This window comes from Podarcis muralis, chromosome 5 (assembly GCF_964188315.1).
Source record: "Podarcis muralis chromosome 5, rPodMur119.hap1.1, whole genome shotgun sequence".
Taxonomy (NCBI): Eukaryota; Metazoa; Chordata; class Lepidosauria; order Squamata; family Lacertidae; genus Podarcis; species Podarcis muralis.
In genome coordinates, this window is record NC_135659.1 from 80,178,052 (window position 1) to 80,250,140 (window position 72,089).

General features: G+C 44.6%; 1 protein-coding gene and 1 gene segment (V, D, J or C); both read right to left on the reverse strand.

Annotated features, from left to right (window-relative positions):
- Window positions 1-6,102: 6,102 nt before the first annotated feature.
- Window positions 6,103-54,694, reverse strand: SLC13A3 (solute carrier family 13 member 3). 2 transcript variants are annotated; one of them, XM_028735096.2, is made up of 13 exons: window positions 54,556-54,694; window positions 40,011-40,276; window positions 36,668-36,831; window positions 33,473-33,539; window positions 31,708-31,893; window positions 31,196-31,321; window positions 26,799-26,891; window positions 20,297-20,401; window positions 16,693-16,790; window positions 15,627-15,739; window positions 13,423-13,584; window positions 11,409-11,546; window positions 6,103-8,399 (listed from the first exon to the last, which is right to left on the reverse strand). In XM_028735096.2, exons 2-13 carry the CDS (start codon window positions 40,244-40,246, stop codon window positions 8,217-8,219), a joined length of 1,671 nt encoding a protein of 556 aa, XP_028590929.2. In that variant the 5' UTR covers window positions 40,247-40,276; window positions 54,556-54,694; the 3' UTR covers window positions 6,103-8,216. The 2 variants fall into 2 exon arrangements, with proteins under 2 accessions (XP_028590929.2, XP_028590928.2); XM_028735095.2 differs by having other exon boundaries at window positions 54,345-54,693.
- A 5,569-nt stretch (window positions 54,695-60,263) lies between these two features.
- The window catches only part of LOC114599602 (immunoglobulin heavy constant gamma 1-like), a 16,412-nt gene continuing 4,586 nt past the window's right edge, over window positions 60,264-72,089 (reverse strand). The window contains 5 exon segments of the C gene segment in view: window positions 60,264-66,012; window positions 67,867-68,181; window positions 68,459-68,767; window positions 70,470-70,835; window positions 71,751-71,870. Coding sequence covers window positions 66,008-66,012; window positions 67,867-68,181; window positions 68,459-68,767; window positions 70,470-70,835; window positions 71,751-71,870 — 1,115 coding nt within the window.

Consider the following 72,089-nt stretch of genomic DNA (forward strand, 5'->3'; position numbering starts at 1 on the left):
AAGTGGTACTATGACTTCCCTTGATTGGGACCCTATACTTCTGCTGATGCAGCCTAGAATAGCATGATCTTTTTTTTTTTGCTGCTGCATCACTGTCAGGTGGATGCCAGCAACTTCCATGGCCAGTTGCCGAGGAAAGTACGAAGACAAGGAAGAAGAAGAGGAGTTTGGATTTGATATCCTGCTTTATCACTACCCTAAGGAGTCTCAAAGCGGCTAACAATCTCCTTTCCCTTCCTCTCCCACAACAAACACTCTGTGAGGTGAGTGAGGCTGAGAGACTTCAATGAAGTGTGACTAGCCCAAAGTCATCCAGCAGCTGCATGTGGAGGAGTGGAGACGTGAACCCGGTTCACCAGATTACGAGTCTACTGCTCTTAACCACTACACCACACTGGAATGTTTCTTACCATCCACTTTTTATTCAATATTCATAGAGTCTTTGGAACACAGCCTCTTTGATAATGACATTGTCCTGAGTGAATCTTCCCCCCCCCCATTTCTCCCACTCCCTCATGCATCATCCCTAATGACAAGCACCCTCTGCCTTTGAGCTCTTTGCTCTCCTACTTTCAAGGCTTGCTGGGTTCTGGGAGGAAGGGGGAGCCTGGAATGCTTTCTAAAGACACAGTGTCCATCAGCTGTCGTCATTCCCGGGGCTTCCTCTTCCTCTCTCCCATTATTTCCCAACTTTTCCCCTCATCTGCCTCTGAGCTGTGACCTCCCTCAAATCCCTGTTGTAATTCTGATCTGCCTTCCTCTTCTCTGGAAGGGTCAGACTGGGGAGGCAGTCTCCACCATTCCTCCTCTGCCCAGTCCCTGATAATCTCCCTGTTGACTCATGTTAAGCTTGTGGGTCGAAACTCTTGATGGATCCCTGCTCTCCCTTTGGATGGCTCTTTACACTGAACTTGGACTAAGAACCCTTCAAACAGTAAACTGTCCCTTGCAGGAGGACATTTGGCCAACCTAGACATCTCTAAGTAGGGCTGGAAAATAACCCTGCAGAGCTGCTGCCCATCAGTTTGGACAATACTGAGCTAGATGCATTAATCGTCTTGGCTTAGCTTGATATAAAGCAGCTGTCTTCCAAGATTCCACCGAAAAAGCTCCGTACTTGCCATCCTGCCCATGGATACTGCTGCCAGGGTTCTCTGGCCTTTATGTGTCATCTTCACTTTATGTGGTTTTTGTGTCAAACACACCACTGAGTTTGACGCATAAAGGGTGCAGCTGTCCTCAGGCAGCCTCTCTTGGGAGAAAGGAGCAACTCTTGGGAAAACAGCAGTAGGTACTCAAGCATCTCTGGACCAAGACCACTGGGTTTTAAAGCATTTTGGTTCAGGGTGAATTAGTCATATTCAGAAGTTCTAACAATCCTAATTTGCACTTTGTGAACCAAAGCACAGCTGTGCTTTGAAAGTCACACTTCTCCAAATGCTGCGATGCGGTTCTCCAGTCAAGAAGTGTGATATATATATATATATGAAAACGGTGTACAAAATGGCATATATTCAAACTGCATACAAAAAAATGCAAATGAGGAACAAGAAATATGAAAAGGCATTTTTTTGTGCAGACTTTTTAAAAAGAAAAAAAATGAAATGATGTGAAAATGTGGCAGACTAACTTCAGAGTCAAAAAATGGGGGGGGGGGGTTGAAATGGAGATTCATCAATCCCTGGTTGTAACCTGTCAGCTAAGTACACCACAAGTCAAGCTTGTGATATAGCCAATCACTGCTGATTGTGGAACATTCCTGCCCCCCCATACCCTACCATTGGATCCAGGTTCTATCCTTTATTGAGATTAATGTTTACCTAGACCATTTCCCTAAAAGGTATTAGTTGTGTATGATAAATGTGACTTGGAGTAGATTTATTCAGTGCCTGTGCCCTTTCTTCCAATGAACTCATTTATTCACCCTCTCTGGCTGATGACTAATGGAAAAGTTTGCACAGAAGACTATTGGGGGGGGGGGGAATTGTAGATGTTAATCAGGAACCCCCATGGGGCCCTTCACAAAAAGGCAGAGGGGGAAAGCAGGTATCTTTTAAAATGCTTCTTCCATTCTTTGCACAAGCCCTTGGTAATTTAACACAAAATCCTGATTTTCTGGAAAGGCTAATGCATATGAATGAAACATTTGTTGCCAAGAGTTTAATTTCCATCTGTGTGAAGCAACTCTGACTCCCTGTGGCCAGATGTTGTTATTCCACTGCAGTGCTGACGGCTGAATATGGCCAAAGCTAAAAAGGGCAGAATTTAGAGAGAAGACCTGTAAAGGAACTTCTGGGGAAATAATTTATCATGTATCAGATGCACCAATTCAGCATCCTCAAGACTGGTTATACTTCTCCCCCTTAAACCAGCTGGTGGGCAGGCAACTGGCATAGACCAAATGAGGAACTACAGTGGTACCTCGGGTTAAGAACTTAATTCATTCTGGAGGTCCGTTCATAACCTGAAACTGTTCTTAACCTGAGGTACCACTTTAGCTAATGGATCCTACTGCTGCCGCCACGCAATTTCTGTTCTCATCCTGAAGCAAAGTTCTTAACCCGAGGTTCTGTTTCTGGGTTAGCAGAGTCTGTAACCTGAAGCGTCTGTAACCTGAAGCATCTGTAACCCGAGGTACCACTGTATTGTGCAAATCCAATGCAGCTGTTAGACATTCATTCTGTGTACAGATTAATGTGTGAAGGAGCCATCAGCATCCCGCCAGCTCAACTGGCTTCCAACCATTCAAGGTTCCGTCTGAACAGGAGCCTAAAAATAGTACATTTTAACAATCACTATCTCAGCGTACTTCTCTCTCTATTCCAGGGGCATTCGCAAACATCTTAACAGGGCACTACCATCCAAGTTCTGGTAGTGCAGCCTCCTTAAAAAGCTTCTCAGGTGTGACTGCTTGCTTTAATATTCTCTGCCATACTGGGACAACAGAAGCTCATCTGGACAATACACAGACATCCTCATCATCTAGCTCTGTTTGCCGCTGCATCCTTTGCTTTGAGAACCTTTGCAAAAGAGGATCCAGCTGGGAGGCTTTACAAAAAGCAGAGGAGCCTGTCAAATAAGCTTTGCGTCTTCCCATTATGGATGCCAATCACAGCTACTATAATGTTCCTGCTCAATCTGTTCCCAGTCAGGGCAGAGGCTCCTGATCCTTTGCACAGCAGCCAGAGCATTGACTCCATCTGGAACAATGGCATGGGACTCGTGGAGTTTCTCCTCTGATGAGAAGACCCCAAGAAGAGCTAAGAGGGCTGCTAGGGGCAGGGTATGTTGTGGCTTTTCTTATTCGAGAGTGGATTTCATGCTCTTTATTCAGCTCATAGCGGTGAGGAGGAATGGAAGTTCCCCCGCAATATCTGCTTTATATACATTAGTTACACAATGGGCTGCACGTGATTGGCTAATTCTGGGATTCTCCTGTAGGCCAATCAGGTTGTGGATTCACTTCCACCTGGAGCTGGATTGGGTGGCTCCTGCGGACCAATCATACTGCTGCATTGTTCTAGGACCAATCAGACTGCTGCATTTTGGATCCTATTGTTCTAGGACCACTCAGACTGCTGCATTTTGGATCCTATTCAACTCAGTACATAACACGTGTAGATAGGCACATGGTGGTGTGGCAGAGGGCCCTGAATTATCTGGGTAATTGCATAATGAACACTGACGGGCACTTTATAAAACAGGGAGGGCTAACAAGGGATGCATCTCCTCTTGGCCAACCCCTGGAGGAGCATGTCGGCGGTGGTTGTGACCACTTTGCATTTCTGCATGCACACATGAAGATGTCTGCCTCTTTAGCTAATTCAGACAGATCTAAGAGGGGTTATTCCCCCCCGCCTTTCACTCATCAAATGATCAATCTGATGGTTGGGGAGAAGATGCTTCCCCCCCCCACCACCACCCAAATTGGCATGGTCTTGGTGGTGGCAGAAAATTTGGGGTGGGTGGACAAATCAGCTCCCTAAACTAGGGGTTAGTCACCCCCAGCATAAAACCAAGTCGTAATTCTTCATGTGCGCTCCGGGGTCAAAACAATGATAATGGCAAACTGGCATTTCCATTACAACTCAAATGCCTTATCCCTATAACCACTTTAGATTATCACCTAGGATTGGGGCGGATATATTAAATCTGCTAAACAGGAGGTGTGTGTGTGTTGAATCATACCTTTGTGTTGTCTGCATGGCAATTATTGGATTTTGATAATAACTAAAGTATAAGATTTAGGAGGGCTATAATCATACTACTTACAATATCCTCTTCCTGGATATATCTGCCTCTGCAGCTGTGCACTATTACCAGGTGCTTGGGCAATTGAGAGTTTGGAATGACTAAACAACCATTAGAAAAGGAAGAAAGAGAATATTCTCAAATGAAAGTTAAAATGAAGTAGCAGTAGCAGGCACTGGCCACTGTTGAAGGACATACAAGAATCTTGGGGGAGACGGGACAAGACAGAAAGGAAGTTTGTAGATTTTCTGGTCTTGCCCCCGTGCTTTTAATTGCAGCCTGATACCTGTAATTCAAAAAGTGGGTTATGTCCTATCATACACCCTATTCCTGAAAAATTATGCCTGCTTAAATTCCTGCTGCCCAGGGCATAGCGGCAGGGCTGGTCACACAAAGGTAGAAAGCTAACAGTGGCATCTGGTAGACATTGGGGCTAGTGGGGTAGGAGATATGGAGCCCAAACCACAGGTGTAGCCAGAACAAATAAGAGGCAGAGCCAACTCTTTCTCATTTTGTCCCCATCCTCCTTCTCCCTGCTGCTTTCTACAAAGGGAAGCAATGAGACAAAGGTGGAGGAGAAAGCTGCCAGGCAGTGCTGCCCCCTGATCTCGTTCTAAGTAAGGACCTAGGCTGGCTGGCTAAAAATAGACTGAGGCCCCCAATGGACCTGCTGCCATTGCAACCCAAAATAGATATGGATCCTTGCGAAGTTGCCCTAAAAGCTATCAATGCCACTATACACTTTAATACAATGGTTTCAATGGCTTGGCCAACTATCTACTCAATCCCATGCATGTTAATTCAGAAGGCCAGCATGATTTATGCCCATGGACTGCAAGAAGATCAAACCTATTCATTCTTAAGGAAATCAGCCCTGAGTGCTCACTGGAAGGACAGATCCTGAAGCTGAGGCTCCAATACTTTGGCCACCTCATGAGAAGAGAAGACTCCCTGGAAAAGACCCTGATGTTGGGAAAGATGGGAGGGCACAAGGAGAAGGGGACGACAGAGGATGAGATGGTTGGACAGTGTTCTCGAAGCTACAAACATGAGTCTGACCAAACTGTGGGAGGCAGTGGAAGACAGGAGTGCCTGGCGTGCTCTGGTCCATGGGGTCACAAAGAGTCAGACACGACTAAATGACTAAACAACAACAAAGTCTGAGCCTAGGGCTTGCTGATCAGAAGGTTGGCGGTTCGAATCCCCACGATGGGGTGAGCTCCCATTGCTCGGTCCCTGCTCCTGCCAACCAAGCAGTTTGAAAGCACATCAAAGTGCAAGTAGATAAATAGGTACCGCTCCGGTGGGAAGGTAAACGGCATTTCCATGCACTGCTCTGGTTCGCCAGAAGCAGCTTAGTCACGCTGACCACATGACCTGGAAGCTGTCTGCAGACAAGCGCCGGCTTCCTCGGCCAGTAAAACGAGATGAGCACCGCAACCCCAGAGTCGTCCATGACTGGACTTAACAGTCAGGGGTCCCTTTACCTTTACCTAGTCTGCATAGGATTACATCCTACATTTTCCATTGGGATACCTTTCTTTTTGAGTACTGTCTCCTGTAATGCTCACGAACCCATGACAATGTGCAGCAGGAGAGACATAAGCACCACACTTTCCCTAAGAGTAAGAAGTGTAGATATTAATAGTGCAAGAAAGAGGCTGATAAATGCATTGCATTTTCAATTCTCATAATGGTGAGGCTTGGGCAGCAATGATTGATCTTAGTTGATGATGCATTTCTTGTGCTTTTGGCTTGACCTCTGGTTACACTTGTATCCATGATGCAATTTTAATGCGGTTTTCAAAGCAGCAGCAACTGTGATTAAAGAGAAGGAGAGAGAGAGAGATGTAGATCTAATGGCTGTATTCACCAGCTGTGGTCCAGGAACAGATCCTGAATAAGGCAAGGCAGCAGAATTACAAAGCCACTGAATCTTTCCTTCGGCATCACATCAAGAATTCGCTTTTAAGCCTCCTCCCCAGCCCCAGCCCCAACGCAACTTCCAGTGTCGTATCTTTCAAAACATGCTTTCAGCAGTGATATTTCATTAACGATAAGTCCATTTCTTACAAACACACACAGCGTCAAAAGGTAGAATTTGCATTACAGAGGTGATTAGAATCACTGTCCATTTACAAACACTTTCATTGAAAGTACCCAAATAATCAGTTTTATATAAAAAGAAATCAAAGAATCAACCCCTCCCCCCCTTAAATCCCAACAATAATAATCCTCTGGAAATGTCGACTAAGTTAGCACATCTCTTGTTGGCATGCCAGTCTCCACAGTTTAGACTTTTAAGGTTTGCATAGTTAAGACCAATACAGAGAGACATATTTCACACAGCTAAGGGTGCACATTCGCACCACTTATCCACAATTCTCAAGTCAGCATCAGCAGCTGAGTGACTTGCATTTATCACTTCTACAACCCTTCAATCCTCTACCACCATTATATCACTCATCCTCACAACAACCCTGTGAGGTAGGTCACAACCCTTCCCATTTGTTTGTGGCTGCTAGATGGTGAGCTGCCTTAGAGTGAAAGATTAAGCTCACTCAGGATGAAGACAGATGTAACATTTAAGAGCGGCGGTGTCAGTATAGAAGTGTCCTCCTATGGGCAATGTGAACACACGTCTTTCTGTCCCAGAATGACCTCTGAAAAGCCAAGTTTGTATATTTGGTTTGGTTTGGTTCTGAACATAGGCAAAGCTACTTATGGAGAGCACCTACTGGCTAGCACCTGTGTTGTCACCAATATACTTCTCCTGCCAGTCTCTGGAGTAGTCATTCCCACTGTTCTTAATTCATTTTTTGTAAGCTGTAGAATGAATACAGATAGGTCTAAACATATGTACCACTTTAAAATGAGGCAAGCGTATAAGCTTGGATCACAGTGCCGGGGAAGGATCTGCTACAGCCATGGTTAAAACGTCTGGCTTCATCCCAGTGAATTTTCATCATTCACCTGCAGTTCTACTGCTATATAGTATTTGGATTATGTAGTATTCTACAACATATGCATTTGGGATTGTTTATCACTGATATCTGGGTGGTTTATTGCTTCTGCTTATATTCAGGTTTTACATTGGTTATTTATTCCATTGAAACATAATTTCATATTGTTTTGTATCCTTATATGTGAATTTCATTACTAATTTATTCTTCTTGTCATTCATTCTTTGGTCCATGACCTGAATATTTTGCATGTCTTATTGAGGGATCTCTTTCTTTTGGTTTATCACTGCATGCAAATGGTACCCTGTACAAACTCCAGCATCTCCACCTACGACTGAGAAAGACCTTGACTAAGACCCCAGGGAGCTGCTGCCTGTGAGACAATACAGCAGCAGACAGATTATACTGAGGTATCTCCCTCTCATTCTCACTCAGTACAAGGCATCTTCCAATATTCCATTGGCTATAGGGGCTATAGGGGCATTTTGTGTGAGTAGTCGGGCTACAGACCACTATAGGCAGATTTTAGGATCATGGCTGTACAAGGTCTAACAAGACATGACATTTGGATAATGGATATGATCTGATTGGGTATAATATGTGTACTAATAGTGTTCCTGACTTGGCAGTTTTTCACAGAATCCGCTGCAGCTACTTGCAGAGGGCTTGCAGTTCACAGTCACTGTTTATTTACACACAGTGTCCTAGGATTCACACTCAAAGGGTGGAATTCAATACAGCACTAAGGTCTAAACCTACCTAAGAACTGCCTGATGGGAGGTTTTTGGCATGAAAGTGGAGAGACTATTCCAAGGCACAAAATAATTATCCAGTGAGTACTCACGAATATTTATAAAAACAAACATAAAAGGAACATGGCAGTCCTGTATAAGGAGGGGCATCAACGACGCCATCACCTGTGCGTTCTTGTACTTGCTGTGGCTCTAATTCAGTGCCCAAATTTGAAGGGGGAGCGCTCCTCCCACAACAAGGTTGTCCTGTTCATAATTTACTCATTGAGTTTAGAGTGACGTTCTGCACATCCACCAGCAGGGTCGTGTTTTCTGAATGGATGTTGGCCCAGTCAGGGAAGCTGCCCAGTTGAAAGATGCTCGTGGCCCAAGTGTTGATAGCCAGACTCAGAAACAAAACTCCCATCAGATTCATAAGCAGACCCGTCCTTGCCTGTGGAAGAAACCCACGAGGGGTGAAACAGATTTAGAGATCATGATGATCTATGGCATCATAGAGCCCAACCCGCTGTGTGATGCAGAAAACACAAAGCTTTCCAAAGTGGCTGTCCAAAGACTTCTGGGGAGGGAGAATCACAATAATAATAATAATAATAATAATAATAATAATAATAATAATAATTTATTATCTGTACCCCAGCCACTCTGGGCGGCTTCCATAGAAACCAAAAATACACTAAAATATAATATATTAAAAACTTCCCTGAACAGGGCTGCCTTAAGATGTCTTCTGAATGTCAGGTAGTTATTTATCGCTTTAACATCTGTTGGGAGGGCGTTCCACAGGGCGGGCACCACTACCGAGAAGGCCCTCTGCCTGGTTCCCTGTAGCTTCTGGCAATGAGGGAACTGCCAGAAGGCCCTCGGTGCTGGACCTCAGCGTCCGGGCAGAACGATGGGGGTGGAAACGCTCCTTCAGGTATGCTGGGCCGAGGCCATTTAGGGCTTTAAAGGTCAGCACCAACACTTTGAATTGTACTCGGAAACGTACTGGGAGCCAATGTAGGTCTTTCAAGACCGGTGTTATGTGGTCTCGGCAGCCGCCCCCAGTCACCAGTCTAGCTGCCGTATTCTGGATTAGTTGTAGTTTCCGAGTCACTTTCAAAGGTAGCCCCACGTAGAGCGCATTGCAGTAGTCCAAGCGGGAGATAACTAGAGCATGCACCACTCTGGCGAGACAGTCCGCGGGCAGGTAGGGTCTCAGCCTGCGTACCAGGTGGAGTTGGTAGACAGCTGTCCTGGATACAGAATTGACCTGCGCCTCCATGGACAGCTGTGAGTCCAAAATGACTCCCAGGCTGCGCACCTGGTCCTTCAGGGGCACAGTTACCCTATTCAGGACCAGGGAGTCCTCCACACAAGCCTTCTAAGTAATCGGTTCCATTGTTGAACTGTCAAGAAGTTTCTCCGAACAAGCCTCTACGCTCCTGTAAATTCATTAGAGCTAAACCTGCCTTCTGGGTGAATGGTTTTTGTATAATGGAGAACAATGCATTGGGGTTTACAAATCAAATCCTCTTTAAAGAAAGAAAGAGCCAGCTTCAAAGGGAAGCTGGTAAAGCTGCAAAGGAGATTTTGACAGGTGAGTGTCCCCCCTACCTGTCTTTGACCGTTTAACTAAATTATAAATGTGCATTCTATCTCTCCTAAGGTAGTATGTTGCAATTTCTTCCATCCTTCCTTCATCTAGGCCTCTTCCTGAATGAAAACCATCAGTGAAATTGTTCTAAGCATGTTTGGACAAATAACTCATACCCAATCAGTGAAGTCAAGAAAATTCTAGTGCTGGAATTTCATGCTGTTTCAAAGTCTGATAACAGGACAGAAATGTAACCATTTGTACTATGCATTTTAGGTAAGAGTAAGTGAGAAAATATCTGGTGATGATCTGCTTGGAAAAAATTCATTTGGAATAATTGGCAAATTCCTGTTTTCCATCTCTTTTTAAACAAGGCTTTGGTTAGTTCATACCCTCAAGCCCTGGAAACTTGAAAACAAATGAAGAGTGACAGGAGCCAGGGGTGAGACTGCAATTACTTGTTAGTTCTCTGCTGGAATTATGTTCTTTGAATAGAATAAATATAGAAGCTTGCCAACAAACACTAGGATTAACTTTTCCATTGTCAGCCCTCACATTTGTGAGCAAACCTTACTGAACCTTAAAAACTGAAAATTTCGTTCACACCTAATTCCCAATTTCTTCTGTAATACTGAAAAACTGCTATGGGTGCTTCCAGGTGGGTGTTTATTGTGGCATCAGTGCTCCTCATGGATGTAAGTTTATTGCAGTGTCCAAATGATGTCATTGACATCAAAATGCCAGCCTGAATCTCACGCCACCTCCCCCCAAAAACTGGAATTACTCTTTCCAGGTGAAATCCATTATGGGTTATTTGTTTAGCTATTTACAAAGCCTGTTGACAGGGTCCTGTTGGCAATATCTCACCTAACCATTTGCAATGTTAAACCCCAATCTGAAAGTACCCTTGGTCTTAGACACATATGAACATTGGCACTTTGCTGCTGAATAGGCTCCTACTTAGGCCTGCACTGAATGTTCTTCACAGTGAAACATTCAGGGTTTGGTTTTGTTTTGTTTGTTTTTCAGGGTGCGAGAAGAAATTTCCCCAAAGTTCAGGGGCAAATTTGGGAAGAGCTGGTGGACCATAGCCCCTGGTCTGTTGTGCTTTAAAATCCAAGGCACTCCCCTCACTGTAGATTGAGCTGAGAGACTGGTAGCCTGGCTGCCATTTTGTAAACAAAGTTGAGAGGAAGTGGATAGCGAACTAAGCGACAGAATTTGCCCCTTCTCAGTTCCTCTCAGCTCCACTTTCAAAATGGTTGTCACGCAGCTGAACTTGCTAATGCCACCCACCCACAGCTAAGCAATTCCTTCAAAAACAAACAAACCTAAAATTTAGTAATATTCTGCCCACATTTTGGAAAGGAATGAAGACCTTGTGAAAGTGGTGGCAGAGATGTGTGTTTCATCCAGTGTGCTTCTACAGTTGACCAGACATAATTTGGTGCTAACTTACTGCTGGAATACCCAACAATAATTTACTGTGAGTGAAGCAGGAATAAACAGTTTGATGTCTTGATTTCATCCATTCTCCTGGGCACAAATAGTTGGATAGGGCATGCCACATTAGACATGCCATCACTTGCGTGAATGCAAGTAAGGTGCATGCCTTTTTATTATGTAAATAGCAGTCAAAGGGAAACCAGAACCCGACTGAAGCTGCTGTTTGCATCTCAAGGGAAGCCTCCATTGGAACCAAGGTGAGCTTCCCCCGAAATACAAATAGCTGCTCCTGAGAGAGGCTGTTTTGGGGAAGTTTGGCAGGGGAAGAGAACTGAACACCCTTTCCTCACCTCTATGGCCTTCTCCTGCTCTTGATAATTAAGCTATTGATAGTGATTACTATGTAAAATTACTTACCATATCTTTAACCAGTAAGTGCCCAGAAGCAAAGGCAATTGAATTTGGGGGTGTAGAGACTGGAAGCATGAAAGCAAATGAACATCCTATGGTTCCTGGTATCATTAAGTAGAGGGGATGCACTTTCAGACGAATGGCCTTGAAAAAAACAAAAAGGGGGGTGGTGTGTTATGATTTATTAGCTGAACTGTAAGCATCTCATGAGATTCTTGAAAAGACTGCAAAGAAGTTTTTGTGTGATCATAGATCCTTCTGAAAGCTTCCACTAGATTTGGCATGGGAAACCTTTGGCCCTCCAGATGTTGCTGAACTGCAGCTCCCATCAACCCTACCCATTAGTCATAATTGCTGGGGCTGATGGTAGTTGCAGTTCATCTGGAAGGTCAAAGGTTTCCCAACACCTGCTCCAGATGACCCTGGTAGAACATGCTGGACCAGGAATGAGGAGCCTGCATCTTTTTCAATGTTGCTGGACTACAACTCCCATCATCCCTGATTATTGGCGATGATAGGTGAGGCTGATGGGAACTAGTGTCCAAGAACAACTTAAGGTCCGCAGTGTGGGAGTAATAAAAGGCTAGGGAGGAGTAAAGTACCTCTCCAGCAAGCTGCATGTTTGTGTGGTCCCAATAAACCAGAGTTTGGTTTATCGTGTTGTGTGAATCAGGCCACTGGAGATTTGTTTTCCATCACACACACACACACACACACACACACACACAGAGAGAGAGAGAGAGAGAGAGAGAGAGAGAGAGAGAGAGAGACAGCCTTCTTGAAATAGGCACAAGGAGCCTTATTTCTGGCTATCTGAATATGGGGAATTGTGGAAGGAAGCCCAATCATAACACAAAATCCTATTCAGCTGAGTCCAGAAGTTTCCTCAGGCAGAATAAGCAGGTCAGAAGAGGGCATGCTGTTCACTGAGAATAGTACATGTGGACTCTGTGGGTTCAAAAGCTGTCTGTCTGCCTTGAGTTGTCAGCCTAGTAATATTTTTCAGAAGTAAAGCTGAAAAGTACTTTTGAGTCTCCCACTAGTTACTCCACATGGAGTTGTTGGTAATGAGGGACAGAATGCAGACGAGAAACCAAATGTACACCGCCTTGAGATCTTTGAGTGAAGGATGGGATGTAATAATGATGATGATGATGATGATGATGATGATGATGATATAGGCCAACCTTCCTCCTACCACCCAAGATTAGGGTGAGCCATGTGTTCAACTTGCTAAGGAATACCTCATATCTAAAGAGTTATTTAAAGAGTCTTCTACTCGAAGGTGTCCTCTATTTGAAGAGCTGTCCTGCCCAAGTCCAGTTCAAAGAACCATAAGAAGAAAGAACAGGAGGAGCCTTGAAGTTGCCCATTTGCACTTGGATAGCAGACAGAACAGGCATGCTGGTCACCCAGGTCAAATCTTCTCCGCTATGGTGAGATTAATTTCTATTTAAAAGGTAAAGGGACCCCTGACCATTAGGTCCAGTCGTGACCGACTCTGGGGTTGCGGCGTTCATCTCGCTTTATTGGCCGAGGGAGCTGGCGTACAGCTTCTGGGTCATGTGGCCAGCATGACTAAGCCACTTCTGGAGAACCAGAGTAGCGCACGAAAACGCTGTTTATCTTCCCGCCAGAGCGGTACCTATTTATCTACTTGCACTTTGACATGCTTTTGAACTGCTAGGTTGGCAGGAGCAGGGACAGAAGAACGGGAGCTCACCCCGTCGCAGGGATTCGAACCGCCGACCTTCTGATCGGCAAGTCCTAGGTTCTGTGGTTTAACCCACAGCGCCACGCGCGTCCCAATTTCTATTTACATTATAGTAGTTATGTCTAAATCTGCATATATACATATAAATCAACATATATAAATTACCTCCCTCTCTCTCAATAGCAGCAATGGCCACTCTACTCTTAACTTAGTATGCTTGGTTGTTTGGCCGTAATAATAAACATTCATTCACATTCATACCTTTAACTTAACCCCTTGGTTGAAAGATGTGCATATGCCCCTTACCAGTTCTGCCAGGACAGGCAGGAAGATTATGATTGTGGCTGTGTTACTTGCAAATTCTGTGAATAACGCGATCACTGCCGTAATGAGAATAACAGCTACAGCAGGAGGGAGGTTCTCCAGGGGATCAAGCTGGCCTCCAATCCAGACAGACAAGCCAGACTCCTATAGCAAGGTAGAAAAATTATGTGTTTGTTAAATTTAAAGCCCACCCATCCTCTTAAAGGAGCCCAGGGCAGCAAATACACCATTGTTAAAACAATATGATTAAAAAATAAAACAACGTACTAAAAACAAACATATAAAAACAATCACAGGTTGCACAAGTGATTCTATGGTGGCTGATTCTTTCCTGTGTTTTTCAGCTCTCGTCATGAGATGGTAACTCAGGAACAGATCATTTCACTTGCAAATGAAATTTACCCTCCCCCAGGCGCCATTTTAATACCCAAACTACCACATATATGCTCCATACATGGCAAAATCTTCCTTAGCACTGGCAGTATGGTACCAATGGTCAAGCTATCACAGCATAAGAGAGCTTCCTCTGAGGTAGTTTTGTCAGCTTGTATGAGCTGTGGGACATTTGTCCTCTTAAAACACAAATCTACTGCAAATGAAAGCCAACTCCCATGACCATTTTTGAAGTTGAATATTCACCACAAGATGACTTTCTCCTCAAATGCTATGTGGTGAATTTGGCCTTGCGAGGATACTAAGATTATGGCCACATCCTAGAAAATCCTGGTTTCGTCATGTTTCCTAGGATGACAAAATGTGCAAACACTACTTGGCCACTTTAGCATGTGAAAATGAGCAGGCAAATCAACTCACCAAGGCTCTTCCATGTCTGAAAGTATTGCTTGTTTTAGCGCTTAGGCCCGAACTACACATTACATTAAATGCAGTAGTCGTCTGTGGGGCTTATCTGATCTCCTGTCAATAGCAGTGCAGTGCAAACAGGCTGGTGGGATTGGCTCTAGTCTTGATTAAAATCACCCCCAGCAAAGCTAACATTTACCACAGGAAGAAACCTCCACTTGGGTTGAAGTAGGCCACAACATTTTAAGTAGACTTTGGCGAAGGCATTGGGTATGTATCTGACATCAAACAGCCCACCAACTGGCAGATGAGAGGGCTGAGCTGGCCCTAGGTTGAGTGTCGCCCTATGATGCAGGTCAAATCATATTTCAGGTCTGCTGCCACAACCTCAACTCCAGGCAGCCTCCTGATAGGCTCGTTTGAAATGGTCCCCAGTCAGCTGACCCATGGCCATGGTGGGAAGAAGCAGGCATTGCCTCAAGGACCATTGATGTAAAATGGCTCTGGGCCACACTGCAGCCATGCTAAGCCCACAAACCATCACTCCTCAAGATTTCCAGGTAAGCGGCCATTTTCCAGAACATTGTGTGTGTGTGTGTAAGAATGGTTAAAAAAAGAGAGCTGGTCATGCTCCGAATTAGTCACACACATGAATGCAAACATGCATGCAAAGTAGCATGTAGCTTGTTCTGCAGTAATCAAGTGTCATGATGCTGTCAGGAGCCAAACTCTGGAGCAGCTCAGCAATAAAACACCTGGTTTCAGAGAAGTTAACTCTTTAATTCAAAGAAACCAACATAGCACAGGTCTTGCCCCAAGGAGACAGTTGCGAGGACTGAAGCTCCCTGTGTTCCCACCGCTCTTGAAAACTCCTCCCCTAGCTCCTTCCCCAGGAACCTGAGGCTCCTTCGCCTTATCTCTCTTTGCTCTGCCCTCTTCATTCCTCTGGGTGTTCTGGGAGACCAGGGAGGAGGGGAGCTGGTCACAGCAGAGGGGGAGGCTCCCTGGCTTCTTCAGCAGCCTGACCCCACTCCTCTCCAGCCTCTGCTTCAGCTTCAGATCCTGGACTGCCCTCTGCCACAGCCTCTTCCTGCTCACTAAACCCTGTTGCCTCTTCAGCTTCCGTTGCCTCCTCCTCCCAGTCTGCTCTCCCCCTCTTCTCCCTCTGAACACTCATTGTTGTCCCACCAACAATCCCCTGGCTTTGAGCCTTCTTCCCCTGGGGGTTCCCTTGGGGGTTCCCCAGCTAGTGCCTCCCACCGCTCCTCTGCATCCAACCAGTCCGTGACAGGTGCCCTAAAAAACAACAACAACCCAGTCCCTTTAGAAAAGATGGAAAGTGGTGCATTTTTATTTTTTTACAGGCTGCATTCTAACAAGCGTACCTCACATCCTTTTGCCATGGCAAAACCTCCTCCAAGCAATAGGATTATATTCCATGGTACACTTTCCTGGGCTTTTCTCCAAGTCAGCAAGGGCTGGTTCTCTGTGTTTGATGCTAGACAAAGAGGTTTGTGAACATAGAGAGAGATTAGCAAACTTTGTGATCGCAGCCTAAGGCAGGGAGGGGGAAGCAGTGGCCCACCAGATGTTGTGGGACTCCAACTCCCATCAGACCCAGCCAGCAAGGGGAATGGTTAGGGATGATGGGAGCTGTAGTCCAGCAACATTTGGACATCCCCCTCCCCCTTTCATTTGCACTTTGGATCTAAGTTAACCGCAACGTTAATTTTCTACTCGCAGCTCAAAGATTGTGAGATGTATGGTAAAGGAAAACCCAGATCTCATCCATAAAAGGTCATAAAAGGATTTTTTTGCAAAGCAAGGTACCCTATTTCACAAGAGAGGCCTTATTAACACATGAAGGCTGAACAAGAGATAGCTTCCACTTTTCTCTCTTAACCCTTCATAGAGCTATTCCTTGCAATTGCTCAAGTCCTCATATTGTGTGCTTTTGTTGAACAGCAAGCAAGTCACATAATCTTCCAGGTTTTTAATTTCATCTGTGTACCAATGTTCCAGATGTCTGTGAGCACATTGGTTTATTTCGTACCATGAAGCACTTCACAGGCAGAAAAGATACCACCAGGGACATATAGATGGCGGGCAGTAGATGGTGTTTGGAGAACCTTGGACTGTTAGGCAGGGAGAAAATCTCCCAATCAGCACCAGAAAAGGATGAATATCTGTGTCCCTTTTCTAAAAAGAAAAGGGGATGAGTATTTTAATGCTTGGTTGGGACCCATTGGGACATCAGGAGCCAACAGATGAGTCTTATTCCTCTGCTCTCTTCCTTGTAAGATTGTTCTCTAAGCTCCTCTATGGGTGAGTCATTCAGGAAATGGTGACCTAGTGACCCTGTGCCTAGTGCTTGTTGAAGGCTAGTTTTATAGTCAATTCTACAGAAAGCAGAAGAACTAGGTCAAAGGGTTTCAAAAGCCAGAAGCTTACCTTTCAAGTCAAACCACCATTTAAGGGACGGCCTTTTCGACGGGAAGAAGAACAATATTGTCACTATTGTGACTCCAGTAACTGCATCAGTGACAAACCTAACAGGGAGGGAGGGAGGGAGGGAGGGAGAATTTCAAGAATAAGTGGTGGAAGAGAAGAAACATTTGTCAAAGGAGACCAAGGTCAGTGACTTTGCATGCAGATACTCCAGACTCAATTCCTGGAATCACCAGGGAGTGCTAAGAAATACTCTGGGCTCGTCCACCATTCTACTCCTCCCATGCCTAGAAAACACAGGCCCTAACAGCTTTCCACTTGTCCCAAGCTTTCTAGGTGATGAGTGATGTTGCCTTTGCCCACTGCCTTCCCCCAGAAGACTCGCTCTTTAGTGCTAAATCGGAACAAACAGCAATCCGCAGAAGGCCCAATTGCCATTGGTTCCGATTCAGTGCTAAACTGTAGGTTTCCTCTAGGGGAAGCAGTGGGGCAGATGGAAGTGTGGATGCAACTCTCTGTGTCTGAAACCCTGGAGAGCCACCACAAGTCAATGTGGACAATACTGAGTTTGATAGACCAATGGTCTGACTCAGTGCAAAAGTCGTATGTACACATTAGTGGCTTAAACCATTCTAGAGCAGTGTTTCCCAACCTTTTTTGGGCAAAGGCACACTTGTTTCATGAAAAAAATCTTGAGGCACACCACCATTACAGCCCCGTGACGTCAGCGTGCAGCGTCACGCCGGGAGGGACGCACGAAAGTGTAAGATTCAATTTTTCCCCCTCCCCCTTGCCTTCCTTCTGTGCCAACCGCCAAAAAGCCAAGAATCGCGGGACCGCCGGCGGAGGGGGGGAGGGCGAGCGGAGGCAGCGGCGAGCCCCGTTCCTCCCCATCCGCCCCATTCCGTGCAAGGAGCGCGAACAGGTGTGAGAAGGGGGTCAAACCTGCGGGTCGGCGCCAGGGAACCTCCAAGCTTTGGGGGTTGGGGGGAGGAGGCAGCAAAACTGGGAGCCGCAAAACAAGCCAAATGTAAATAACCACACATTCTTCCCCTTCCCCCACTCTCTCTCTTTTCCCTGAGTCTATTTCAGATAGCAAAGAGGGGTATGGTACCTCTCATATCCATTTTTTGCAAAGCACCATGTGCATAGAGGGCATTATACAAATTAATACATAGAAAAGTGTCTGTCCCTCCCTGCAGTTCAACTCCCTCTCTTTTTACTAACAGCACATATCCATTCCTTCTGCTGGTGCAACTTTCTCACCATTTCTACATAGCAGCATTTATAAACCAGTGCCAGAGAAACTGGGTGAAAGGAAGGTGAGAGGGAAGAGATATGAATATTTATGTGTGTATATGTATACATACATACACCTACACAATTACAGGTTTGAAGCCAACTTAAAATAAAAAGAGCTGGTAAGCAAAGGAATCTGTGGCGCTTTCCATGGGATCCGGGGACATGTCAGCTAATACTCTTCCCTTTCTTCTTCATTTGCTTGTCTCTGCAGCAAATCTCGAGGGGGAAGGGAGAAGGGCAGGAATTGCATAGGCACGAGAGAACGGGGGAAATCCCGCATGCAGGATTTTGGTGCCTAACAGCCCCCCTCCCTCTGCAATTGCTCTCGTGCTCCCCCGCCTCTCCTGCTGGCTACCTCTGGACCCCCTCCTCGTCCCTAACGTAATTCACCCCTTCCTCCCTGACAGGGAGGGCGGGCCCATTTTGTGGTTCTCCTCAGGTGCTCTCCCCTCAACTGGGCGGCCACTCAGAAGCAAGGCACGGAAAAGGATCCCGAAGCACCACCGCCACCCCCCCCCCCACAAACACACACAAAAACCCCGCCCTGCCATTCCCCTCGAGCTCGCGCGCTCTCTCTCCCTCGCCTCAGGTGCCTCGCACGCGGAGCTGAGGAGAGCGTGGCCTGGGTGGGCAGCTCTCGAAGTCGCGCGGCGCGCGGGGCCTGAGGGCGGGCGGGCTGCCGCGACGACGAGAGGGAGCGCGCCTGCGTGTGGACGCGCCTATGTGTGGCAGCCGCCAGCGGTGGGAGTGGCAGCCGCGTCCACCTGGGGGGAGAACCGTCGCTGCGCCCTAGCGCACCTTCCTGCCACCGCCCTCCTCCTCTTCCTCCTCGCTCCCTGCACCATGAGGGAAGAGGCGCCGCCGTGAGCTGCTCGGCCGCTTCCTCACTGTCCTCCAGACGAGGCATCCCCCTCGCCGCCGCCGCCGCCCATCCCACCCTGGGATGAGCCATGAAGCCGCCTGGCAGAACTTCCCTCCGGAGGCAGCAGCAGAAGCAGCCCTTCTCCGGCCGCCGCTGCCTCCTCCTCCATCCCAGCAGCCGCCGCCTCTCGAGCTCCGCTGCCGCCGCCGCCTTGCTTTGCCCAGCTCCATCCCCCTCCTCTTTCTGGCGCTTCTGCTTTTCTGCTCAGGGTCCCCGAGGATCTCCGGAGCCGCGGCAAAGGTGTAAAAGAGCCGCATGCGGCTCCGGAGCCGCGGGTTGCCGACACCTGGATTAGGACCTAATTTGACTTTTACAAAAAAATAATAATCTTTTGAATTTTCCCCGCGGCACACCAGGCAAGGTATCGCGGCACACTGGTGTGCCGCGGAACACCGGTTGGGAAACACTGTTCTAGAGGTTGATTCCCCCAATGTGTTTCAAGTCACATTTACACATGACTGTACGCACCAGAGAAAGAGCAGGGGTGTCTTCACCCAAGGCACATAACCTGTTCAGTTTCTGCTGTCATCTGCACATGTGCAATGGCACTCCCAAATGTACACACCTCAGCTTAACTGTGATGTGAATGTGACCTTGAGTTCTCCATTTGGATTGAAGCTGGTTTGAGGGGAAATGCATGGAACAGCACTATTTCTCAAGAAACTACAGGATAGCTCTGCATCCTGGGTAATATGATGTGTATGCAAATTCAGAAAAACAGAGGTGGGAGCACACCAGAGCCAGACTAAACGGCAATGTGTACACAGCCTGAGGCAGCTTTCTATGTCCCTATTTATCTTCAGATACACTCATAATTTGTAAATCTGTTTTTAAATCTGTGAGTTACAGTCCTAAACCAGGCAACTGTTCTACTAGAAAACAAACTAGTTACAGATAGGTAGCCGTGTTGGTCTGCCATAGTCAAAACAAAAAAAATTCCTTCCAGTAGCACCTTAAAGACCAACTAAGTTCGTGTGCATGCACACGAAAGCTCATACCAAGAACTAACTTAGTTGGTCTTTAAGGTGCTACTGGAAGGAATTTTTTTTGTTTAGAAAACAGACTGTAAGGCTTGAAAATGCAACCTGAAGAGAGAAGCAAGAGAAAGCACATGTGTCTCAGGAAGGTTAACCACCTTCAATTTGACCCTTGATAACTGATGGATTGACTACTGATCAAAGAGGCCCACAGCCACAACCATCTCCCAAGGTTAGGGGACTGGGAATACTATGTCTGCCCCAGGCAAAAAAGAAACTCTGAGAGAATTCCTTGAGATGAGCATTTAAATGAAACATTAATGGTGGTGCGAGGGGGGGGTGTTTGTGTGGAAGGGGGGATGGAGAACAAAGGCCTGACAGAAATATACAGAAATAAATTTCTTACCCTGGTGTGAACAAGCTTGCCCAGCCCGGGATGAACTTAGGGTCTCTGGAGAATAGCAGGATTGCGAATAAGCAGAAAAGTACAAATACTGCCTGTTCAGCAAACCTGTAGAGGAAGGAAATGCAGCGAGTCATTGTAATGAAGACATCATTTCCCCCAGTCTTGCTTGAGGATGAGTTCAACTGTGACCAGTAGGTGGAAATCTGAGGAAGGCTGGCAATGTTGCGCAGAAAAGAGCAAAGGGGAATTTTGATTGTTTCAGAACAAAATGCAGAAGTGGCCTTGGGCTAGATGCACATTTCCAAAATTAAAATATAACCCGAGTGTCAGCAAACTTTCTAGCACTGAAGTTCATAGAGGGGAATTGTAAAATATACATAGGAGCAGATATTTGTGTTTCAACATATCTCTGCAGGCATTCGGATTAACAACTTGGGCCTCCCATGTTATAACTAAATCATGCAATAAGAAGAAACACATGGTTGCTCAACTTGACTGTGTGTTTTTTACAACGATGAATGTGATAGAAAGCAGAAGAGTGATCATTTGTGGGAGGTTTCAAGATTCAATGACTTTAGCCCATTTCAGGCTCTTATCCCTCATGTGGAATGAACACACCAGTGGCAAGGCATGGGTAGGACCTCCTCCTTATCTACACTTGTCCATTAGAACGGTGCCCCACCAAGTACAGCTGGTACACATGGGGCCTCTGTACTTTGCACTGTGGTATGCATGGAATCATAGGAGTTGGAAGGACCCACGAGGGACATCTGGTCCAACCCCCTGCAAGGCAGAAACCCTTTTGCCCAATATGGGGCTCAAACCCATGACCTGGAGATTAAGAGTCTCATGCTCTGCCGACTGAGCTATCCAGCCACAGTCAAAGGGGGCCTTTGCCTTGGCATTCAAGCAAAAAGCATCATGATCTGCAAGCCACCTTGAGTCCCTGGCAGGGAAAGAAGGGTGGGTGGATTTGTACACACTCACATACACAAACACACACACGCAGAGAGAGAGAGAGAGAGAGAGAGAGATTGAGAGTGGCAGGGACAGAGCCTGCCCCCTTCCCTGGCTGCCTTAATTTTGTGTGTGTGTGTGTGTGTGTGTGTGTGTGTGTGTGTGCGTGTGTGTGTGTGTGTGACGTTCTAACCACAAACAGGAAATCATGAAACAATTATTTGAAATCTCAATTTTTGGAAGTTGAGGACGGAATAGGATGAGAAAGCTACCTTATAATGGGGCATCATTAAATTGTACTCTTCTCTTCCTGGTTTTACATATCAAGAGAAGATTAGGAACCAAATTACAAAACAAAACATTAGATTTAAGGAACATAAACCATTTGGAAGAAATCTGGAGTTGCTAATCAAATTGGCCACGGCTGGTTTAATAGACTTTCTGTGCTCTTAGAATGGAAAAAAGGGCCTTTGATTCTTACAATGATATGTTGCAGGTTGCTGGTTTATAGTGACATGAATGCTTCAGTAGACACTAATCTTTCATAATATCCACCAACGGTGAAAAGTCCTTTCTCCCCAGATATGTTCAGGTTCCCTCGATTTATTTATTTTGCAATAGTTATGTGCTGCTTAAAATAATAATAATACAGCAGTTTGCAAGGGGGGGGGGGAAGGAGAAAGAGAGAATGCAACCTTTGTAACTGATAAAGCAGAAGAACAAAATCAACAACTAAAATCAGCCTGCAGCAGTTTTACCAGATAATAGTCTCAAAAACTATCAGATGAGTTTTTGTTACTTTTCTAAAAGTAGCCAATGATAGTAGCCAAGCATGCCGCCTCCCAGAGGGGTTGGAGCAACTGGTAAGAAGGTCCTACTCTGAAGGTCCATGACTGGATAATTAATTGATGGAACTATGAGCAGGATCTACTTAGCAGCTCTCAAAGGGCAGGGATGAGAGGACTCTCTGCCTGTACTGCACACCCAGATTGTCTAGGGCAAGTGTGGGGAAATCTATAGCCCCCCAGATGTTGTTCAGCTACAGCTCCCATCAGCCCCAGCAAGGACAACTGTATTAAGGCATAAGCTTTTGTGGACCAGTAAACTTGTCAGCATCTTAAAAAGCAGAGAAATCACCTTGCCAACAAAGGTCTGTATAGTTAAAGCTAAGGTTTTTTCAGTAGTGATGTATGGAAGTGAGAGCTGGACTATAAAGAAGGCTGATCGCCGAAGAATTGATGCTTTTGAATTATGGTGCTGGAGGAGACTCTTGAGAGTCCCATGGACTGCAAGAAGATCAAACCTCTCCATTCTTAAGGAAATCAGCCCTGAGTGCTCACTGGAAGGACAGATCTTGAAGCTGAGGCTCCAATACTTTGGCCACCTCATGAGAAGAGAAGACTCTCTGGAAAAGACCCTGATGTTGGGAAAGATGGAGGGCACAAGGAGAAGGGAACGACAGAGGACGAGATGGTTGGACAGTGTTCTCGAAGCTACAAACATGAGTTTGACCAAACTGCGGGAGGCAGTGGAAGACAGGAGTGCCTGGCGTGCTCTGGTCCATGGGGTCACGAAGAGTCAGACACGACTAAACAACAACAAAACTTGTCATAGAGATGAACGCTAGTCCATGAAGACTTATGACACAATACATCTGTCAGTTTTTAGGCTGCCACAAGACTATGGTGATTGACAGGACAGATTGGTCAGCAGTAAACATTGTTCACGTCAGTGGCAACAAACCGTTTCAGTGATGCTAGCAAGGAGACTTAACTACCGGTAGGTCTACAGTATCCTGTTATTTGTGAGTGCTCAAATACAGTAACAGCTAATGAAAGTGCCTTTTTAAGAAATGGTTAGCACCGACTATATCTGAAAAAGAAAGGACTGGTTAACACTAAATGATTTAGCCCATAAAGATTTCAACAGCCATTTAATTAGAAATGCATTATTTAAAGTCTGGAGCAAGTACAAATCAAGACTGGAGCCAATGACACCATGGTGGCTCTCACCTCTAGAAGCCCGTGCCATGAAAAAACTAAACATGAACAAGGAATGGGCAACATATAGAGATTTGATAATGTAAGATCAAGGTAAATTAAGAAGACGACCATATGAAGAAATAAGGCATTATGTCTCCGACAGATGGCAACATATACAACTTGGAAGTGTCTTTAATTCAGACTCGAAGAAAGGCTTCACTAAAGAGAATTCATTAATGTATGAAGCACTATTATATATATATATATATAATCTAAAATGTATAACCTTTTGTTAGATCTGGACATGACTGATGAGGAAGTGAAAGAGACAATGATTAAATGGGCGCAAGACTTCGGCCATACAATATATTTAGAGCAATGGGAGAAACTTTGGCAGAAAGATATAAGATTTACCGCCTGTAGTACAATAAAAGAAAATTTCATCAAAATGTTCTACAGGTGGTATTTAACACCAGTCAAATTAGCAAAAATCTATGAACTGAAATCCAACCTCTGTTGGAAATGCAACAAGGAAGCTGGAACAACAATGCATATGTGGTGGAGTTGTACCCCAATTAAGTACTTCTGGGGAGAAATACATGAGGAGTTGAAAAAAATGCTTAAAATCCCATTAACGAAAAAACCAGAGGCTTACTTACTGGGCCTATTAGGAAAAGAAATACCGAAATCGAAAAAAAGAATTTTCTTATATGCGACCACTGCAGCTAGGATAGTAATAGCATCTAAATGGAAAGCTAAATAGCTACCAACCAAGGAGGAATGGATTCTTAAATTAAACGAATATTTAAAATTGGCTAAATTAACAGCATCTATACGACAGCAGTCAAATCAAAAACTAAAAAATGAATGGCAATGCTTTGACAAAATACTGCTCTAAAAATACATGCTAATATGCTTCGACTAAGAATGTAAATGCATCAAAACAATAATCTATCAAAGAGAGATATATGTATATAGAGAAAATAAAAACAAGCAGAATGCAGTGATAAGGGTAAAATTGATTCCAGACAAGACGAGTAGCGGTTTGAGGGATGCTAAACAGGGTGGTGGGTTTGTTTTATTTTGTTTATGTTTTTTTTCTTTTGGGATATTGTATAATGATTTAATGTATAATGATTTAATGTTTCTTTTCTGTTATGTATTATTTCTCTTTCTCTTTTCAGTTGTATGACAGAAAATCTAAATAAAAATTTCATAATAAAAAAATAAAAATAAAATGCCGGCTTTAATGTGATATGCAAAAACAAAACAAAACACTAAATGGTTTAGAAAGCCAAATCCTCTTGATTTCCCCCTTGCAATCTGCATGCAACTTTTCTATCTCTCACACAGACTACATAAATGATTATTCATGATATCTTGTCACGGACTGATTGGCTGCAGAGGAATGGTGGGAGGAAGCATGAAAGAAGGCTCAGATCCGAGGGATTGGTGGTAGAATAACAATGAGTGGTCAGAGGGAGAAGTGAGAGAAGACTGGGAAGAGGTGTCGAAAGCTGAAGAGGTAACAGTGTTTAGTGAGCAGGGGGAGTCGGTGGCAGAATGCAGTCCAGAATCAGCGGTAGAAGCGGAGGCTGGAGAGGAGGGAGGCCAAGAAGCAGGGATGAGTCTGGCTGGTGAAGAGGCACGGGTGTCTCCCCCTCCTGCTGTGACCAGCTCTCCTCTCCACTGGTCTCCCAGAGCCAGAAGAGGCATAAAAAGAGTGGAGGCAAAGTTAGCTTCATGCAGGTGCAGTATCAGATTGTTTGGAGAAAACCCTGGATGCAGCTGTGGGGAGTTGGGCAACTTCAGTTTCAGCAACTGCTTCATGGGAGCAAGACCTGCTGGAAATGAGTTGCTGTGCTCCTTAGGCCTCACACTCCTGTGCAGATCCTGTTTTTGCTTTAAAAAAGGAGTTAACTCCAGCTCGTTGGTGTAATTTACTGCTGGCTCACTCCTGTCATGGCTTCACTGCTTCATTTGTCTCTGGGACTGTTCGTGAGTGTGCTACAAATGCTTCCAAATGCACTAGACTGGCTAATTAGAGAATAAGTTTGTTCCTTGCATAAATAATTTAGCAGAAGTAATTAAGCAGCCCATCATCAACTGTAAAGTCTCCAGTTGACTCTGCAGTTTAGGATTTGCTTCAGAGGTATAGCCTGAGCTAAACTTTCTTTCAGCTGCGGCTGAAGTAGTTGAAAGCTGTGGTGTTTGTAACAAACAAGAAAAATGCTTATCCTATGGTAACCGATAAAATGCAGAAAAACTTTGGGGTTGTCTAAGGCAGGGACGCGGGTGGCACTGTGGGTAAAAGCCTCAGCGCCTAGGGCTTGCCGATCGAAAGGTCGGCAGTTCGAATCCCTGCAGCGGGGTGCGATCCCGTCGTTTGGTCCCAGCGCCTGCCAACCTAGCAGTTCGAAAGCACCCTCGGGTGCAAGTAGATAAATAGGGACTGCTTACAAGCGGGAAGGTAAACGGCGTTTCCGTGTGCGGCTCTGGCTCGCCAGAGCAGCGATGTCATGCTGGCCACGTGACCCGGAAGTGTCTCCGGACAGCGCTGGCCCCCGGCCTCTTGAGTGAGATGGGAGCACAACCCTAGAGTCTGGCAAGACTGGCCCGTACGGGCAGGGGTGCCTTTACCTTTAGGGAAGGGAAACCTGTTGCCCTCCAGATATTGTCGCATTGCAACCCCTATCAGCCCTGACCAGCATGTCTAATGGTGAGGAATGATGGGAACTGGAATCCATAAATACCTGGAGGGCCATGGAATAGCCATCCATGAACTAAGGAGACTGACCCCAGACTACCAGACAAACAAAAGAAATATCACACACTTCTTTCGTGTGTGAAAGAAGATTGGAGGATGAAATTGATGGACTATGCAGAATTAGACAAACTAACAGGAAGAATTCGAAACCGGCGGGACCAGAGATTAACAGATGATTGGTGTAAATTTACGGACTATTTGAAAAGTAATTGTGATGACCAGATTACATTTGTAGGTTTGCAGGAAGCTTTGTGAGGTGAATAATTTGAATTATTGCATAATTGGATAAAAAGGAAGGCGTTAGTTAAGATAATTAAAGGCAATATGAATTTAAGAAATGCAGAAGAAATGATAAAAATGGGGGATCATCAGAGGTGCTGATGGAAGTCCAAAAAGATTGTATAAGATGTGAAAGTTTGTGGTATGTATGACAATTAATATGTTTAAAAATGAATAAAAATTATTTAAAAAGAAAAGAAAAGAAATACCACACACATATTTAATTATCACACACAGTGGAACCAAACGCTACCTTGGTGAATGTGTGCTCCCAAATCTGAATTTGATGAAATAACCTCTGTGTGTGTGTGTGTGTGTGTGTGTGTGTGTGTGTGTGTAGGAGAGAATTAGCAGATGGGAGAAGAGGGTGCTTAACCCTTCACGCACACATAGAGACACACATCAATTTCCCCCAGCAAACTCTGCCCCCCCCCCCCCGCCCAAGGCCATTTCTCCACCCCACAGTCAGGTTTAAACACAGTTGACTGAGTCTTGTATGGCTTTCCTTGTGACTTACTTTATTGGTCCCAGCTTCCGATAATCATCCCTTATCACTGTCCTGGCTCTGGCTTCTGCATCAGCTCTGATCTCCGATTTCTTTTTTCTCCAGCTCAACAACAAGGGAGGGAAAAAATGCTTTGTTCACACGACCTCAGGCATTCTCATTCATAAATATTACTGAATCAAACTATCTTGCAGAAAGCTTATAAATGGATTTAAGGTTGTTACATTCAGGAGGCATTTGACTGCATAATGTCCTTGCTGCTGTTTGAAGGTTCCAGTTTTTACTCTCTGTTTTGTGGTTTTAAGGTTTCAGTTTTATGCCCTTAATGTGATTTCATTTTCATCCTTAAATGTACCACCACTAACTAAGAAACTGCAATAAAAAATTAAACTAGCAAATAGCTAGAATTATACACTACCTTAGGACCATTTGCTAGGAAAGACAGTTAACTATTTTTATTTATTGGTCAGTTTCGCACAACATGATAACCCATTCTATGTTCCCAAATTCTCATCCTGTCATCAAAGGTAACTTCATCTTCTTGGCATTATGCAAAAGACACATCTCTCGCAGTCACAGAAGAACCAACAGAGCATGCATTCATAGGAATGATTTGTCTTAAAAATCAGGGCAAATTCATTCTGTCTTCTGCAGTAAGTCATCCCCTCTGTGCACCCTCTCTAGAGATAGCCATTGTTAGGCTTCTGATTCAGAGGACGTCAAAAAATAGGACAGCTCCATGTTTCAGGCGTTAGAATAGCCAGAAAACAAGTGAGTAATTATGCAAAATGTGCCACTGATGATGAAACAAAGCATAAGGAATTTTGAGGCTCAAAGGCTGAAATACTAATGGGCTACTGTGAGGCTCAGCCTTTTTTAGTAGGCAACTTCAGTGCTCACCTGCATTTTGTCCTGCCCTTCTCCTGCACCCACCTCACACAATTAGGAGTCCATATGAAGGGCAATTTCATCTTGAACTATTTTCAGGTTAACTGCGTCATGCTGCTTAATACATTTCTGGCACTGCTTAGATTTTCATTAAACCTACAAAGCTAGTTTGATTCCATCAATCACATAAAGTGTACCCAATGTTTGCGAACCAGTCAAACATATGACTATGAACAGAATTCTGAAGGAAAGGGTCACTTGCTTGATTCTTTTGGCAAACTGGCATCTACTTTGAGTCTTTGATTTTAAAAAGTGAGGTCGCGGAGGGGGGGGGGGTCTATTTGCAATGTACGGTTTTGGTTTTGGTTTTTTCTTACCCCGTTTTCCTTTAAAAAAAAAAAAGGCCTTAAGCATCAATTCCTTTCAAAACAATTCAACAAACAGAACAGAAATGAGAGCCACAATACTCCAGTGCACATAGTTTTGGAATTTCACTTATGAGGCCCGAATTCAAATCCCTACTCATCAGTAAAAGTATATGGATAGTCTTGGGAAAATCTCTCTCTTTTGACCTCAGTTTGCCATGTGCAAATGGGGACAGTGACTTATATATCCTGCTGAGCAGATCAGCAAGATGGACTATATATATATTTACATACCAATGAAAAGTATTATATAAATTACTAATAGTGGAACACTTTAAAATAATGCAATTATTACATGTTCGTAAGATTATAAGAAAAGCCCGGCTGGATGAGGCCAAAGACCCATCTAGTTCAACATCCTGTGGCCAACCAGCTACCTATAGGAAGCCTGTAAGCAGAATCTGAATGCAACAGCAGTATATTCTCCTGCATTGATTTTCTGAATTAAATTGTAGCTCTAAAGGTACTATTCATCTCGCTGATGGAAAAAATAATGGCACTTCAATGAGCCATATATTTGTTGGAATTACTATAGCACTGCAGGCTTAAAAGAAGGCTATGGGATGTCAGAAATGCATTTTTAGCAACAACAGTGTAAAGTGCACAATAAACAGAAATGGCTCATAATCTCTGTGCCACCACCAAAAAAATAACCCCCAAACAAACTCCAGCAATGCCTCTCGTTTTAAATACTGCAAATGAAAGAATATGGCAAAGTTGGAAAGCAAGTTGTAAGTACCCAGATTAGCAAAAGATTTACAATAAAACCATGTTACTGCTCAATTACTGATTAACACATTGTTTTATGAAATCACTGAAGTTTAATCCCTGTCAAATGTAACCTGTTCTTGGCCAAATTTCCGGCTATGGACTTTATATCTTAACCTACGTAACAGCTACAGTAAAAAGCATCATTCCCGGAAAAATACAGAACACGTCCCATACCATGCAATGAAATGCACAAATCCCTGAATGGTGCAAGTGCAAAACAGTCAGGTCGAAATATACCAGGAATTCAGTAACTAGTAGAATTATCAACAGAACACCTCTTTTAAAAAAAACCTTATTCTTTGAACCCTGCTCTCATTACAACAAATTAGCAAAACTCTGTGGACCTCAACAAATCTGTACCAATATACACTGCCTTAAGGTCATTTGTGACAAGGTTGAGAAATTTCTGGGGCAATGAGATCACCAACTCAGTGGTCAGGACACCTCTGCAGTGATCTTGTGAGAGAATGCATCCGATGTGAATTCACAAGGGGAAAGGGTGGGCCTCAAAGGTCTGGTGCTCATGAAGACCACCAAAATATCCCATAAGAACAGTCCTACTGGATCAAGCTACTCAGGGCCAGACTTGGGTAGTCTTTCGTAATATGGCGCCATGTATGGAGCTGAAATTTGGCACCCCCAAATGGATCTTCTCAATTATGGATCGTCTCAATTTTGCACCCCCTCAGCTCAGCACCCTGTGTGGGAGAGCTGTCTAGACCACCCAGCACTGAAGCTATTGGTCCATCTAGTCCAGCATTCCCTTCTCACAGTGGACAACCCATGGGAGGCCTGCCAGCAGGACCTGAGGGCAACAATGCTCTCCTCATCCATGATTCTCAGCAAGTGGTATTCAGAGGCATGCAACCTCTGACAGTGCAGGTGGAGGACAGCCTTATCTTCCATGAATTTGTCTAATCCTCTTTTAAAACCAACCAAGCTGGTAGCCATCTCTACCTCCTGTGGGAGCAAATTCTATAGTTCAGCAATATGGTACTGTGTGGAGAAGTACTTTCGTTCATCCATCTTGCATCTTCCAACATTCAGTATGATTGGATGCCCAAGTTCTAGTACTAAGAGGGAGGCCTTTCGGCTTTCTCCACACCAGAATTCATTTGATACACCTCTATCTGTTTTCCTTGATGAAGTGCTTATGCCAACTACAGTGGTACTTCGGGTTAAGTACTTAATTCGTTCCAGAGGTCCGTACTTAACCTGAAACTGTTCTTAACCGGAAGCACCACTTTAGCTAATGGGGCCTCCTGATGCTGCCACACCGCCAGAGCATGATTTCTGTTCTCATCCTGAAGCAAAGTTCTTGACCTGAAGCACTATTTCTGGGTTAGCAGAGTCTGTAACCTGAAGCGTATGTAACCCGAGGTACCACTGTACTGGGAAAATAGGAAAGGACCATTGCTGTAAAAATGCTTCATAAAATAGGCTGGTCTGACAGCTCTGAGTAAGGAAATGAGTTAAACATGCATGCAATAACTTATTTGAGGAGAGATTAGAATTATTTAACTATTGTTGGAATTCTAATTGAAATGATATAAAGAGAAACTCTTTGCCTCACCCATAGACTGTTGGTATTATGACATTCCCCCTCTATTTATGAACTGTATGATCTTTATTATCTACAGTTGCTTTGCTTAATAAATTTAAACTTTATAAATTAGCTATCTTAAGTCATGTATATTAAAATGAAAGTAATTTTATTATCAGCTCTGCCTTAGTGCATGTGATGAAGTTTCCACATTATTCAGCTATCTTTAGAAGTGTGTTTTTATAGTATGAGCTGCTTGGATATTTTTTCTTTAAAAATAATTCCTTTGTTTCTGAACACAGTGTCTTCAAAAGCGTATCTTCAAACTGGAGTTTTGTGGCCAAGCAAAAAAGTCACAAATTGTATTTTTCAAGTGCAAAAATAGAAATATTAAGATGTAACATGTAGAGCCTCACCCAACTTTAAAAGCAAAAAAGAAGGACCTGTCAATGAGATATTGTAAAAGACACATCCCATTTTGCCAAGCCAAAATGCTTGCCCTGATGAAATGACCCCATTAGTGCACTGTGTCATCTAGTTTTTCTTTATTCCTGTTCCTTTTAAAAATTTTATTTGCATTTTCAAAAACAGGAACAGAGAGTTTTTCTTGTGCAACAAGAGAGTACATGTACACCTGAAAGACAGGAGTGTTCCCAAGTCAAAAGAAGGATAGGTCCCTCATAAAACCATCAGATTTCCAATAAGGACCCAGCTAAACTGGTTACCTTGACCACAATTTCAATCAATGTTAAACCATACAAATAAATCAGACATGAAAGTACCTCAAGCTAATGCATCCATAAAGGAATGAGATCCAGAGCCATCCGAAAAGAAGGAACATCAGCATTAAGGGAAAGGCAAACACAAACCAAGAGCCAAAATTCACAACGTCACACCCTGGAAAAAAGCTTTGAGAAGGAGAAAACCTGATTAATGTAAGGTGGAGAAACCCATTTGGATAAACTGAAGAAAGAATCTGAAATATGCAACCAAGGCCAGCGTGTCATACAAACATCTCGGATGTGATTCAAGACCACATCACAAGGCTGCCACTGTCACTTTCTGCAGCTCACGGACTCCCAAAGGGGGTGCAGAAGATAATCTGTCTGTGTTGTATGAAAGGGACAACTACAGTCACAAAGATCTCCTCCTTCTTTGTCCTTGCCTAGGAGTCACATTTTTACTAGTTCAGAGTCATGTGCAGTTCTTGACTCCATAGCCTTGGGAAATCCCCATGTACATCCATTGTCAACACCAGCGTGTTCAGTTCCTCACAAGCCCCTTCCCTCCATACCTTTTGAGTTGTCCTGAAAGAATGAGATTTGGGGCAGTTCCTGTCAGCGTCGCTGTTCCACCAATACTGGCTGCATAAGGGATCGAAATGAGGAAGCCTTTCCATACATTCTTCTTGTGCTCTTCCTCCTTCTGTATGTCTGAGGAAACTTCAATTGTGACTTCCTTCTCCTCCGTCAAGTCTTTTCTTTAAAACATTACAAAAGGCAACTCTTGACATTTGTCATTTCTCATATAACTTAGGGCTCATTTGTTTGTTTTTGCTTCTGTATCTGATTGATTCCCGCCCCCATTTGCCAAATAATTTGGAACAGGATCTACAGCAGGTAGTTTCTCTCTCCTCTGCAGAATGAGCTGCATCTACCCAGATTCTCTCTTGGATCCATCTGTGAAAGGTAATCTGGGCATCCTAAAGTAGGATGGACTTGGGGACGGGCCAAAACTTGGAGGCAGACCACATGCTTAGTTTGCTGAGTTTCCAGGATCATTTACGTTTAAAAGCAGCATGGCTAGTAAAGGCCTCACCTTGAGAGCTAGGAGAATCATTGCCACAGTAGACAATGGCCTCATTTGGACATGACTCTAAATAATAGTCTAGTGTTACATTGACATGTCTGCTCCCCACTTCCCCTCACTTCCGGCATGGCAACAACATCAAAAACACTTGCTTCTGTTTTCAACTAACCAAAGTTTGAGTTACGTCTTAACCAGGAACTGGGGTTATTTGAGTTATACTATATCCAAACAAGCCAGGACTATAATCTACTGCATGATCTTTACTTGTTCAGACAAGCCATAGTTAAAACAGCTAGTTGAAAACAATTGTGTTCATTTTCCTCCTCACAGCCACGCCAGAAGATGGGAGATGGGAGGGGGCAGACACAAGTCTAAAACCCATTCATGCAGTACTAAACCATAGTTTTATTTATTAATCAAGCTGCAATCCTAAGCCCAGTTACGAGGGAATAAATTAAGGTTACCAGATTTTTTTCAATGAATCCGTGGACACTTTTCAACTTCAATGGATTTTGTATGGGGACTGATTTGTAAATCCGGGGACTGTTCCCGGGAAACAGGGACGTCTGGTAACCTTAGAATAAGTGCCCCTGACTTTAGTGGGTCTTACTTTCAAGTAGACACCATGTGATTGTGCTATTCCTTATTAAAATAATATCCAAACCCACCTTTCAGGGCACACAACCTTCTGAAGGTGGTTTGCAAAAAAAGAAGAAGTTTTGAAACACATAGAAACATCAAAACCACAATCCATAAATATAACGATTTACAATATCAGCCATTAATGTAAAGCCAGCAGTGGCTCATTCTCTCCCCCCCCCCCCCCCAAGCCCAACACATTAACCAAATGTGGACTGGAGCAAAAATGCTTTCAAATATCTCTCAGAGACCAGGCCAAATGTATTTCCAAAGACTTGCAGCAATTGCCGAAAAGGCTCTGTCCCTGGCCTAGCAGTTCTTACTGGCAAGTCAGATTTCAAGGCCTCCAATTATGGTAGGTCTGAGTGCAGCCAATACTGAACTTAGTCCCTTGAGGTAAACTCAATATAGTTACAATTTAGTGCAATGCTAAAGCAACGCTATAGCTTCCTTGGAGCACAGGTGGAAAGCAGCAAGTGACATAAGCAGGAAAAAGTTAAATAGGGTTTTACTCCCAGGTAAACAGCCTTAGTTCATACTCATGAAACTGGGGAAGAATACTTTGGTGATCACCGTCCTCCTCTCCAATGCAAATCTTTGCGTAAACTTACTCATCAACATTTGCTAGAAGCTGCATCTCAGTTGGCACTGTGTGAAGTTTATTCTGATGTACAGAGGCTGAAAAAGAATAATGCCCAAAGAGCTTTTTAAAATACAGAGAAACATTTCCAGAGTCATAATGACAGAAGGTGGTGCTACTATTCCTAAATCATAACAGTTAAATATCCCAGCATAGTTGAGTTACAACAGCAGAATAAAAAGTGGGGAACGGGTATGTCTGCCAACAGCCAGAATATGCAGCAGTAGGACTTGCTTCCAATTGGCAGGGTTGGTAAAAGTACAATCTCAAGGCATCTTGCTGACACCTCCTTCAAAAAGGCTAATTTATGCATCCAAATCACCCATTTGGTGCCGTAGCTTCGCACACGTGTGAGTCACTCTTGAGTCTCTCATTCTGCACTGTTCAGCTGGAGTTTCCAAGACTTCACAATTAATTAAACAATTAATTGGTCCAGTGAAGGGTAGAGTTTAGTGTGCATTATATTTCTGCACTTCCGGGAAGCACGGAAAGATCTACCAGCTTAAAGCTGTCTTAACATAAACACAAGTTAAGCCTACAGAAAGGTTTCATAGCCAAAGGCAGCAGAGTGATAAATCAGCCCAAATATTTCTATGTTGTGGCTCAGAGAAGAATAAGCTGCTGAAAGGAATTGCTGGTGCGTCCAACTCTCTGGCTCACCCTGTTCCCTTATCAAACTGAGAAAGCAGTACCTGAGCAATGTACCAAAACATTATATACATCTATAGCTATCCAGTTAATGTCTACCATTCTGTAAATGTCATTGCTTTGTGACACTTTGGATTTCTTTCTAATGGCGCAACACATCCATCTAACTGCATTTTTTATAAGTTATATAAAGTGTGCATGTCTGCTACAAAGGAATAACTCCCTAAAAAGTGATGAGGTTGGAAATCCCAGGAAGTTTATTTATTTGAAGTATTTGTTGTTCACTGTTCCCTCAAAAGTTCCAGGGTGGCAAACAATAAAATCAACAATCAACATTTAAAACAAAATAAGCAAATCAGCATCATAAAATCAGAGCCGCTTTCAGTAAAGTGCTGTATTTGGATTTTTCACGATTCCTAATTAACTAAAAGATTACTTTGGAGTTGGTTTTTTCTCTTGATTCCAGAAAAATCAGCTAGTTTTATTTACTGATAAAATGTTTCGCTTGCTTGATGAAATGTCTGATCTTGCCTGCTTTAAAACTTTATTATGTTATTGTGTTTTCAGCAGAAGCTGAGGATGGGGATCATTAAGCACTGGGGTGCTTGCTGTTCCGAATGGAAAAATTTCCATTTGGAAATGCTGCCCTCCTCTTACCCATTTCCCCACATTAAGACGGCTAGAACATTACAAGGAACGCACCCAGCGGTCAAAGTCTGTGAACTCGTTTGCTCTGTTGTATCAGGTTTTAATACTGTTCAGTGGACCAGTGACTTCTGCATTGTCACTTCAGTGATTCAGCAACACTGACATTTCTTAATGAAGCAATGCAAATGTGTCTCAGTTCCATGACAACCATGAAAAAAGGGAAGGGATTAAAAGGAAAAGAAAGAATTCAGATGCACACACATAGCATGCCTCCTTTCCCCCTTCAGACTGAAACCATTCACATTTAGGTGGTGGTCAAGTTGGTATGATGGAGAACTTGTCATGCAGGCCTAATTTGGCCCATGTGCATGTTTTGGGTAAACTGCACACTCCTTCCTATCACCTGATGCCATATGACGTCAGGTGTGGAACACTTAGAGGGATCTCCTATCTCTGATCCAAGCGCTACAGTGCTAAGAGATAAGTCCACCTGCCTTCATGTCTATTGTGGGAGAGGGCATGGGTTAATGCATGCCTCAGTAAAGGAAATTGTGGACAGAGATGGGCCTGGAAAGGAAAGGAGGGACAGTGTCATGCGTAGGGAGTCTGCCTCCCCCTTCAGTAACTTCACAGATTAGAATTAACGAGCAGTTTATCTTTTATGGTCCTTTTTATTCAGGCATCAGGTTGCAAGCAAAAATCCACGTCCCTCCACAAGGAGAGCAGTTGGCTACTCTAATTCTTCCCCCTTCTGTCTTGCACAACATCCTAGGCACCAATGGAAAGTCCCTCCTCCTCTCTGTAATCTTTGTTCTCTAATGCATTTGGATCTCCTAGTTCATGGGGAGGGAGAGTCCCCCACACTCTCTAATGGCGTCTCTGCTATCTGTCTATCTGGGGAGCCAGTGTGGTGTAGTGGTTAAGAGCAGTAGTCACGTAATCTGGGGAACCAGGTTCGCCTCTCCGCTCCTCCACATGCAGCTGCTGGGTCACCTGGGGCCAGTCACACTTCTCTGAAGTCTCTCAGCCCCACTCACCTCACAGAGTGTTTGTTGTGGGGGAGGAAGGGAAAGCAGAATGTTAGCCGCTTTGAGACTCCTTAAAGGGAGTGAAAGGCGGGATATCAAATCCAAACTCTTCTTCTTCTTCTTCTTCTGTCCCCTCCCTTCTGTTTCTCTTGTCATTATCTCGTAGCTAGGTAACTCCTGTCTAATCTGTTCCATGTCTGTTTCTCTCTCTGCTTCTGAGACCGCTGGAAACAAGGGAGGCGAATCTTCCCCCTCCAGCTCCTCTTCTAAGAGAAACTGATCTGCCTGAGAATGCATTCCTCAATCCTCTGCTTCCGGCCATTCCCTGACAGATAGACACATTGGAAAATAGGAGAAAGGATCCATACCAGCACTCTTTCAGAAACGGATGTGCTCTTACTAGCCATGGCATGTTAACTGCCCTGCCCTGCCACAATATGGAAGCGGAGGCACTAGACCGCTATAGATTTATAAAGGAAGTTTATAAAATGGCGCAACCAAGGTGGAGTTATTGGTGTGATGTAAAAGAGTGGTGTCACTAGCACCATCCAATAGGAGCATGTGACATTTATGCAAATACCATCTACAGGGCACAGACTATCACAAAATATATCCTTTATCGGTGTACAGGGAAGCAGATGGCAAACCTTATTTCTCCAGCAAACTCAAAGTTGCCGTTCTGAGCAATAGGGGAATGCATATTTTCCCCCCAGCAACGTGTGCATTTACAAGTGGAATGTCCTATGGATGCCGTTGGAACACACCTCAGTAACAGATGACTTTACATTTGTCAAAAATGCCATGTTTTATTAGCAACACCCAAATGAGCCGACCAGACCAACCTTGGCTTTCCTCATTTTGCCTCTTGAGGTCCTGATATGTTTCCTTGTCTCCAAAGAGGCTCTTCAGAACAGCCATTGCAATGGGTAGCATCATAGCGGTGGAGGCTGTGTTACTCAGCCACATGGACAGGAAGGAAGTTGTTAGCATCATTCCTAAAATAAGCCTGGAGAGAGAGGGGGGGGGCCTCATACGATTAATCAGAACAAAGCTGTCTCAGTTATATTCTGTAAGAAGTCCAATCCTGTACAACTGGGATAAATGTTAATCTGATTACACAGTGCTGAAATAGTTATGCTTCCTCTCTATTCAGCAGTTTAAAAAGTTTGGAACTTTTGGAATGATTTTTTTCTTTAAAGCATGCCTGCCCGGCCCATACTCCAACCTTTAAGGCTATGCCTTTCACTAACCCAGGCCTTTGACAGAAGCACTGCCATCATGAAAAATATCTGGATCCACCAGAACAAATTCATCAGCAAATTCCACGGAGCAGGTGACTGGGCTGCTGGAGGGGGACAGATCTAACACCATAGAAACAAAGCAGGCTGGTGCAAGAGTCACAGGTCGCTTGAGCTATCCAGATTGCTTAAGCTATCTGGATTAGCTTTGGTGTATTTATTTCCCCACAGGCCAGTCTAAGTAACCCTCCTCCTCCTGCATATGGTCATAGTGCATTTAGAGAGTGCTAAAGAGTTTATATATACAGTGGAACCTCAGAAGCCGAATGCCCGTAAACTCGAATGTTTCTGGTTTTCGAGTGATTTTCGGAAGCTGAACATCTGGCTTCTGTGGCTTCCAATTGGCTGCAGGACGCTCTTTGGCGAATTAGAAGTCGAACGGACTTCCGGAACGGATTCCATTCGACTTCCAAGGTGTGTCTGTACATCTTCAGTCCAACCTTGCAAGGCTAGGGTTGCCATATGTCTGGAATTTCCCAGACATATCCAGAATACTGCGGTCGACTTTCCTGAAAAATAGCTCAAAAACTTCATTCATTTTTTGGAATTTGCTAAAAAAAGAAAAGCCCTACAACTTTGCCCTCCCCCCCCCCCAAGGAAAAACTCAACAACTTTTCTGTCCGGATTTTCACTGTTTGAAATATGGCAACCTTAACCATGGCAGATCAGTTTTAATAGTTGATAGCAAGTTGCCTGCTAATGGAGAGCACTACTTGGCTGCCATTTTGTTTCCTCCCATGGCTCAAAAGGCTACATTTTGTCTGGGAGGTCAGCTAGTAAGCTACTAAGCAAACAAGCAAATTCCTAAATTAATCAATGTACCACAGTATCATTTATCGAATAACTATGAGGAGCCCTTTCAAACCCCACCTAAAGTCTAGCAGACCCCCTTTTCTGTTAAGCAGAAAATAGACGGCTGCTTTTCTTTCATAAACATGGAAATCGTCGTTCTTTGAGTACCCTGCTCTTTTGATAAGTGGTTTTGGAGCTCTGAACTCAGTAAGCTCTTCAACTGAGCCTCTCCCCATATGAGATCCTGAAGGGAGACATTCAGTCTGACCATCTTTTAGAGCACCTGTCCATTCTTGAAACCTCCAAATCCCTGAACTTTGGGTGATTCCAGAAGAGATCAGCTTTGGGTGCCTTTTGACTGCACTCCCACAACGACCTGCAGCAGAGCTGGTCTCCAGGATGGGATCGTGGAGCCAGCCTCCTGGCAGCAATGTTGCTCCTGCTTACCTGAAGAGTGTGCGAGTGGGGCAGGGCACTAGAGAGGTCGGGGTGGTGTAGGTCCACCTGTGACTTCCTAACCTTACAGCCTCTTTGCTCCACCCTTACACCATTCCAGTAAGTGACTGTGATGCCATTGCTTGGAGGTTGGCTCTGCCCAACTGACCTACTCCTGTCCGGTGGACCCCACCTAGAAAAACCTCATGGAGGCCAAGGGAAGTCACTTCATTTGGAATTTACCCTAATGCTAAAATCCATGTTCCTGTCAGGAGTTCAGCCTACACTCAAGTAGGATCCTGGCAGAGCCACATGCCCGACTAGCATGTTCTCTCCTTCCTGGTCGATCGTTCGGGAGCTTCAAAAGCTTTCTTCAGTCCGAACATCATAGCGACCGATGCCAACCGACACGAGCACACTTAGGGATCCGCAGAATTTGCGCACCTTGCGTGACAGACCTCAGCAACTCAGCATTTTAGCTAATCTACTTTATTTACATATAAACACACATGGAACACTGCAACATGGTTCCCTTTCTCTCTAGCATCAGACAGCAAAGAGAAAAGGAACAAAGGACAATAGTCCCACTTCACGGAACACAGTAACACAAATATCCTGTCTCCATCACTTCCCACTCTGTGGAGTCAAAACATATCTGAGTGAACTGGACTCCTTGGTGGGTTTTGAATAAACAATCACAAACTTTTTATTGACAAAAGCTAGTCAGATAAATTAAGGATCTATACAATTTTGTAACATGCAGAGAATAACATTTATTGATAAACCAGAGAGAGGAGCTGAGGAAAGTCGGGAGGGGAGGGGTGGGTGGGTTACTTTATATGGAGGGGGAGGGGGAAATAGGGGGAATTAAGGATGATATGTTTTCTGATAAAATGTTTTGTTGAAATTCCAGTAAAAATATTTTTAAAACAAACAAAACATATACCGTCATGTGAAAGACAAAAATCCCATGACTGCAATCATGGAACAGGAATTCTAACAGTTCCTTCCCCTATGCTTGGACACAGCACAAGGAAGGAAAGGTATAACTCTCAAACCTGTGCAAAAGGCCTTTCAGTTTCCATTGGAATGCCAGTCTCTTCCGCATTCCCCAAGGACAGAAGCAATCCAACACACAGCCTCTTGGCAGCAGCAGTTCTTCAGGACAGCCTTCGATTGCTAACCATTAAATTGTCACTCCAGCTAACTTTCTCATTAAAACTCCATTTCAGGAAAAGCCTTGATTATTGTGTCAAGAACATGCTGCAGGACACCCACAATAAAACACCAATTTGGGCAGGCCCAATCCTAGTGATTTGTGGTGGATTTATTCTGCTCTAATTTGTTCTACGGTGTTTCCCCAGTGCTACCGCGTTATTGCTGTTCAGAGAAGCTATAGTGCAGCAGAAGTAAATAAAAATAAACCAGAAATTGCGGTATAAAAAATATGCAGTTTCAGCAGGAAGTTACAGGATGTGCACTGAATGGAAATAAAGTAGTGTGACTGCCCCAACACCTTTGCAGAAGCAGACAGTATTTTGTGGGGTGCCATGTGACCACTCCAACAGCACCAGGAGGACAAATGAACATGAATGGACAATGAAAAGGGCATCTGGATGGCCCCAAAGTTGAGCACAAGCTCATTTATTTCATTGGTTACCTGGCCGGCTGGACTCCCACCAACATAAGGATTCTCAGTGCAATCCTACGATGCAGATTCCACTCTTCAATGGCAGCCGCCATGATCAAGCCACTCAAGAAGAGGAAGTTGGTTTCTAAAAAATATTGCGGGCAAACTTTGCTGGCTGGGAGGACACTGAGGAAGGGGAAGAGAATTATGGGTAGTAGAGCGGTCACAGACAAGGGCAGAGCTTCGGTGCACCAGTATACGGCCATCAACAGAATTACGTAGAGGCATTTTCCTTCCTGCGAAGAAATCAAATGATAAGAAGTAAGAGACAATGTTATAAACAGTTTCTAGTGAGAGGTCTGCATATAAATGACAAGAGAGTACCACCATTGTAGGGCAGCCACTGAAACTGCCTCTCCATGTTCATTCACACCATCAAAAACACCGTGCTCAGACAGCATTACTAAGAAGATGCCCTCATTCTGATGTGAGCAATCTGAAAAGGTCACAGAGAAGGAAGCTGTCCATGAAGACACATGATGCTTTGGGAAAAAGAAAAGGGGGGGGGACCCTAATGGAAAACGTTATGAAAACCACACATGGTCCCACTTTTCAAATTCAAGAAATCGGTTTCAAATCAAGCCACGTATACTGCAACAAAGTCAACTTAAATTATTTCTGCATTCAAATGCAGAAGCAACCTTCATGAAACAGACCCTCCAAGTGTCCCTATTTTCCAGGGATGTCCCTGATTTAGAGAAGCAGTCCTGGTTTCCAATTTGATCCTGGAACGCCCTGCTTTTCTTTAGGGTGTCCCTTTTTTCACTGGAAAAATGCTGTAGAGTGTGGTGTTATTTGACCCCCAAGCCGTCTGAAGGCAATCCTGTATAGTGTTTTAATGTTTAATGTTTTATTATGTTTTTATATATGTTGGAAGCTGCCCAGAGTGGTTGGGACAACCCAGTAAGATGTGTGGGGTATAAATAGTAAAATTATCATTATGAAATGGAATGTCCCTATTTTCATCAGAGAAATGTTGGAGGGTATGATGAAACCCTCACCTTTATACATTTTTAAGGCCTGGCTGCAGAGACCCATCAACCCAGGCAATTCAAACGATAGATTTGTGCCGAGCCAAATATCTGACCAATGGCTTAGTCATTCATTCACCTTTCCTATTCCAGCTTTGGATTCCTAGAAACAAATCTAATGGAGCAATCAAATTTCCAGCCTTTCATTTCCAATGTAAAGCACTGGAAAAGCAAAGTCCACACTGTCTGTGTGTCCATGTGGTGGTCTTGGTCAAAGTGCACCCGTCCCTAAAGAAATGAAGGAGAGATGTAGACAGCATCTTTTCTTGACCACCTTTGGCCAAATGAGTGTTGCAGCACCCTTCTGACCACTTCCAGATCAATGGACCAGTTAATGTAGACCCAACCATGTGAATCTGCTGCTCAGTATTGGGAAACTGAACTGCAAAATAGGATTTTTCTCCCAACAAGTTTTCCATCTGCTTCTCTAAAGCAGGGGGGAAGGCTAACCAATGGACCTCCAGGCACTGTTGGACTACAAATCCCATCAGCCCCCAGCCAGCATGGCCAATGGTCAAGGATGATCGAAATTGTAGTCCAACATCTGCATAGCCGCAGGTTCCCCAGCCCTGCTCTGCAACCTCATGGCAGCCAGCAGTCACCTTCAACCAAGGCCTCTGAGTTAGACCACATGATTTCTGGAAAATAATTATCCCACTCGATTAAAGTTCGTATCATTTTTTTTTTTTGTCCTTAATACACACTTTCTTAGGAGACTTGTGATTGGGTTAATTTTCCAACTATGTAATGATTGCCAGAAACAGAGGATTTTTCCTCAGTTGCACAATCACCTTTTTTATGACAGAAGGAAGAAGACCAGATCATTATAAGGTGGCATCCAATTAAGTTAGTCATGCCCATTAATTTCAATGGGTCTACTCTGAGTATGACTTACATTAGATACAACCCATATTTTCCTTCTATAGAGCACTACCAGAGCTTTCTTCCTACATATCTGAACCTCTAGTAAAAGCAAGGCCTATAGAGTCGCTGTTGGTTATTGGGTGATGCCTGCTTATCTGGAGACTGTCTAGAGGAGGAGGAAGAGGAGGAGGAGGAGGAGGAGGAGGAGGAGGAGGAGGAGGAGGAAGAGGAGGAGGAGGAGGAGGAGGAGAGGTCCAAATCACACAGTCCACTTGGTGGTTTCCTGTACAAATGCCACTGAAACAAATGGGATTCAGTTGGTCCTCACTAGCAACTGAGACAAAATGAAGAAATCTGTCTTCATTCAAATGCAGAAGTAACATCCATGAAAAGCCATCAGCTTTAAAGGCCAGATAATTTCAGTTCTGTTCTTTATTTGATTCATTTATTGCTTCTCCCTGACAAAACAATTTACAGGAGCCTTGATATACAAAATACAGTATGCAATATTGATTCATTAAAACAAACAATGTAGGGGGGGGAATCACCCATCATAATAAAAAATTATCCTGTCCACAGAAGAATACAAAAAATAAACATCCATAAATCAAATTGTTAGTGCTCTCCCAATAATTTATTCCATTTAAGCCCAGTTTTCAGGGATATAAAGGTAAAGGTACCCCTGATCGTAAGGTGCAGTCGTGGACAACTCTGGGGTTGTGCGCTCATCTCGCTTTATTGGCTGAGGGAGCAGGCGTTTGTCCGCAGACAGCTTCCGGATCATGTGGCCAGCATGACTAAGCCGCTTCTGGCGAACCAGAGCAGCACACGGAAACGCCGTTTACCTTCCCCCTGGAGCAGTACCTATTTATCTACTTGCACTTTGACGTGCTTTCGAACTGCTAGGTTGGCAGAAGCAGGGACCGAACAACGGGAGCTCACCCCATCATGGGAATTCGAACCACCGACCTAGGCTCTGTGGTTTAGACCACAGCACCACCTGCATCCCTTTTGAGGGATATCCCCCCCCCCAAAAAAAAAATTAATATAACGCCATGGTGCATCTACATCAGCACAACCGGACGCTTTCATCTGCCCCAGCAGCAGCAAAACATGTCTCTCCCATATCAGTCTCTACAGCCACTTCAGGCACTGCTGCCTTCCAGTAGTTTGATTTCACCCCCAAAGGCACACTCCTTCATTGTCTCTCAAGACAGATGGTTGCCAACAATATTGTATCTCCCAGGCAATTCAAGCAATCAGAAGAATAGTTGCCAGGAGACATATGAACTCACCTAACTCACACCATTAAGCACAGAATTCCTAACTAATGTCTGCAGGTGGCTTCTGTCTCCATTTTCTATGAAATCCTCTCTTAGTTTAAAGGTGAAAATATGCACATTTTTATTTATAGACAAATATCTTGCAATCTTTAAATTCTGTTTTCTGTCATTGCAGGAACTGAACATTCTTTTTACATTTATAAGTCTAGTTGTCAAAGTGTCATTCAAATGTAGTTCACTACGATCATAATTTTTAGGTTAAATAATAATAATAATAATAATAATAATAATAATAATAATCACTTAACAGGAAAACAAGCCAACTAATTTCTAGACATTTAAGAATGGGTTAATGGGAACAGAATAATGAAAAGCCTGTGTTATTCTGTCAATTTTTTCTTCAGTAATGCACATCCTTCCTTTCCATCACATAGAAAAGAATAGGTATTCTGAATTTTCCCCTTATATATATTGGATTTACAAAGAATTTACAGGCTTAACCTAATGATTAAATTCACTACTTCCTTTATTAATATTAATAAAATATTATCAGCTGCTGTGCAATGCCTTGTTTTAATATTCCACAAATGATTAATTACAAATGATTAATACCCATAGTATTTCCCCTCTCCCCTTCTCATATTTTGCTACGGTAAATTTCCCTCTGTGGCCAAAGTGTCATAGGAACAAAAAGGATGCACACCTTAGTACTTTTTAATCAATGTGTTAAAGAGCCATCAGTCGTGGTTGAAATAAAAGCTGCAACATGTAAGGCACAGCCATGTGCCCCACTGACTGGGGAGGCTTAAGAGCCAGTTTAAGCGCTCTGCATTGGCAGATTTGGGGTATGTGCCAATGCTAGGATAGCATCATCTCAGTATAGTGGTACCTCGGGTTACAGACGCTTCAGGTTATAGACTCCGCTAACCCAGAAATAGTGCCTCGGGTTGAGAACTTTGCTTCAGGATGAGAACAGAAATCGTGCAGCAGCGGCGCGGCAGCAGCAGGAGGCCCCATTAACAAAAGTGGTGCTTCAGGTTAAGAACAGTTTCAGGTTAAGAACGGTCCAAGTTCTTAATCAAAGGTACCACTGTATATGCCTACCGCCAGCAAAGTGCTAAAGGTGAGGAGTGTAAGAGAGGTTCTGAGGAAGACGCAGACCTAGGGTTCATCCACATTTTTGCTTGCCCCATATTTTGATTGTGTCATGTACCACAGCTATACCTTGGGGAAATCCGATCTTACCCACTGAATTGGATCTTATCAGGGCCATGCTTCATCTGAACTGAATGCAATCCCTTGCCCTCTGTGCCAGGGCCCCAGGTGCTTTTCAGCAGCCACTTTTGAATGGGAGCCGAGCTTCTGGCCTCCTGAAGTCTGGCACCAAGACCGCTGCTCACTTTGCTTTCAGGCCTGGTCAAGACAGATGGCAATGCAGTCTCAAATATCACAGAGGAGTAAAATCTGGATATCCATAATTCCGCAGTCAAACGGTACGAAAACAGGCAAAGAAGAGCAAACAGGAGCACATGCAAATTCAGTCCCATGATTATGTATGAATTCATGTAAGGGTCCATGTCAGGTTCATGTAATTAATATCACATCTATTTTGGTTCTAAGTAGGGTCAAGAAGGATGGCGGCTAACAGATTGAGGTTGAATCCTCTACAAGTGCTCTAAATAAAATGAATAAGCCTTTCCAAATAAGAACTTTCAACGCCAGGATAGATATATAGAACAGTAGGCCCTGCTCGTCTAAAGAAACAGCCTCGTAATAATCGAGGTCACAGTTCATATATCATTTTCTTTCTTGGCCTCAAAGGATTTTCTGAACAAAATTATTGCTTAGAGCCTCCTCTTGAGCAGAAAGACCTACATCACTGCTGTTTACTTCAGAACTGGGTATCGCTGACACAGAGTCCCATTTGATGGTGGAGTGGCAAGCTCCTTTTGCACACCTCATTAAGAACATCCCCTGTGCTCCCTCACCAAAAACATTGCTTTTCCAACCTGCTGCTGCCCTGTCTGCTCCTCCCGCAATCATTTGTGCCATGGAGCAGAAGGACTTGCTGACTCCTTCTGCTCCAAAATCAAGGAGCTTCTGGGAGCCACAGGTGAGAGATGAGTGCAGGGTGGGGACCAAAGGTAGACAAACTGCCCCAGAAGGAGCACAACATGTCCCCCACCAGAGATACTACCCCAATCCAACACCCAGTACACAAATATGCAACATAAAGGACCCTGTTGTAACCCAAGCCTGCACAACCTGTGATCCACCAAGCCAAACACAACCAACCATCTATGGTAGCCTGAATGTTTTGCAGGCTCAAGTAGGAAGTGAAACAGGACGATTGGTAAGCTTCTAGGGCAGGGTTTGGAACCTGTAGCACTCCCAGTTTTGTTGGACTCCAACTCTCATCAGCCCCCAGCTAGCATGAGTGATGATGAAGGATGGTGTGGGACAACCAGCGATGGTGGGAGATGTAGCTCAACAATACTGAGAGGGCCACAAGCTCCCATCTCCTGTCCTAGTGCCCCCATAGATGTCCTATGGGTTGCGCTCAGCTTGGCAGTCACAATTGCATGGTTCTACTGCAGTGCAGAAAACCAGAACAGAACAAAACACCTCTGAGATTCAGCATAAAATGTGCCAGAATCCAAGTACAGCATGAGGAATACAATGCCTATTATTCATCTGAAAGCTGAGCTCTGTTTGATGAGAATATTCTGCAGTTATAAGACAGCTCACACCTCTACATTTGGGCTTACAAGTTCAAAAAGCATTAGAATCTAATAAAGCTGTTTATTCAGCTAATGTACATGTAGCAAACTAATACAATGAGATATTTACAAGCCCCCAAAAGGAATTAAAATATCCATTATGTAATCCTATTTCTACTCTTTGAGACAAATGAAACTGTACATAGGCACTTTGAATTACCTAAATTACCTCAAGAGCAGCAACAAAAGGAAATTACCAACAATAAAACCCTAAAGGAGCCCTTCCATCCTACATGCTGCGGTAGCAAATGAAATTTCACAAAGCCATCTTATTCCAGTGTTGAAGATACAGTGAGATGAGGAATAAAGTTCTGTGTCTACAGAAAGACAGCACCGAAGTAGCTGTCTTGAGTAGATATGTGTCAGGGAACTGACATCGGAGCTAGAGGCAGAGGGAAGGCTCTCAAATGATGCTGGAGAAGGGCCCAGCAGGGAGAGAGGCAGCTCAGCAGAGGGGGAAGCAAATCAGCGCAACACCAGGGATAAAGAGGGGCAGATGGGGGAATCGGCGAGAGGGCTCCAGGACTCTTCACTGGACACCAGTGGGGAGAGCACAGATCCTCCGCTACCCACGCCCTCCCTGCGCAGAAGACTTCCGCGCAGTGAGAGTAGGAGGAGACTGGGCGTCAAACAACTTTTATGTTGGAAAAGGTTTAAGAAACACCCACTGACGGATTCTGCTAGCGACTGAGGCAGCCACGAAGAGAAGGGCTATCCAGACAGAAAGGTTTAACAAGGCAATTTAGCCTGGAGAGGCGGCAGCTTACGCACGAGCAACCCCATACGCATTACAATATGCTACATGGGAAATGACCACAACTCTTTCGTCAGGCCTGTTTGTTTCAAGTACACCCCTGTTCTCTCCTCTGTGCCTCCTTCCCATCTCTCCTGTCAGAACTAAAGATATTTATTTTTTTTGCACCTTGGGTGAATTAAATCCTTCCCTTTTGACTTACTGCATGCTGAGCAGCAGAACATTCAACAGCGCATAAAATGATCACAAGTAGATTGAGGTGCTAAAAATACCTGCCCTTTATAAATAAAGCTTAAGAACTAAAGGTATGTCTAGCTGAACACCCTCTTTCCCAGGGGAAACGCCTCTGGGAAGCCCATTTGCAATGGAGAAGGCATCAATAGCCCTTCTGGTAATTTAGAGACCAAGCGCCTCTGAAACCTGGATGCTGCATTTAGGGGCATAAAGCATCAGCATCAGCATCATTTTATATAGGTAAAGGATCCCTGGATGGTTAAGTCCAGTCAAAGGCAACTATGGGGTGCAGCGCTCATCTTGCTTCAGACCAAGGGAGCTGGTGTTTGTCTGCAGACAGCTTTTCCGGGACATGTGGCCAGCATGACTAAACCGCTTCTGGTGCAACTGAAAACGCTGTTTAGCTTCTCGCCACACCAGTACCTATTTATCTACTTGCGCTGGTATGCTTTTGAATTGCTAGGTTGGCAGAAGCTGGGACAGAGCGGATTCGAACTGCCAACCTTCTGATCGGCAAGCTCAAGAGGCTCAGTGGTTAAGACCACAGCACCACCCATCTGTCTGGGTTGCCTCAGGCTCAGCCTCAGCCATTCTGGGTGGCTTTAAAACACATTCAGCACAATGATTTTCCCCTGAAAGAATCCCCTCACAGAGTGACAATTCCCAGTGAACTACCATTCCCAGGATTCTTTTAGAGAAGCCATGTGTCTTGAGAGTGGTTTAAATGTTGTGGCAGACATTAATGAAACTTATCCTCCATGAATAAAGGGTCCCATTTTAAAGCCGTCTAAGATAGCCATTGCATCTTGCGGATGGCAGCAAATGCCATAAATTAATCACACATTGTGTAAAGCACTTCCTTTTGCCTGTCCCTTTTACTGGAAGTCCCCAAATTCCAGCATTACAAGACATGGAGAACTGCTTATCTCCATTCATTTTTTTCCACATCACGCATACTTGTGTAAGCTTCTATCACATCTCCCCATGCTTGGCTTTTCTCCACACTAAAAAGCCTCAAGTCTTTGTAGCCCTTCCTCATAGAGAGCGTGTTCCACAAGTCTGATTGTTTTGGTTTCCATTTTCTGCCCCCCATTCTGCCTTGGCCCAGTATACCTGAAGGAGCGTCTCCACCCCCATCGTTCTGCCTGGACACTGAGGTCCAGCGCCGAGGGCCTTCTGGCGGTTCCCTCACTGCGAGAAGCAAAGCTACAGGGAACCAGGCAGAGGGCCTTCTCGGTAGTGGCGCCCACCCTGTGGAATGCACTCCCATCAGATGTCAAAGAGATAAACAACTACCTGACATTCAGAAGACATCAGGGAAGTTTTCAATGTGTGACATTTTAATGTATTCTTAATCTTTGTTGGAAGCCGCCCAGAGTGGCTGGGGAAACCCAGCCAGATGGTCGGGGTATAAATAATAAATTATTATTATTATTATTATTATTATTATTATTATTATTATTCTAGTTTTTCAAATTTATTGACTGATGGATTGCTTTCTCCCATTTGCAAATCTGCCCACGCTCTGGACAGCTGGCAGAGAGTGGAAGGTTCTCTCTTACCTCTTCTGGAATGCATGGAATATTGCCCATCCATCAAGCTGCTAAGCTGCCACTGTGCATCTTGTTGTCTAAGAGTACATTCATCTCAGCAGGTTAAAACACAGCAAGGTCGTTCATCACCACTACCCGCTGCATTTCAAGCCACATTTTCACTGTGCTGTTCACGTTAAAGGGAGTTGGTGGGGGTATCTTCACCCAACCTGCAAGACATTTTTGGTTTCCCTGCCCCTGTGACATTCCCCGTGAAGTCCTCATTCATTAAGCTGTCATGTGAGCATGTGCACTCATCTGAGCATGCTCAGTGCCTGTTGTGGTAATGTGAACCTACCCTTTGCTCTGCTTCTAGTTTTCTAGTTGGATTGAAGCTGGTTTGCAGAAGAAGAAGAAGAAGAAGAAGAAGAAGAAGAAGAAGAAGAAGAAGAAGAAGAAGAAGAAGAAGAAGAAGAAGAAGAGCCAGTGTGATGTAGTGGTTAAGAGCGGTAGTCTCATAATCTGGGGAACCGGGTTCGCTTCCCCGCTCCTCCACATGCAGCTGCTGGGTGACCTTGAGCCAGTCACACTTCTCTGAAGTCTTTCAGCCCCACTCACCTCACAGAGTGTTTGTTGTGGGGGAGGAAGGGAAAGGAGAATGTTAGCCGCTTTGAGACTCCTGAAGGGGAGTGAAAGGCGGATATCAAATCCAAACTCTTCTTCTTTTAATAATAATAATAATAATAATAATAATAAATGCATCAAGTAGCCATTTTTGTCAAGAAACTACAGGATCAATATGGATTGGCTAATGGTATGCAAATTCAGTTTCAAAGCTAACAGTGGGAGCCTACTGGATGCAGAGTATGTCATAATGTGAACATACCCTAAAACCAGACCGCAGCTTTCTTTCTGAGCCATTCACAGCACTGGGGCAAGCATCTTTTTAACTCCAGCACCCTGCTTGCCTCTGCAGTCGGGCACAGATTGCAAGCTCCTTGGGGCAGGGACTTTTGCCAACGTTGCTTTGTAAAGAGCCATGTACACTGATGAAACACTCATAGGAATCACAGCATCCTGGGAATGTGGTTGCAGAGAAATGCATTGGACCTAACATCTCTTTTTGGCAAAAAGGGCTTTGATAGGGAAACGTGTCCAAGCAATATACTCAAGAAACAAACACGTACTAATTTATTTATTTTTTCAAATGCCCATATTCTTTACAACGAAGCTAGAAAGTTAACAAATCCACAACCAAAGAGGTTGAACAAAGTCCAGAGGTGAGAACAGCCCTCCTAGAACATTCCCCTTCCAACAGCCCCTTTCTGGTTAAGCTAATGGCAAGCGCTGTTAAACAGATGTGTTTGCATCTAATATGTACTTTTTGGAACATGCATATTGCATCAGCTGGGATGGGGGAGTGGGTTGCAGGGGGGATTTTATCATTTTCCCCCTTGAGAAAATCACTCTTCTGTGGCTGGTATTTCCTTTGGGGGAAATCCCCCATTAGTGCCAATCTACTAAGGTAGAAAAGAATTGCATTTGCTCTCCATTTCTGATCTGATCCCATAAATTAACAACTTTTCCTGTCCTCCACCCTCAAGCTGATTGCCTTAAAACACACACACACACACACACACACACACACACACACACACACACATTTTAGAAGCAAATATGCATTCAACATCATGTGTAGCTTAGTCCTTAAGAACAGAATATACTTTGAGCAACTATGGGTATTTCCATACAGGTGTTTATTGTGGGATCAGCGTTACTCATACATGCACATGAGTAACTTTTTACAGCCTGCACATGGCAGCATCAACACTAATATGCATTTTCCACCTCCGTTTAATCTGCATTTACTCTTCCTGCTGAAAAACCAATGAATTTTAAGGGGGCGGGGGACGCCTGTTACCAATTACCTGTTTGCAATATTTGAAAGGCTTGTTTGCAACATTAAAACTCTTGTCTGGAATCATACCTCCTATGTAGTAAACAGGTTTCATAGACTGGCAAAGATGCCATGCCATGCATTGGAAACCAACATGGGGCTTGGAGGCAGATGGGCCAGGTTCAAATCCCAGCTAAGTCTGACCTGCCCCAACTTTTCCTAGCTTTGGGAAGTGGTGGAAGGAGCTCAAAAGACAGGACAATATGGTGGGCCAAATCATATACTCATATGCCCCTTTGCTTGTTTTCGACCCATTTTGGTTTCACAGATTTGTGTCAAGTTAGAGAAAGTCTGTCAGGAAAACAAGGCTGCCAAAAGCTTCACTAAATGGTTGTCGCAGAAATGTCATCTTCCCATTCCCCATGTGACCTGGATGATATTGTAATCATTTCCAGTGAATCTGTAGGGCTCTGCCGAACAAACCAGAGCAACGTCTGGAGGTTGGTGGGGAGGGATGAAGCAAAGAGTTTAAGCTGTGAGCTGAGAGAACCTATTCAATTCTTGATGTGGAAGGGGGAATTTTCCATGATAGCTTGCCCTGTTTGATGGGTGGGGATGCAGCTGAGAGCGGTATCAATATGCTGTGGAATAACAGTCCTGTATGTATTCAGGAATGGCAAAGATGCAAATAAAGGCACTGTGGGAGACGCATAATAGCTTGGAAAACAGAGGTGGCGAAATCCATGCACAGCAGCATAGACTGTCCAAGAGTGAAACAGACAATAATCTGGCAGAGATTTAAGCTTTAGGGGCAGAAGCCGTAGACAAGACCAGAAAGAAAAGGCATGTACCGCTGGAGAATGAGAACTGTGTGTCCCAGTTGCAGATCCCTTCCATGCCAATGAATGCAGCTCTGAAAGCCCCAGTCCAAACTTGGCAAGGAGAAAAAGGGGAGGTGGACCATTCGAAGAATATGAGGAAAAATCTTCACCATTCCCCAGACCCACCTCAATTATTCTTTATTAAAGTTATGGTTTCCATACTACTACATTAATACAAACCATTTACAGGCGTTACACAAACAGCTTAAATCGTAAGTCTGTAATTAAAGCCCCCCTGCGGCAGGAAAAGCTACAGGGAATTGCTTAGAAAGTTGCCCATCAGCCTTGCCTTATGTATCTCCACTCCAAAGAAGGCACATGATTCTCAGGCTGCACACTTGCCTAGGTGTAAACCCCACAGTGCAACCTCCTTCCAAGTAAACATGCATAAGGTTGCACTGTTCATCCTTTGTTGATCAGGCCCTCTGAAGCATCTGTGAACGAGCACCTTCTGTATAAGCTGTGAGGGGAAGCGTTTTGGAAGAAGGACCGAGAAACAGAAGCAAAGAATGAGTGATGTGATGCCTTTTATTGATCTGTGTAGCTTGGAGAACTGCAAGAAGAAAAACTGCCTGGAAAGGGCATTCAACGGGGCAGCAGTGGACAAGGCCTAGGAGTTTCTCCAGGGAATTATTTCCCTGTGAGGTGGGTGACAATGAACAAAGGGCAGCTCTTGAAGCAAAGTAAGCTAAATATGCTTTGTGAGGATTTTCTGTTACAGAATGGAGTATTCTCCAGTAACCTGGGCTAGGTGTTACTTTCCTGCGGCAGAGATGGGGACCCCATGTTGTTGGGCTCCAATTCTCATTCAACATGCCCAGTGGTTAGGAATGGTGGGAGTTCTAGGCCAGCAACATCTGGGGTTGAACCCTGTTGGCTACCCCAGATAATGACAGATGGATCATGTTACCATCAAAAAATGCACTGCGACAGTAGTTGCGGGGACTTTGTAATGACAGTAATTACAAGGGTGGACTTTGGTAAACTTTGGTAGTATGGTGCCCTGAGCGAGGCCAAAATCTGACAACCCTCAATGGATCTTCTCCATGATGGATCTTCTCAATTTTGCACCCCCTCGGCTCAGCGCCCTGTGCTGGGGAACTGCCTGCACTTCCTTAAATCGGGTGCTGATCCCGTATTGTAGACTCAAAAGTCTGTGCTAATAAGAGACTTCTGAAAAAGTTTAAGATGAGGCAACTATTTAGTTGGGGCAGGGGAGAAAGATTGGCTTTGGGGGAAGCAGTGGATCACTTGAACTTTATATGGTCAGGGTGACATTTAAAAGTGGCATGATGATAATCTGGGGAGTTGGTCCTAGGGTTACAAAGTGGCAACAGGGTAAAGGCGAAAGGGGATTTTTTAAGAGGATGGTCATTTTGTTTGGAGGAGGGGATATTCCTTAAAGGGGGCAACTAGGAAAAGGCTATTGATAAGGTAAAGGGAAGGGGTAGAGAGTTGGGTGGGACAGGGATGGATTTTTCTACGGACAGCAGACCAGCTGATTTCTTGGAGAAATACTCTCCAAAACTGAGAAAGGGGTTGGGTTTAGTTCACTGTCTCCCGCAGACAACCTGTTATGTACTGAGTTTTATATTTATTGATCATTCCTCCCAATTTACTTGCACAAAGCTTAAGCAGAGGTTAGACTGTTTCTGGTCATTCTCAAGCATTCATCCCAATTTGAGGGGAAGTTACACAGTAAGCATTCATTCAGGCTTGCTTGTGCAATGTTTATGCATCTTCCCATTAATCATTTTCACCACCACTTTCTCAATAGCAAAAAGTCCAATTTTTAAAATAAAATAAAACAGTGGGTTTTAAAAATAATTTAATTTAAAATAATTTTTAAAATAAAATAAAACAGTGGGTTTGTTGCATGCAGTCAGCAGAGCAGGTTAATCCACTTTAATTGCACACACATACATTTCTGATAGGAGCTTCAATCCCACCCACCCCCAAAATAGTAACAGTCTGGAGGTAACCGGAGTTCCCTTAAGGACAATGACCATGTGGTTCCTTGGTTGGAAGCAACATTAAGTAGGAGATGACAAAGAGATGATGGACCAGAACAACCATCAGTGTGGCAACCTTTGGAGGCCAGGCTATAGGTCAGCGGTAGAGCATCTGCCTTGAATGCAGAAGGTGCTGGGTTCATTCCCCAGCATCACCAGGTAGGGCTGGGAGAGGTTCCCTATCTGAAACCTTGGAGAGCCACTGCCATTCATATTGAACTAGATGGACCAGTGGGTTTGACTTGGTCTAAGGCAGCTTCCTATGCTCTTCCTTAACTTGAGTTTCATTAGGAGCCACAGTTCCCTACAAGTAGTCAAAGTGCAGGGAGCAGAAGGCTCTTGTGAAATATATGATGGGGATATTGGGGAGTGCAAAGAGCTGCTGCTGGAAGTTACTTGGGTTGGCAGGATAGATATTAGGGAAGAAGAGAATAGCGAGAGCAGAAACCGTAGTATTATCTTGACAGGGATTAGGGAGGTACAAGGAGTTAGGGCAGAGGGCAAGGAGCTATTCCCAATAGTCTGATGACTGTTGCTGAATGAAGGAATTATTTGAGTACTTTTTGCAGGAAACTGGTTTTCTAAAGGGGAGTGCAGCCTTTCCAAAAACAGAAGATGGGGAGGGTTCTTGATTGGAGAAGGGGCTAAGAAAGGGAGGGGGTATTAATTGAGTTGGAGACTCAGGTGGTGCTAAGGATAGTGGGTGACCCAATGCTGTCCCCCCTCTTCATGATAAGTCACCTCCGCCTTTAAGCGACTGTGTGACAGTGTCAACAGACAGAAAGTCAACAGGTGAAGCAACAGGGAACTCACCGCCTTTTGAAGCTCCGCCTGCTGCACAGCTGTAGAAAGGAAGGAAAGACTCCTTGCAAAAAGGGGGACAGAACAAGATGGAATGGGCTGGTGGCTACACTAGAAGCAGGAGTGGGGGTACAGCCACTTTTGACTAGGGCAAAGAAGGAAGTGGGGGGCGGAGAGGAGGAGGAAGCCCCTTGCAGGGTGGCTTCTACGGGGGCGGGTGGGGGCAAAGGGTTACCTTGGGGGGCAGGCTGAAGAGGACAGGCAGCAGCACCAGCGGGGTGCAGAGCAGCACCAGATAGCGGCGGATACTCCACACTTTCTTCACTAGGGCTCCAAGCGCTGCCATAATAACCCGACCGGACCGGCTTGGGAGAGACCGGCCGCGGCGCCCGGGCCGCCGCTTTATCCCGGGGGAGGGAGGAGGGCGAAGGAGGCAGGGCTCTTACCTAGGGGCGGCGGCAGGGAGCACGGGGCTCGCCGTCCGCCAGCCCGACCGACTCCCACCTCCCGCTCCATCGGCGCATCCAGAGAGCCAGGAGAGGGAGCCGCGGCCGTGACCGCCTCCTCCTCCTCCTTCAAGGGACCGCCTCCTCGGGGCTGCCCCCTCGCCCACCCCGCTCCAGCCGGAGACCGAGGAGAAGCGAGCAAGAGGCTCGTCGCCACGTGGAGCGCAAAGGAGGGCAGCTTTGGAGCCGGCATCCGCCGAGCGCGCTGCGGGTCCTTCGCGCAAGGCGCGCCAGCTCCAAAGTTTCGCTGCACGTGGTGGACCACGGAACTTCTCCTTGGCTGCTGTGGCGCCAGGACAAAAGTTGTAATAGTGGGGAGGCAGGAAAAGAGGAGAGTGAACAGCCAAACCCGAGGATTCAGGGGTGCAAAGTTGAATAAAATGGGGGGGGCAGGTAAGCCCCCTCAAATATTTTACGGGCGGCAGCGAAGGGACCTCGACTTCAAGAAGTTGGCTCCTATGCACGGATTTGTTATTTCTCCTCTCCAGTTCTCTGAACAGAGTTTAACCTGTCAGAGGCTTTCGTTGTTGCATCTGACCCTGCCATTTTCTAGACTCTGGAGGCGAATATGTCCTGTGAGCAGTCACCCCCTTGGGGAGAGGTGCGGTTCCTTCCGCGTCCATGGAATGCCGTTTTCTAATTGGAAACCTTACCTTTTGACCCAACCTTTATTTATTCATTTAGAGCGTATGTGCCCCTGTTCTTCAGCCAAAGAAAGAAAGAAAGACTCCCAGAGTGGCTTACAATAAAACAGTGCCTGCCCGTAGGCTTACAATCTAAAAGACACAGCACAAAAGGAAAAAGGGACAGGGGCGGGAGAGGAAAAAAACAAACTCCACTGCTAACCCTTAAAAGTTAAGTAATAGTTCTTACACTGACCAGCTTGGTGTTGTGTTTCCTGGAACAAACACTGCAGGCTACTTCCTAACAGTACAAGGTTAGTTCTTGGTAATTTAAAAATAAAATTAAAAAATTCTTATATTCTAAAAGAAGTCACCTTCTGCCTGATGATGTGAATGAACTAATATATATTGGCAATCTTGGTCCAACTGCATTGGCTGCCAATGAGTTTCAAAGTGCTGCTTTGACCTATAAAGCCTTAAACGGCTCAGGGGCCAATTCTTGTGATGATGGGGCTGCCCTCAAATGCCTCCACATTGCAGCTGCTTGAAAAAAAAATCAACAACTCAGGTTGCTTTTGCAGGCTTGTCATGCAGATCTCCTAGTATGTGGCTTGACTTTGTGCCACTAGACACATGTGCCAGCAGGAAGCTGTATGCTCGGTCCTTTTTAAAAAACAAACAAGCAGAGATAATTGTTCACTCAAATTCTGTGCATGGCAATTCTGAAACCTGTATTCTTGCACTTTTGCAAGCACTTGCGCTCTCCCCCCCCCCCCGGTTTCATTTTGCTCCGGCTGTTCAGGGCCCATTCCCTGCCCCCCTGTCAGAGTGTAGTGCTGTCCGGGCAGGACTTTGGGGCAGAAGTTTCAGGCTCCACAACAAAGAATGTGCAGAAGGCCTGGCTTATCACATCTTAAAGCAAGTGAAGTCATACACATTACCACCTATTGAGACACCCTCACAAGACAACTGAGCACAGAGTCTAAAATTAGCTAATGGCACCAACATCTGGTCCCCTCCCCTTTCCCCTGGCTTTGCCCCTCCCCAGTGCCAGATTTATGTATAAGCTAAACAGGCTATAGCTTAGGGCCCCACTCACTCTCTTGAGGCCCCCCAAAAAAATTAAAGGGAAAAAAACTAGATGTACATTTCCACAATACAGTGGTACCTCTGGTTATGTACTTAATTCGTTCCGGAGGTCTGTTCTTAACCTGAAACTGTTCTTAACCTGAAGCACCACTTTAGCTAATGGGGCCTCCTGCTGCCACTGCGCTGCCGCTGCACGATTTCTGAAGCAAAGTTCTTAACCCAAGATAATATTTCTGGGTTAGCGGAGTCTGTAACCTGAAGCGTATGTAACCTGAACCGTATGTAACCCGAGGTACCACTGTATAATATAAAAAACAAATAAAATAAAACCTACATACAGCAACAGTGTTTTGTGTTGTGTAGGCTCCTATGATGTAAGTAATGGGCCTCACCTGCTAGCCTGCTCTCTAAAATATCACCGGTTTGCTCATTTCTATATACAGAGGTACACAAAAAACAGCAACAATTTGTTGTTGACAAAAGGGGAACAAAAAACAACGGCACCCTGAATAAAAAATTGTGGGATTTCAGGAAGGTTGCAAGAAATGCGCCGATTGGAAATGAAGCCGTATAGCCACCCCAAAACCTTTGCAGGTGCAAATGGTCTTGAAAGCGGCATGGCAAAGGGCTGCCCCAATGCCATCATGAACACAAATCATCATGGATGCTCAATAAAAGGGACATCTGTAGGGCTCCTCAGAAAACATTTGTTCAAATGTGAGCCAGTATCTCAATGGCGGTTTCCAGATCGCTCATGCTTTGACACTGGAGCACCTAGACCAGGCACCCCCAACTCGGCACTCCAGATGTTTTGGGACTACAATTCCCATCATCCCTGACCACAGGTCCTGTTAGCTAGGGATGATGGGAGTTGTAGTCCCAAAACATCTGGAGGGCTGAGTTTGGGAATGCCTGACCTAGGCCAATAACAGAGGAAGTGTCCCTGGAAAATACAGAACCTTCCTTTTGAAACACACGAAAATATAGGAAGCTGACTTGTACTCAGTAAGACCATTGGTCCACCAAGCTGACTTGCAGGGGTCATCCGAAGTTTCAGGCAGGCATGACTCTTGTAAAGACAACTAATAGTAGAAACAGTAGAAAATATGGCAAATACAGTGGTACCTCGGGTTACAGACGCTTCAGGTTACAGATGCTTCAGGTTACAGACTCTGTTAACCCAGAAATAGTACCTCGGGTTAAGAACTTTGCTTCAGGATGAGAACAGAAATTGCGCAGCAGCAGCACGGCGGCAGCAGCGAGAGGCCCCATTAGCTAAAGTGGTACGTACCTCAGGTTAAGAACAGTTTCAGATTAAGAACAGACCTCCAGAACGAATTAAGTTCTTAACCCAAGGTACCACTGTAGAATATTAGATACAATTGGAAAGGCATATACTGTACCATAGAATTTCATGGACCCAAGTAAGAGGTGGAAGGAAGTCCGGTGCAAACAAAGTAATAACAAAATAAGTAGATAAGCAACATAATGTTTATTTTCTTTTTTGTTTCAGGCAGGCAGGAGTCTCCCCTAGCCCATCCTGACAATGCCAGGGCAGAGGCAGTTTTAGGGTGGCACAACTGGTGCGTTCTCACTGGGCGCCACACAGCAGAGGGTGCCAAAACAATGCTTTAGAATGGAGTTGCTGAATTTTAGCACTGCATAGGGCACCACTGGAATCTGAGAGCCCTAAGTCCACCACTGGCCAGGGACTGAACTTGGAACCTTTTTGCAAGCAAAGCATTTGCTCTACCACTAAGCTACAGCCCTTTGCCTACTTAATATTTAGCCCTCTCACCATTCAAAAGCTCAGAAGTAGAAATATACATTTCAAAGTTGCCTCAAATCAGGATAATACTTTAGCTTTCTTAGCACTTGTATAGTGCTTTCGAGTGCTCAAAGGAATCCTATTATTATTATTATTATTATTATTATTAAATCCATAGCAGTGACCAGAGGAGGAATGACAGCTGGGAGGAGCACAGAGAGAAGAAACGCCATGGTGCATTGGCTGTAACACAACCAGACCACCTTCATCTGCCCCACCTGCAACAAAACATGTCTCTCCTGCATCAGTCTCTACAGCCACAGCAGGCGCTGTAACCTTCCAACAGCTTGACTTCACCCCCCAAAGGCACACCCCTCCATTGTCTCCCGAGACAGACAGATGTCAACCAACATCATATTATTATTATTCTATCTTTATTTATACCCTGCCTTTTTCCCTGACAAGGGCTCAAAGTAGAGTGTTGTTGTTGTTGTTTAGTCGTTTAGTCGTTTAGTCGTGTCCGACTCTACGTGACCCCATGGACCAGAGCACGCCAGGCACTCCTGTCTTCCACTGCCTCCCGCAGTTTGGTCAGACTCAAAGTAGAGTACAAACAAAATAACAACTAAATGCATGGGGGGCGGGGTGGAATCAGTGAAAAACAATTAAACATTAATAGAATTAAAACTCTATCTATCTATCATCTATCTGTCTATGATCTATTTAAAATATACAGGCAATCGTAACAAAAACAGCACAGAACAAGCCCCTTCCTTAAAAACTGTCATTTCCCAAACATCTGTTGGAACAAGAAGGTCTTCACCTGCTGGCAGAAAGATAGCAAGGAGGGAGCCTGTCTTGCTTCTTAAGGGAGAGAGTTCCAAAGTCTGGGAGCAGCCACCGAGAAGGCCCTTTCCCATGTCCCCACCAAGTGTGCCTGTGAGGGAGGTGGAACTGAGAGAAGGGCCTCTTCTGAAGATCTCAGAATCCAGGCAGGTTCAGATGAGGGAATATGGTCTTCCAAATAGCTTGGACCTAAGCTGTATGTAGATAAGCAGGTAAGTCAGTTTCCTTATTCCCCATATGGGAGATGGGAGACTGAGAGGATGATTTGATCAAGATCATGTAGTCAGTTTCTGGCAGAGTTAAGATTCAAACCAAAGGCTTTCAGATTCATAGCTCAGTCTCTTAGCCACTGTGTGACATTAGCTGTTGGTTCCTCTTCTTGAGATATTTATCCCTGCCTTGAAATGCTGAACATCCTTCCTAGGTGTACTGGAACATCAAAAATTCATGGGTTGCAAAGCGTATCACAGATGGTCATTACTGCCACAAAACAGATATGAAGATTATTGCTCCCAACATGAGAACCCTATTAAGACACTAGCTATTTAAAACTTTCCTTTCTTTGAGAATGGTTTTGCATCACACCCAGCATGAAGTAAGGAATGGAAAAGTTTAGAATAAGGCTCCTGTGCCAGAAGGCCAATGAGATTAAAGAGAACAAAGGGAGGTCGCTTTTGAAAGAAACAGAGGCTTAAGGGGCGAGGGGGAGTCATCTGAAAGCAAAGTTACACATAAACCGCTGATAGAGGTGACCTACAAACAGGCTTCCTGCGGTAAAGGGTTGGATGAACTGTTGAACATAATATCCGGGTTAGAATTTCTTTGGTAAATGGGTATTTGGGTTTTGTCTATTGATTAACTTATGCCCTTCCGAGCAGCGGCGGCAGAATATTGGACTGTTCCAGGTGCAAGCTCGAGGGGGGGGTGTGGATGCTTCACCTTCTTGAGTTGATGAAGCTCTGTGTCACTCCTTTTTCTGCCCCACGGCAATATAGCAGCCACTGGTAGTACGATGCTTGCGCTGGGGAAAGTGCCTTGCAAGAGGCTTGGGAGCATGCAAAGGGTGTGGAGGAAAACGAATGCAGGACCCATGGACAAAACCTAGCCTCTAGTTCCAAGGGCAGGGGCAGCAGCTATGTTTTCCCCCTGAGATGCACAAATTTGACTATAGCCAAAGCTCCCCCCCCCAAAAAAAACCAACAACTCTGGAATCTTGTATTAAGGGCACAGTTGATTGGTGGAGCATGTGTTCTGCATGCATAATATTCCAGGTTCAATCTCTTGCATCTCCAACTAAAGATTCTAGGTTATGGTCTGAAGGCACATGAGACCACCACTTTGCCAAAGCTAAGCAGGACCATGACTGGTCAGTCCCTGGATGGGAGACCACTTGGAAGCTACAGGTGTGTGTGATGGAAGAAAGGTGCGGTATGAATGTAAGAAAAGCAAATAAATACATAAAAATAAATATCAGGAAGCAGAGTTCAGAAACATGTATTTTTGATATCTTGGGAAGCTCTTACCAGTTGAATTAGAAAATGCTCTGCCTGGAATATTGACCTATGGTCTGGCTTGACATAAGGTGCTGCTTTATCCTGAGCTGTCTCTCCCATTTCTCACATGTTACCAGAGACAGGGAGGGCATCATGCCTGAGTCCAGAATCAGGCAGAGGGAGGCAATTGCAGCACCAACCTCCCACCAGCCATTGCCCCTGAAGCCGTGGGCATTCTCCTCTGTTAGAGATCAGTCAGGAACCCCTAAACCAGCATGATGCCCTCAGCTAAAGTTGAAGTTGCTGTTCCTTTGTCAGTGTGGAATCAAGAGGCAGGTGGAAGGATCCTGGTCGTGGGCGATTTGACCATTAGGAATTGAGGCAGCTGAATGTGTGATGGGCAGGCAAGGAATAGGGTGAATTGCCTGCCCCATGCAAGGTTGAGGATCTACCTAAATAGCCTAGCATATAGTGCTAAAGAGGATTCAGGGCCACTGGCATCAATGACATGGGGAGAATGTAGCTGTGAAGTCGTGGAAATGAAACTTGGGTTGCTAGGTAGAATATGTTTTAGAGGAGAGTTCAAACTTTTGAAGGGATATTTTAGGAACATAGGGAGCTACCTTAAATGCAGTCAGACTATCCATCTTCTTCTTCTTTGGAAATCACTAGTAGCTGAGTAAGATTGTCTTCCATAAACACGGTTTTATCAATGAGTCCGTAAGTGACTGTGGAGGCCAATTCTGGATCCACACATCCTTCCACAGTGGGGACATAGGTTTCCGGGTGGGAGTTGATCATGGTTTGCCAAGTGTGCCTTCCTCTTAGCGCATTTCTCCCTTTCGCCCTGAGTTCAAGTGTCTTCAAAACTCATGACACCTTTGGTAAAAGCTGTTCTCCAATTGGAACACTCACAGGCCAGTGTTTCCCAGTTGTCAGTGTTTATACTACATTTCTTTAGATTTGTCTTGAGAGAGTCTTTGAACCTCTTTTGTTGACCACCAGCATTACGCTTTCCATTTTTAAGTTCGGAATAGAGTAGTAGCTTTGGAAGATGATAATCAGGCATCCGCACAACATGACCAGTCCAACGAAGTTGATGTTGAAGAATCATTGCTTTGACACTGGTGATATTTGCTTCTTCCAGTACACTGGCATTGGTTCTCCTGTCTTCCCCAGTGATGTGTAAAAAATTTTGGAGACACCATTGATGGAATCTTTCGAGGAGTTGGAGATGGCGTTCATAAGTGGTCCACCTTTCCCAAGCATACAGTAAGTTTGGTAGTACAATAGTTTTGTAAACAAGCATTTTGGTTTCCCTGCAAACGTCCCGGTCCTCAAACACTCTGCACTTCAATCGAGAGAAAGCTGCACTTGCAGAGCTCAGGCGATGCTGGATTTCGGCATTAATGTCTACCCTTGTGGAAAGATAACTGCCCAGGTAGGACTATCCAACTAGCTCTGTATTGCCCACACTGTGTGACAGTGTCTGCCTAAGATTTCAGATGAGACTCTCCCCATCTTACTTGTAGGTGCTGGGGACTGAGTCTGGGACCTCATATTTGCAAGACAGATGCTCTACCACTGAACAGAGGTCCTTCCTCTTGAAAAACGGGTCTCAAAGGAGCTATCCAAACTGATAACTCCAAAATGCAATTAGAGTGCCAAAATAGTTGCAGCTTTCAGCAACCTCCTGGTATCAGCAAGTCTCACAAAGTGGGTTCCTGCAACTCCCAGGCAGCACTGCTTCCTCTCTCACTGAACAGGGAGAAAACTGTCAACATGAAGGGAGATGAGACGATTCCTTTTAAGAGTGTAACAAGCAAGAGAATCCCTCACTGCAGGGACGTTGGGCAAAGGGCAGAAGGCAGCGTTTCCATCCCATTCTTCATAATCAACTTGAAAAAAGAGATCAAAGCGCTGAAAGATGAGAGAGAAGAGGATAATTATCAGCCGAGTCTCCCCTTCTGCCTTTGCTTATGTGTTTGTGAGGGGGGAAATGAGAAAAACAAAATAACCTGATCTCACCTTTCAATCTCACAGTGTCCTCAACACATCATAGAACATCTTTCCAGACACTGATGAAATAAACCCTACATCATGCCTGGAAGACAGGGGAGCTGTATTAGACAGAAAACAAGCTACCTCCTTCATAGGTAATTGCCAATAAAGAGAATTGGAGATACTGGACAGGCAGAATAGCTAATAGATTCAAGTATTAAGCAATCAGAAGTAAAAGCAATTCTGGGTGGGGAGAGGACCCAAAATTGGAGAGCATCCTCCTAAACATAATTGCTTATTATACTGGATGTGCACAGGGTGAGGCTGTGGTCTAGCAGGTGTGCCCAGTGAATTACTGAGATTTTGACGGAACCTGGGAGAAAAGGGGCTAATTTGGTCAGCCCAGGTGCAAGACCATATCCTGTGAAGTGTATTCACCGGACTCTAAGAAGGATGTTGGCAAATCAGAAATGACTCAAAGGGTGGCTACAAGGGTGGACAGAAATCAGGAATGTTGTATATTTGGCTCTTATTCAGCCCATAACAGGGGGGAAATCAACACAAGCAGCTTTCTCTGCACAGAACAACTGAACCTATTAGAAATCTGCCTGTCATGCAGCTCTTAAAGGTGCTCTTATTGTTCATCCAAAAAGAAAAGCTTTATGAATCAGAAATACTTTTATAAATAAGAGTCTTCAGCTGTGCTCAGGTAGCATTTTGCTATCCAGGCCAGTCTTGGCCATTCTTTCGAAATGGTTCAGATCTTCAGAAGTGGGTTGGTCATTCTCATCTCCTGGCCATGAAAGGCTTTGCCTGCTCATTTTTTACAGATAAAGCTGCTGTTAAAGGCACAGAAGGAGGCTCAGACATTTGGTGGAGAGGAGATGCAAAGCAACCCAAACCCCAGTCCTTGTTTTCTCTTCCAGCTGGTTGGCATCCGTCTGTCTTGGGAGACAATGGAGGAGTACACCTTTGAGGGTGAAGTCAAACTGTTGGAAGATCACAGCACCTGCTGTGGCTGTAAAGACTGATAAGGGAGAGACATGTTTTGTTGCAGCTGGGGCAGATGAAGGCTAGCTGACTAAAACAACCACTTGTATTAACATAAAAGAAGTCAATTGAATTAAAAAAAGGAAATGTGAATTATTTTTCCTTGCCGGGGTGGGGTGGGGGGTGGAGGCACATCAGAGGTATTTAAATTATGATACTAATATTGATAGGGATTTTCACATCATAAAACTAGTATCTAACTCTTCCTCTTCCTCTTTTAGGGCATGTAAATAATCCCTTTCACAACAAACATATTTCTGCATGGAAATTTCCATTTGGAATGCCAGTTTTAAAAACAAAAGAAAAAGCCTTCACCACTATGTTTTTATTAATATTATTATGACAAGATCAGCTCAGTTGAAACAGCAGTTCCTGCTTCCAAAATACACACACTTCAAACCAGCAACCTCAACAAGCATGCCTCACTCCCTACTGCTTTCGCCATTCCTAACTCCCTCATAAATATATTCCTTCCTGCAACGGCTTTATTGTCATTCCTCACAAGGCTGATTTGTAATCAGCTGATTGACAGCTGAAGTCACTGGAATCTTTAGTTGGCCCATTATAAAAGCAGACCTATCTCTCAGCACGGCTGGGACCTTCAATGCAGAATGGACAAATATCCTTTTAGACGTAGGGCTCTATATCTGCAATAACTGCATCAAGGCGAGAATTTTAGCATTTGCACCTTGACATATTAGTTATGGCTGCAAGTGTTTGAGAAATGTCAGCTGCTAAAACCCCATTCTTTATGGAACCACAAATGGAAGAGGAAAGTAACAGCACTGAAGGAATTGTTAAAGTTAGAGGAGTTGTCTTATCTCAGTCAGGAGATCTTTGCCATGACTTACTACTGAACAACACGTTCCTAACCATGTCTAAAGGTAAAGGTAAAGGGACCCCTGACCATTAGATCCAGTCGTGGCCGACTCTGGGGTTGCGGCGCTCATCTCGCTTTATTGGCTGAGGGACCTGGCGTACAGCTTCCAGGTCATGTGGCGAGCATGACTAAGCCGCTTCTGGCGAACCAGAGCAGCGCACGGAAACACCATTTACCTTCCCGCTGGAGCGGTACCTATTTATCTACTTGCACTGGCATGCTTTCGAACTGCTAGGTTGGCAGGAGCAGGGGCCGAGCAACGGGAGCTCACCCCGTTGTGGGGATTCGAACCACCGACCTTCTGATTGGCAAGTCCTAGGCTCTGTGGTTTAACCCACAGCGCCACCCCCGTCCCTAACCATGTCTGCTTAGAAGTAAATCCTATTAATTCAAGGGGGCTTACTCCCAGGTCAATGGGATTAGGGTTGAAAGTCTTGGGTCCTTTTAAGAGAGGATAACTAGGCACTGAACTTGGGATCATCAGCAGGCAAAGATTAAGGACATAAGAAAAGCTCTGCTGGATCAGACCAATGTCCCATCTGGTCCAGCCTCCTGTTCTCACTGTGGACAACCCAATGTCTACAAGAAGCCCACAAGCAGAAGCTGCTTCCCAGCAGATGGCATTCAGAAGTATATTGCTTCCTGGGGCTGTGAGAATGTGCAGCAGGGCATGTCATTTTAGGGGCTGAAACTTAATTTTTGCAAATTTCTTAGTGAGGGATCTTTAAAAAAAACATTTTGGGGCATGTGGAATTCAAATCTGCCATTGTTTTTTCTGATTGGACAATATCTAGCTTCGTAAGTCTACGTTTGATGAAGAAGTACATAAGCTGCTTTCAGAACCCCAAAGAATTTTGATTTTGCCTTCTGAAAATGTCAGGTAATATACTAAATTGTCTCTCCCATATTGGTCTCTACAGCTATAATAGGCACTGTAACTCTTCAACTGACTCCCAATAGAAGACTCTTCCAGACAAATGCCAACAACGAAAATGTATAATATAACTGGAAGTACTTGGCAATCATTTTTAATAATTTCTATGCAATTTTACACAAAAAAATGACCTACATCCAAAACTAAATTATATTAATTTAACCAAAATATCTTTTTAATTCCCAAGCCATGTTACAACTTTTTAGCAACCCTCGTTTTTGGAAAAATTCAACACACCCTAATGGACAGGCACTACCACTGAGCTAACAGGACACTCTCCTATGTTCTCTGGGGAATATTTTTCTGATAATTTCTAAATGACTGTTTGCTAGTTATCTTGGTCATGAACTATCTTGTGGGATTGGTTTTTTTCCTCTTGCAAAGAGAAATGTGGCACATAATTTAAAAAATTAAAGGCAGTGGTGATCTAAACTAGAAAGCTTAGTCACTCCTGAATTCTTGGAGAAGGAGAGTCACCAGAGTGTGAGATTTCACATGTAATAAAGTAAACCACAAATATCTGGAATTATCTGGCCAAACAGTTGATGGTGAAAAGCGACATCTTGTGGTTGCAGACGGCATATTATTTCCTTTTTCTGCTTTTATCCTTCTGTTCATGCCTTGAAATCCAGCCCACTCATAGTTTCTTTGCTAATCTCCCTTTGGTTTGCTTCAATGCAGTTTTTGCTTCTTTTTCATGAAAACAGTTCAACCTTCATCCAATAAAGAAAACAAATGGAATTATTATTCTAGCATACAATTAAGGCTGCCAGATTCTGAACCAACTAGTGTAGATTGTTTATCAGCAGATTGATTAGCCCACCCAATAGTAATGAATGATTTTCTCCATGCTTGAAAAACATCACTTTCTGGGTTTGCTCTTTTTTCTCTCCATATCATGCTTTCTGTTAACAGCACAAGAGCAAGCCACTTGACAATTCTATATCCAATAAATTAGCATCAAGGGGTCTTGGGCCACCATCTCTTAAAACATTGCTTCCCTCCTAAACCTTGCATCTGTTGACCCAAATTATATTCAAAGGACATTGCCAATATTCACATCACAACATTGAACAAAATGTGGGAGATTTGCAGTCAAATCTAACAATGCTAGTTAGTATGTGAAAGGGTTAAGAAACAGAACCATGTAATAAAACTTTTACTGGATTTTCCAACTTTAGGCTACAAATAGAGCTGCCCTGACCAAAAAAACCAGCCCAAACCCTGCCCCTCCCTGCACACAGAAAACTAATATTTCAGGGAGCAGCTTCCACCTTAACCTTCTTCCCAACTTTGTTGTTTTTCTGCATGCAGAGTTACTTTGATGATGGTTACAACATGCTTGCAGCGTGGAAAATACTTAACATTTGGTTTTCCTGGTAATAGAAATTGGCACTAAACCGACATTTCACTACCCACTGGCACTTAGTTTGCATTGTCAACCAAGATCTAAAATAAAACTGCATCATTTCCCTATTAGGACTGAACCTGTGAGTACGTATGGAAAACTAGCGGGCTTTTTCCTTCACCCATAAACTTTTAAAAGGGAAACATATGGGAGTCTTCTCCTCAAATGTTTCTTTGCCAAGCATGTAAAAAGTATCGATTGCCTGCATGGGGCTGCTAGATACAGTGATACCTCGGGTTACATACGCTTCAGGTTACATACACTTCAGTTACAGACTCCGCTAACCCAGAAATAGTGCTTCAGGTTAAGAACTTTGCTTCAGGATGAGAACAGAAATCGTGCTCCGGCAAAGCGGCAGCAGCAGGAGGCCCCATTAGCTAAAGTGGTACTTCAGGTTAAGAACAGTTTCAGGTTAAGAACGGACCTCCGGAACGAATTAAGTACTTAACCCGAGGTACCACTGTATTGAAGTGAAGTGTAAGAAAAATGCATGGAAAAAATCAGAGATTTCCTCAGCTGAAACTTCTGCAAGTTTGTCACCAAGCCCAAGTATCTATGAATGCTTTGCAGTGCAAGCCCACACATGCCTACTCAGAAGTAGGCCACAGTGAGGGCAATGGGACTTACTCGCAACCAAGTAAGTGCATCTAGAATGAAGTGGTTAGCATTAGCAATGCAGAAATAGAGGGTGGGTGAAAATAATTGCATAATACTTCTCCTGCTGGCAACTACAAGTCCACCACAGGAACAAATCTAGTAAGCATCTAAGTGGGGGTTTTGTGGTGGGGTCTCTGCCTTATCCCTCAAAAACTGCACCTGGCTACTTGCAGGGAGCAGCCAAAGGCTACATTGTAAGAGCTTCACAATAATATTAATAATTAGAAGCGAACATCTTCAAAGCCCTCTGTAAGCAAAATTTAATCCCTCTGCCACCCTATGGGGTATTTTTACAGATGACGACCTCAGGCCAACAGCCAAAACATGCTGCCTTTCATCTTGCGGGGAAAAGATGTTGGAATGCAGGAAGGGTCTCATTTCTGCTCCTACCTCGCGACTTTCTATTCACATCACTGCCCCAAAGCTCTCTTCCAGACTCCCTCTGTGCATTATTCCGGCTTCCTTGATGTTTGTTCAAGGATCTTATCAACTCAGGACTCACCAGGCATCTGCAAAGTGTACACTCTTTCCACACATCCGCTCAGTGCGTCGTGTTCCACCTTGCACGTAAACACAGTATTCCCCGCCCCCTGTGCAGGTGTCACTCTCAGAAGGCTCCACATGGAGTGCAAGCCATTGGCGCCAACTACGGAGACCGAGTGGCAGATTCCCACATGCAGTGGCTTCCCATCTTGGAACCAATTCACCCTGATCACGCTAGGGGAGAAGTTATTGATTCGGCAGCTTAGCCTCAGCTCCTCTCCTGCAACAGGAACCGGAGGGTCTGGAGTGATCCAGAGGACTTCTGGGGGTGTTCCTGTAGGGACATGAAATAACAAAGTGAGTTGCTCCCCTTAAGATATAGTGGCAAGCGATGCACCCTGTTCTGCCAAGGCCATTTGGGAGAAAGAGATGTAATGCATCTCGGTTGAAATTGCTGTTTGGTTGGTTGGTTTTAATTAAATGTAACTTTCTAGTCCTCGTTGCTGTAGAAAGAAAAAGTTGAAAGCATGTGTCCCTAGAATATATGCACTCAGGCCAAAGGCAATAATAAATGAGAAATCAAATCTGCTCCAACCACAGAGGCATCGTACCTTGCAAATTTATTTCATAGGAGAGTTCTTCGACATTTCCAAAGCTGCTGTGCTTGATCCGACAGGTATAAATTGCTCCTTCGTCATCTCTGGTCAGGATAAACTCAGTCTGGCTCCATATACTGTAAAAATCACTTTCACAAGGGAAAGGCCCAAACTGTGTCACTTCTTCAACAGGCTGCCCATTTCGAAACCAGTCCAGAGTGATGTCCTTTGGGTAAAATTTCTCCACAACACAGATCAGAATAAGCTTATCCCCCTGTATGGGAACCTGGGGCGAGCTGAAGATGTAATGACTCGCTGGTCGAGCTGCCAAATAGAGATCAAAAGTCTGTGTGTGTTTGTGTGGAGGGGAAAGATATTCCATACACAGCTTTCAGACATTACACTAGCTCTACAGGAAAAGTGGCAGGCCAAAAGAACCTGTACTATAGGTATCTATTTGGCCACTGTGGGCTTCTCTTGTTTTTGTGGTGAATGATGTGCCTTGCCTCTATTACAGTGGTACCTCGGGTTATATATGCTTCAGGTTACACACGCTTCAGGTTACAGACTCCGCTAACCAGAAATAGTACCTTGGGTTAAGAACTTTCCTTCAGGATGAGAACAGAAATTGTGTGGCGGCGGCAGCAGCAGCAGGAGGAGGCCCCATTAGCTAAAGTGGTGCTTCAGGTTAAGAACAGCTTCAGATTAAGAATGGACCTCCGGAACAAATTAAGTACTTAACCCAAGGTACCACTGTATTCCAAGTCACCCTCAGGTAACACAATCTGAGGCTGTGAAAATTTTACCACTTGCTCTACCTCCAGCTCAATCCCACTGCTGGCATTTGAAGCCAAGTGGCGCTGTGGGTTAAACCACAGAGCCTAGGACTTGCTGATCAGAAGGTTGGTGGTTCGAATCCCCGCGATGGGGTGAGCTCCTGTTGCTCAGTCCCTGCTCCTGCCAACTTAGCAGTTTGAAAGCACGTCAAAGTGCAAGTAGATAAACAGGTACCGCTCCAGTGGGAAGGTAAACGGTGTTTCCATGTGCTACTCTGGTTCGCCAGAAGCGGCTTAGTCATGCTGGCCACATGACCTGGAAGCTGTATGCCAGCTCCCGCGGCCAATAAAGCGAGATGAGGGCCGCAACCCCAGAGTCGTCCACGACTAGACCTAATGGTCAGGAGTCCTTTTACCTTTACACATGATGTTACCTGAAATCGGTAGGTATACGGTGGCTTTCTGAGAAACACTTCTGTATGATGTACTCCCCCTCAAACCAGCCTCCACCCAGCTTGGAAATGGAAGTTGTGGTTGTGCATGGGCAGATGACAGCTTCAGAGAACTGAAGTTTGGTGGGGGGCAGGGGAACAAATCAGGTAATGGGCATTGGATTAAGACATCCCTGCTCCCTCTCCGGTCTGAAAGGGTGTGTCTTGAAACACAGCAGGAGGAGACGACCTTGCTGAATTTCAAGTCACTAAGCAATAGGAAAGGGGACGCGGGTGGCGCTGTGGGTTAAAGCCTCAGTGCCTAGGACTTGCCGATCGAAAGGTCGGCGGTTCGAATCCCCGCGGTGGGGTGCGCTCCCGTTGCTCAGTCCCAGCGCCTGCCAACCTAGCAGTTCGAAAGCACCCCCGGGTGCAAGTAGATAAATAGGGACCGCTTACTAGCGGGAAGGTAAACGGCGTTTCCGTGTGCGGCTCTGGCTCGCCAGACGCAGCTTGTCACGCTGGCCACGTGACCCGGAAGTGTCTGTGGACAGCGCTGGCTCCTGGCCTCTAGAGTGAGATGAGCGCACAACCCTAGAGTCTGGCAAGACTGGCCCGTACGGGCAGGGGTACCTTTACCTTTACCTTAAGCAATAGGGAATTCAAAGCACGAGGTCAGTTGATTGACAGGCACCCACCCACCTGTCAATTTTTGGAGATAAGGATGTTGCCAGCCTGGCAGGAGAGGCTCGCCACCGCTGCACTTTTGGAATACATAACCTGTCTGCTGCTTCCTTAGATAACTGCTATTAATCTTACCAGTAACATGAATAATTGTGGTCCTCCGTATTGGATTTTTGAGTGTGCTGTGCTGGATGTTGCATTCAAATTCCGCCCTGTCGTCCTTTATCGTCGGCGTGTAACTCAGGCAGGAGGAGATGCTGTAAAATCTGCCATTGGCTTCCAACGGCTGCTTGGCCATACCGGTAACATCTTCTCCAGCTTCACAAAGGGCTGCATCTTCCTTTGCATGGTGTGCTGTCGACACCATCCTGTGTGGATTTCTCCGGTACCATTTCACCTGGATTGTTTTGGGTCTAAATCCATTTATATTGCACATCAGCCTGATCTTTTCATTAATCGGGATCAGGTCAGGCTGGATGATTGAGGAGACCTGGGGCTCTGCTATATATAAAAAAAGCAAAGGCAGTTAGGGTACAGTGCACTTAGCGAAAGGTCCCTTGAACATAGTGCAGCCTTCTTCCCAAGAAACCAGAGATAGGAAACTCTTGGCCCTCCAGATGTTGCAGGACTACAACTCGCATCATTCCCAGCTAGCTAGAGCCCATGAATACCTAGAAAGCTACAGATTCCCCATCTGTGCAGGAAACATAAAACACATTTCAATGTTAATTGAGAAATTGTTCTGCAGAGGATCGTGGAGGCCAAGGTTATCAATTACTACTAGCTACAATGGCCTTTGTGTACCTCCACTGGTAGAATCAGTGAATTGTAGAGTTGGAAGAGGCCATGGGGGTCTCATCTAGTCCAACCCTCTGCAATGCAGGAATCTTTCACCCAACGTGGGGCTCAAACCCACAACCCTGGAATTAAGAGTCTCATGCTCTACCGACTGAACTATCCAGATCTAGAGACAGTGTGCCTTTGAATAACAGCTGATGGGAATCTCAGGTGGGAAGAGAGCTATTGCTTTCAGAGTTCCTATAGGTGCTTGCTTGGCCACTGTGCAAACAGGATGCTGGACTAGATCAGCCTTGGTCCAATCCAACAGAGCTCTTCTTGTGATCTTAGCACAAAATGGAAAGACCAGAGTGGCCCATGAAAATCCAAGCCATGCCCCCTAGACATATCACTAGTAACTTAGCAGTAACTAGAATATTTTTATTGGGCAGTAAATAAATACATCAGGTAAATAAGTAAAAACATGTGTTGGGAACAGAAAGTTTCCATTTTTGGAAGAGGCATGGAATAGTGACAAATACATGTGCAATCTTTCATGGGTCATTTCATGCAGATCATGAACTGGGCTAAAATGAATGACTTCCACCCTGAAATGTTTTAGGATTCTTTAAAATTTACCTTTTGCAAGCCGCGTTTGATAAAAGATGGTTAAAAATATGCTGCATAAGCCTGTCAGTATGATGCAAGAGGTGGCCACCCCGACAATAAATCCTGTGTCCCGATGATAGGATTTTGGTACTAGAATACAAATGTATTTATTAAAACCAATAGCAGTTGTTCTGTTTTTGACATATGCTTTGTCACTTCTTTGGCTTGGGCCTCCAAGACTGCTTGCTGGGACTCCCCTGCTTGAAGATGATTTATTTTTTACTTGGCTTGTCCTGTTGTTATCGCTGACAACAGAACAGTGGATCTAAATAAGTGTAATGGACTGTGGTCCTGCAGGATTTGCTTTTG

Excerpts from the sequence above, each read along its gene's own strand:
- SLC13A3 (XM_028735095.2), bottom strand. The coding sequence starts at position 54,455 with ATGGCAGCGCTTGGAGCCCTAGTGAAGAAAGTGTGGAGTATCCGCCGC. Across the intron at positions 31,894-33,472 it reads CTTCTAGCAAATGTTGATGA|AAAAGACTTGACGGAGGAGA; the intron begins GTAAGTTTACGC and ends AATGTTTTAAAG. Across the intron at positions 11,547-13,422 it reads TGCCTGTCCTGGCAGAACTG|GCCATTCGTCTGAAAGTGCA; the intron begins GTAAGGGGCATA and ends GTTTTTTTCAAG.